The sequence below is a fragment of the Haliotis rufescens genome, unplaced genomic scaffold (genome assembly GCF_023055435.1).
Source record: "Haliotis rufescens isolate VD_foot unplaced genomic scaffold, xgHalRufe1.0.p SCAF_9, whole genome shotgun sequence".
Taxonomy (NCBI): domain Eukaryota; kingdom Metazoa; phylum Mollusca; class Gastropoda; order Lepetellida; family Haliotidae; genus Haliotis; species Haliotis rufescens.
Window position 1 is genome coordinate 6,285,191 of NW_025964383.1, and position 72,089 is coordinate 6,357,279.

General features: G+C 41.1%; 2 protein-coding genes and 1 long non-coding RNA gene across 5 annotated transcripts in view; 2 read left to right on the forward strand and 1 right to left on the reverse strand.

Moving 5' to 3' along the window:
- Positions 1–341: 341 nt before the first annotated feature.
- LOC124118712 (thymidylate kinase-like) lies at positions 342–39,118 on the forward strand. The gene is made up of 5 exons (XM_046480948.2): positions 342–1,109; positions 15,659–15,767; positions 30,640–30,730; positions 31,211–31,399; positions 36,710–39,118. Exons 1-5 carry the CDS (start codon positions 860–862, stop codon positions 36,821–36,823), a joined length of 753 nt encoding a protein of 250 aa, XP_046336904.1. The 5' UTR covers positions 342–859; the 3' UTR covers positions 36,824–39,118.
- A 23,401-nt stretch (positions 39,119–62,519) lies between these two features.
- Positions 62,520–72,089, forward strand: part of LOC124118717 (monocarboxylate transporter 13-like) — a 17,773-nt gene continuing 8,203 nt past the window's right edge. For 2 of the 3 annotated variants that reach the window (XM_046480954.2, XM_046480956.2), the window contains exons 1-3: positions 62,520–62,627; positions 70,329–70,602; positions 70,868–71,011. In XM_046480954.2, coding sequence (XP_046336910.2) covers positions 70,398–70,602; positions 70,868–71,011 — 349 coding nt within the window. In that variant the 5' untranslated portion in view covers positions 62,520–62,627; positions 70,329–70,397. The remainder of the gene's footprint in view (positions 62,628–70,328; positions 70,603–70,867; positions 71,012–72,089) is intronic. The other variant, XM_046480955.2, reaches the window with a different exon arrangement.
- Positions 71,814–72,089, reverse strand: part of LOC124118718 — a 7,844-nt gene continuing 7,568 nt past the window's right edge. The window contains exon 3 of the long non-coding RNA XR_006858526.2: positions 71,814–72,089. This exon is cut by the window's right edge and continues 7 nt beyond it. This is a non-coding gene — a long non-coding RNA (uncharacterized LOC124118718).

A 72,089-nucleotide genomic window follows, 5' to 3' on the forward strand; every position in this document is an offset into this window, starting at 1 on the left:
TTCTGATGTAAACTGTCTTGATAACCTAGCCAATTATGTTAAAGATGTTATCTGTCTTCGTTCTTCTTACCTGTAAATATTATTTCATGCAGCACATATGGGCCTGAGGCCTTATTATCTTATAAACTGATTAATACAAACCGCTAAATGTAATTTAAAACCGATTGGAACAATTAGCAATGTTCAACAAATCGTCCGCCCTCCTAAACTCTATCTGGAGGCCGTCCAACGTTCTTAATTGTGGTTCGTTCACATGGTTCACGTAAATCACGCAGTTGCCGTTTCGTCCTGTTACGCTTTGGCCATTTTCTACAATGGCCGTTTTTCACCAGCAGCGGCGTGGTGGGCTAGTGAATGTCTGTAGCGACCAGAACTGGGATACGATGTCAACATCCGGGGAAATTTACTTGTTACATGTTGTCGCACCTCATGACTCTGAGCATGATTGGACATTTATGCTGAAAATGGACCTCTGAGCTGGGTGACTCGTACTCGAGATAAGCCGAATTTTGTTCCCCTTCGACCTCGCTAGCACATGAACGTCACGTGATGTAAATATACGCCCAGTCAGACAGAAAGGCCGCAATAAACTGATAATCTGGTAGTGGTATGGGTATACGATTATGAACGGCGAAAGATCATGATATATATTCAGCAAATTCAAAGACTGTATGTGTAGTCAATGCCAGCCATATTCACGCGAGTGCAGGTAGATCTACCCACGTGCTTTTGTTTACAGTCAGTGGTGGAACAATATTTTCTATAAGTTGTAGATCTACAGGTTACAAGTATCTTTTGAACATATTTATGATAAAGACTCCTAAACAAATAACACTGAATGTAACAAGACTAGATCTTGATGAAAATGAACAGATCACTTCTTTGCGGTTACGGAAAGGGTCGAGGTTTGCCGATTACACCCCTACCCCCCACGATTCAATTCTGGCGCCTAATTAGAAATCGACTCATGTCCGTCTCGACGATGAAAGGGAGAGGGGCGTTGATCGTTTTTGAAGGGTGTGACAGATGTGGGAAAACCACCCAGTGTAACCTACTGCTGGAGAAACTCACGGTAGACGGAACACCAGTCAAGCTGATGAAATTTCCAGGTAAGCACAGAAGTCCGTGTCTGACATTTTTTCAAGAAACTTTCAATATGTCCCCTCCTGGTGTAAGTGAGCATTCAAAACAAAAATTGAATACCGGTTATAATGTTCTTGAATGATCTTTGCTCTGTTGATAAATGATATGATCCTTGATGGAGTGAAACGAAGACTTTTATTCGTCGTCAGTGCAATGAATACAGGGCGCCGCCATTGATACTGGCTCGCACATGGTCAATCCCCAAAACGAGACCCTGACCTCTGACCCATACATATGCATACAATTATAAACCTTGATTGCATATATATACACTACAATCCTCCTTAACTTTACATTACAAAGTAGGGCAACATACAACTGATAAGTAATAATCTCAAAACTTACTTGTTAAGCCAGATATCCTGATTGCCTAGAAGAATATTATCTTGAAAACAATCCTATTAGATTATATAAATCACAATATTAACTTAAACTTCTAAAATGATGAGCAACCTCAAATACCGTCCTTAACACTGACATAAATCATTACTTTGCTGAATATTAAGATAATAGGGATACTTTCTTGAACAAACATCAACTCTTATGTAAGAAATTGAAGAATATACAAATGTATTCTATCTGCATACTAATCAATAAAAGAACTAGACCACTTTTACATGAACTAACCAGTGGAATTATAAATCAACTGTTGTCAACCTTTATGTTCAACCTTTATGCTCCGGATAGAACATATCTTTGATGATCATAATATGTTCAAAAACACTTTATAAAAGTTCTGATATAGAGATCACACTTCATGTGTACATTTGTGATTTTACATCACTAATGTTTCTGGATATAATGTATCATTTTGTAGTCCCAGAATCGAACTGGCAAAGTGATGGATCTGGTAGAACGTCTGTTTGGTAGTTTCAGGATGGAAGTAGGCGAAATATGTTCTCTTTGAACTTCATCTGATGTTTCACCTGACTGATTTGAATTATCAATTTGAGAGTCACCGTCACCATTATCCATACTATCTGCAGATCTTGCCATCTCCTCTTGTTCATAGTAAGACAGTTCTTTTGAATCAATACTGATTGGTTTGAAATGTGAGGAGTTTCGGGTTATCTTTTGTGCACTACCAACTTGCTTTGCAGTTAGCATCGATCCGTTCTAATCCGTGATCACATACGGATGAACATCGAATGCAGGTGTCAGCTTGTTCTTCCTCGGTTGGCGGACAAGTACTGAGTCACCAACACTTAAACTGGATTCCTTAACTCGAGGATGTTGATTTGCGTACAGTCTCATCTTCTCCTTGTTGCGGATGTCGTCCAGTCTTATTTGAATCTCATTCTTGATCTTTGGTTGTAGATTGCGAGTATTCACCTGTGGTAATTGAGTATTCATAGATCTTCCTGTAAGTGCTTGGAATAGGCTTACATTGGTGGTTGAATGTGGAGTTGCCCTATAACTGCGAAGGAATTTGAAAATTTCCTGCTTCCAATTGAGTCCTTTTGCACACGAAGCTTGTGTACACTTTTTGAGATTGCGCATAAGGCGTTCTGCTTCTCCGTTAGCTTCTGGCCATAGGGGGGTGATTTTGCGATGCTGAAATCCAAGGTAATTTGCGAACTGTGTAAACTCCTTACTGTTGAATGGTGGACCACTGTCTGATTTCACAATTCGTGGTATTCCTTGCCTTGAGGATATGTCATCAAGCTTTGGACAAACAGATTTTGCTGATGTTGATCGAACAAATTCCACTTCTGGATATCGACTATAATCATCTACAACCACTAGCAAGTATTCTCCAGATGGAAAAGGTCCTGAGAAGTTGATCGACACATTTTCCCATGGAGATGATGGAAGAATTGTCATTTTGAGTGGTTCTCTGTGAACAGGAGTGTCGATAGTTGACTGACATGCCAAGTAGAGATTTCACTTCACTTGCCAAATTTGGAGGTTCAGCCTCTACAATTGTTTTAACTTTCTCCGGATCTGCAGCATGCCCTTTACTTGTAAAGATATGTCCATAGAGTTTGATCTGAGATTTTGAGTACTCTCATTTAGACTTGTTTAGGGTGATGCCATGTTCACGGAGTCTTGTGAATACAGCACGAAGAGTTTGATCATGCTTCTGCTGAGTAGCACCATGAACGATAATGTCATCTTGGATGTTTCTACATCCGGGAAACCCTTGAATAACTTCTGAAATGACATTCTGGAATATCTCTGAAGCAGAATTTATCCCAAAGGAGAGGCGTTTGTATCGTCGGAGTCCTGCATGGGTGCTAAATGTGGTCAGATAGCGACTTTCTGGGCTCAACTCCAACTGATAAAATCCTGCATTCAAGTCTAGCTTGGAGAAGACTGTTGATCCATTTAATTCTGAGATGAGGTCATCAATAGTTGGTGAAATGTGATTTTCACGTCGAATACACTTGTTGACCTCACGCATGTCAACGCATACGCGGATGCCTGACGACTTCTTAGGTACTGCAACGATGGGACTGACCCATGGAGTGGGCTCATTCAGTACTGGCTCTATGATGTCCAGATCTTCTAATCTTTACAGTTCTTCTTCCACGTCCTTCCGTATGTGGAATGGGATTCGCCTGTGTGGTTGCCGGACTGGTTGTACTGATTTGTCAACATGTAGTCTTATCTGTTTGTTCCTGATTTTGCCAATTCCATTGAACAGTTCTGGAAAATCACAAATAATGTCTTCCACCTCAGATGATTTCACATTTCTGGCGATATGAATGATACCCAATGATTCACCAGTTTGATAACTCAAAAGATTGCCACATCTACCTGATACCACATAAAATTCACAGTCCTGTTTTATGTTTCCATACTGCACAGGTAGAACGGTCTTCCCAACCACATACAGTGGGTCTTGTGATCCATATGCGAAAAAATGTCTCTCAGAGTCTCTAAGATTTCCAGTTATGTGCCCTTCCTGTCTGAGGGCATCATATGTTGCTTGGTCAAGCATGTTTTCAGCTGCGCCAGAGTCTATCACACATGGGACTAATTTTCCAGCAATGTTCAGTTCCCGGACTGGAATCTTGTTGTTTCCATTGTCCATTGTCATGTTGACTGAATCTTTACATTGGATGGAATAAACATATTCTTCATCAGTGTCAGAGTCATGATGGTATTGATTGTCAGAGCTTGCGGTACAATGTTTATTCTTTCCTTGTTTGTGTGAGAATTTTGCTCATTGTCTCTATTCTTAGAGTGACACATTTTTTTTAAGTGATTTAAAATGCCACAATAGTTGCACTTCTTACCCTTGGCAGGACACTTTCCAACATGGGGATACGAACCTCCACAGAAATAACAAGTTTGGTTTGACCCACTTAATTGTCTGACTCTTGATCGTCCCTATCTTGACCTAGATTCTCCTTGCTGCGAGTGGGATCGAATTTTATCCTTCCTATTTCGGCGAGACTGTCATCGAGATTGTCTGTGTGCGGAATGATTGTTCTGTGAGTGTGAACGAGATACTGCATTTATTTCCGATTTTTCCACATTACTAGCTTGAAAACCGCTAATTTCTAGAGATCTGCCTGCAGTAAGCAATCTTGTCAAATCAAGATCTTCTCGTAATGCTCGTCTTCTAAGTCTCTGAGACGTACATGTCAAGACGATCTGCGAGAATATCTCTTTGTCGACATCACAGGTTTGCGCTAATTTTCTCAATCTAGTGCAGTAAGCGTCAATGCTTTCACGTACATTTTGCTTTGCTTGACGGAAGTTATAGATTTCAAAAGTCGTGTTAACGATAGGAATGAAATAGTAAGTGAGTGCTTTGACTGCCTTGTCATACTCTTTTCCATTCCCTGTGTTTGGAATAGTGTCGAATATTTCTTCGACTGTGGGGCCAGCTAGATGTGACAACCATGCACGTTTTTGAGTTGGCTCAACAATGTTCAGACCTACCATAAGTCTTTCAAAACGGGTCAACCATTGCTTCCATCGCGGACCACTGTTTCCGTCGGCATGTACATCGAACGCGGGAAACACAGGTACGCTTTGTAATGAAACAGCCATGACAATGATTAGATACTTTTTTTCTTTTCATCTGTGTATCCTCGTCGCCAATATAATGTTCTTGAATGATCTTTGCTCTGTTGATAAATGATATGATCCTTGATGGAGTGAAACGAAGACTTTTATTCGTCGTCAGTGCAATGAATACAGGGCGCCGCCATTGATACTGGCTCGCACATGGTCAATCTCCAAAACGAGACCCTGACCTCTGACCCATACATATGCATACAATTATAAACCTTGATTGCATATACACTACACCGGTAATGACAATTATTGCAAATTAAAGACTGGCTTTCAGTCTTGTGGCATATATCCCCGTGAAAAGAGTTTTCGGATGCTTAAAGGGGCACTAATCTCTGGCTTCTTCTTGACAGTCTGACACTGCCCGCTGGGGCTCACAAGCTGGCATGAGTCAATTTGCTCGCTAACGCAACTGAGAGTGACAACAGACAGGGGTATCATCTGTAAGGACAGTGTAAATAAACTTGAGGCAATATCTGTTTTACGCTTTGTTTGTTTGTTTGTTGTTTTACGCCACACTCAGCAAAATTCCAGCTATATGAAGGCGGTCTGTAAATAATCGAGTCTGGACCAGACAATCCACTGATTTACATCATGAGCATCGATCCACGCAATTGGGATTGATGACATGCATCAACCAAGTCAGCGAGCCTGACCACCCGATCCCGTTAGTCGCCTTTTACGACAAGCATAGTCACCTTTTATGGCAAGCATGGGTTGCTGAAGACCTATTCTACCCCAGAATCTTCACGGGTCCTGTTTTACGCATTTTTGAACACTGATGTATGAAGATTTCGAAAAAGGGCACATGTTTATTAATTTCTTCAGCCTAAACAAACAGACAAAAAGTACGGTGGAAGCTCATCGGATGTTCTTATTTGGAAATAACCCTGATGGTTATAGTTCCATTATTATAATAATAATAAAACGTTTCCCTGAAGTGAAAGCATTTTTGGATTTCGGATTGCGTGGACAATATGATTGCTACTCCCATGTTGTCATGTAACCCGACGCCTGTGTATTTGTTGTCAGTCATTTGAACCTCAGTTAATTAATTTATTACAGGTATAATTAGTGGTAGCTCCACTCAGAATACCATACAAAGGTTCCCATTTGGCATTTCTTGTGTCTGGGGTAATTATTTAATCTGAATCCTGGTTTGAAGTTGGGTGAAATGTATGTTATGTAATATGCACGTGGCAGCCGAGCAAGAGGAGTGATCAGCTGATTTACTTTTTTTGTAAATCAACTGATCATTCCTCGCCAACAAAGGATCAGCAGAAAATATGTTGATTGAATAATCACTATTTTTTTGCACAGTGGATTTGTCAAAAGTAAGTGTTTACATGTGTATACCCCAATATCTGGACGTGAAGTGCCAAGGTAAAAACAACATACATTGGTCAAAGGATTAGCTGATAAAACGTTGATTGATTGTTCATTGTTATCTAACTCTATATAAGAACCATGGACATTATGAAAATAGTTGTCACGTGGGCTGTCTCAGCTGACCTTTGAGACTTGACACCTATGTGAAACACCTCAAACAAACTAAGTGATCAGTTGAGAAACGAACACGGGTTATAACCAGAAAAGCTATACTGTATTTATTTTGAATTATTTGATTGTTACAGAGACACATGACATCAAATGAGTTTATTTGTACAGCTGCAGACGTACTGGATATTGTTCCTTTGTGTGGATGGTCAAGGATTCATTCCTCAAACAAGGTGGCTGCCTACATTTATACATATACGAGGGGCGTTAAATAAGTTTTGCAACTTCAATATAAGACCAAGTCGCAGAATATCTTTTGCACTTATATTTTTCAATATAATCTCCATTCACCTCAATACACTTATTCCATTTGTCCTTCAAGCTTTTAATACCACTTTTATAGTAATCCACAGATTGGCCCTCTAACCACGCCTCTGTGGCAGCCTTTATGTCCTCGTCATCCTGGAAGCGTCTTCCACGTAGGGCAGATTTCATTTGCTGGAACAGGAAATAGTCACTGGGGGCTAAGTCTGGGCTGTAGGGTGGGTGATTTAACTGTTTGAATCCACATTCACATATGGCGGCCTGTGCAATTCTCGACTTGTGAACCGAGGCGTTGTCATGCAAAAGTAGAATACCATGTGTTAACATCCCACGGCGTTTCTGGCGAATAGATTTTCGCAGTTCTTTCATTACATTAGCATAATACTGTCCATTGAGTGTAGTTTTTGGTGGCATGTATTCAGTAATATGCCTCTTGCATCCCAAAATATGGTGGCCATTACCTTGCCAGCCGATGGTTGTGTGCGAAACTCTCTCGGAGGCAGAGAATTGGGGTGCTTCCATTGTATGGATTCCAATTTACTTTCTGGGTCCCAGTGTTGGATCCATGTTTCATCACCTGTCTCTAGACGAGAAATAAATCTGGCTTCATCAGCAGTATAGAGATCCAGGAGGTCTTGACAACTTTCAGTTCTCTGATGGCGATCTTGAGCTCTGAGGTTTCTAGGTACCCATCTTGCAGATATCTTGGACATACCAAGATGCTCATGAATAATGGTTCCAACAGTTCCAACTGATATTTGGGTCATCGTCTATGGACTCCCTACCCCTTTTATACTGGAGACCAACGGCAAACTGTGGAATAGTCAGGAACATCCTTACCCATCACTTTACACATGCGACCATATATTTCTTTTGCTTTGCATCCCCCCTTGGTAAGAAACTTTATTACAGCACGATGTGCATGTTTGAGAGAATCCATGATTGTGAACACCCTTAGGTGAATGAAGCCATCACATCTAATTTATTGTTGTGTCTGGAACTTGTTATGACTAGTGTCACACCTGCCATAAGTTGACATTGTTTGTGTAAACACAAATGCCCAAGTTGCAAAACTTATTGGATGTCCCTCGTAACTTTGGTAGGTTGTAATTATGATATTTGCATTTGGTTTTCATTCATTTGCTGTTGCATTGAATAGAATCATTCTTGTTCCTCTACGTTTTAGTTGGGAAGTTCTTTGATGTGAGACGGACGTTGTTTTCACAAGCCTTTTCGTTTGTAGGAGTGTATATGTTACAGTCAATGTCAAAATGTGATTTACTCAGGCAATTTATAAAATGTCTAAATTTTGGTAATTATCAAATTTGCATGAATCATTTTCAGTCACTGCGTGATGAAAGTAATGCAAAATTCTTTTTAGAATTCGTTATCATAATAACAGAAATGGACAGATTTTTCAGTAACTAAATGTTGAGGCGTTTACTAAATTGCCTAAGTAAAAAAGGTTACACATTTTGACTATAAGATATACACACGATAAAATAAGCAATGCTCAGGTGAAATATTTTCTTTGTGTTGCAAGTCGAAATAGTGTAAACAAATATCGCACAATACCAAGCAAGTGACTTATCAAAACTTCGTCACCATCACCTATGCAAAGATACCTACATTTTGTTATTATTTTCAAGACTAAACTGTATTTCAGTTTGTTGACCAATGTGACTATACACCCTTACACTATCAATAAAAGCGACAAATGCGCTTACGAATGGTGCAGCACAGGTCGCAAACTAGTCTAGATTTCTGCTATATAATCCGGGTACTCACGGGGGAAAAACAATAACAAAGGCATCAATCAGTGCCCCTTTAAGAAACTTTAGTAGTTTGCTTGCTAATCACATGAACAATTCAATAACTGTGAGAAATGTCACTCACTCACTTTTAAAAGACAACTTTATCTTAAGCCATCATCTGAGTATTTACAATGTCTGTGTGATGCTACTTCCACCACCCCCCCCCCCCCCCCCCCCCCTCCAATTATAGAGTAATCGCGATTAACATGGCCGTCCGAAAACATGGTATCCAAAAAACGATGATACTAAGAACAACAAATAACTTAATAAACACATGAAATACTCAGTGACAATTGTTATGTATCATTCTCTGAAAATGATTTCCTTTAAGATGTCGGGTGTGTGTGCAGAAAATGAGATTGTATTATAATGTTCTTGTTTATTTCGCTGCTGAGAGTGTTATATTGCAAGAAAAATTTCCCTTGTGATAATAAAGTCCATCTTATATTATGCTAAGGCGATTTAATAGCCAATATGGGCATTGCTATGAAACTTAGTTATGTTCAATACACACTTCTTTTTGGCCTAGTCTGTGTAACAGGTAAGTAAGGCCTTAACTGAAACTGAAACTTAGTGTCTGAAACTCTGTATAAACCATGACTGAGTAGTGGCAGGTGTCCACTCTTTCCCCTGTTCACCACAAGCACCATCACACACAAGTGCCCATCCAAAATGTGACTAGTACCTGATTATTGCGCATGCACACAAATGAAAAATATCATTTGGGCCATTGTGGGTTCTGGTCAGTTGTTTTGTACAATGTACATGTTTTTGTATGTATTATATAAGCAGACAATGACATTACCGCTGGTACTAAAAGGGCAAGTAAACTCAAAAGAGCATCTTTGCAGATTTTCATACTTTACGGCATACTTCATCACAAATGCTTGACCAAAATTAAATTTGAAAAACATAAAAAATGTAATACAGCCTATAAAAACTCTGCCCCGGGCTGATTGACAGCGGTTATAAAGGCTTCCAGTCTATGACATGTTTGTTGTACGGTCTGCCTGGTTACGCCTTAGATATTTGATTACATTACAGCCTTTTATTGTCTGCCCATGCATTTGGTTACCGTGTTCACAAATTAATGTCAGCATATGCCTTATAAGTGAAAACATTGAAGATGCCTTCAGTTGACGACTCAGGGAATTAATCCCAGACAGGCATTCATCATGTGGAATTGGATCAGTCCTCACTGAATTCTGCGACCATAAGTCAAATATGCCGTGGAAAATGTTCATATATTCTGCCACCAATTTTCATGAATTCTGCACAAATTCTGCATTCTCTTGAGCTATGTTTATCCTTGATTTATGAACTGATAAGTCACAATTATGAAACCGTAAGACGTGCTCCCTGTAATCAGAATACAGAAGTTGCAGGTTATTTGATTATTCTAAATTACACCATTAGTCTGGTAGTCTTGTTTATCTATACCACCCAACTAAAGTCTGGATTATAAAATGAAAAAGTACCATTTGAACAGTATAAATGTATTATAAATTGGACCCAAATACAATTTGCAATATCTATCACAATACAGCTCCCTGCATTGTGATATATTGCAATACGAATGTGGCACTGGCAGCACAGTTCTTTTATGTCCGAATATATTCGATGTCGGGACGACACATGAGGACGCTGATGTGCTTAGCTTGGGGTCAGGTTTATTTTGTTTTATTCCGACCTTTCTGTCTTTGACTGGAGGATGGTTTCCCTGATGTTCAAAGATCTCCTCAAAAACCGCATCTTTCGTAATTGATTTGCCTCCGATGATTGTACTGATGACTCCTTTTCCTTGTCGACTGTGATTCTTCACAAGAACATTCTGCTTGGTTAGATAGTTACTGATACATGTATTACCGTTATTCTTTAATTTGAAGGAACACAAGTTGTGTCCAATACCACAGTGACACCTAAATGCTGTACAAAAGTTGACAAGACAATCTGAGAATTTCCAATTTGTAGAGAATGAAGTCCAATCTGCGAGCATCAGTAGCTCTCATATTCTGTGGATTTTATCATGAAAGTAATCTGCAAATGACTGCACAATCTGTTGAGTGTATTCCTTATCTGGTGGGGGTTTCTCAGTTTGTACAATGCATAGGAGTCATATTTATTCTCCATGAGTTAATCAAATCCCATTTATAAGAGGTTTATAACAACCGTGACCTAATTTCTGGATGACTGTAGAACTGACAGAATATTTTAAGGCATGTAATACGTCATCTTCCTTTCAGCTTGAGCTTTGTTGAACTATGAGTAAAAGAGCTAGTCAGCATAAGGCCTGCCACAAGGATGTGCCGCACCTTGTTATTTCAGACTCGTCTTCATATCCAGATGGAGGGTCGGCTAATTAAGATGATTCTCGGAAGGTCTGCTCGAAATCTTTCTGTGTCTATTTTATTGATATTTCTCTTTTGATAACCTAATATATTATGTGACTATTCTTGTGACTGTGACAATTGTGCGTTTCAAGAAGACTCAGCATTTGCAGATGTCACTTTTCATTTTTACATCAAAGTTGATGCTAATACATGTATCTCTAATAATCACATTTCGTGTTCTGTTCATATGTATAATTTCCAGTGTTTTCTAGAGACTCTAAAACATTATATAAGATAACTGGTTCTTCTTTGTATGCTGGTGGACGATATAGTGCCACAATGTCTTTTGCCTTAGGTCACTCGGAATGGTATGTGATTTTTCCATAAAAGTATAGTTTTGTCGAAATTCAACCAAAGATTCTCCCTGCTGATAAATGTTTGTCCACCTCCATGTGTCAATCTTGGCTGATGTGTTAACTTGTAGTCTGGGGGTGTCATGCTGGCTACTTTGGAGTCGTCACCATACACTTTTAACTATGTTTCCCTTAAAACCATGACGTCAATGTTACAGTTCATGTTGGTGTCACGTCCTCACATTAGTTGCAAGCTGATTGGAAATTCCAGTAACACAATGTCGAAGAGGATGGTAATCTGCGGGGCTCTATGTAGATCAATTTGTCAAACTTGATGGGGTGAACACTCTGATTGGTGGTTTGTATGGGAGCTCGAGGACCAATGAGAACACTGATATGTGTCTGTTTGCACCTGCTAGCCCGTTTAGCTCTTCTGACAAGTAACCTTTTCTTCTTGCTTTTCATGTGGGTTTACTGGGTTTATTTTCAACATTGATTGCAACTTGCGCATCGCAGAGTTGAGGCATGGAGAGTAAGATCCAATTTGGGTAGTTGATAAACCAATCATAAGGAATGGTGTCCGTGTGTTGGTGAAAGTGTTCAGGTACACTGGTGCTGGACATGAGCTTGTGCTCACAACAATGTCAGCACGCAAATTTTCATCACCTTTTTTACAAAGAAAAGCATATTTTTAGCTCCTTCAGTGCAATAAACTGCAAATGTAGTGTGCCAATAGCCACCCGAAACAGGGAGACAAGTAGGAGCCAGTTGTGAGCCTTGCAGCCTGCTTGGCGCTTGCTAATACACACTTGATGGCAGAGGTACAAGACCAGACTACAGTCAATTCCTATTTCTCCTGAGCTATGATCCCACAGGGTGGCAATCAGTCTCCCGAGCTATGATCAAGCAAGGTGGCAATCAGTCTCCCGAGCTATGATCATGCAAGGTGGCAATCAGTCTCCCGAGCTAAGATCATGCAAGGTGGCAACCAGCCTCCCGAGCTGAGATCATGCAAGGTGGCAATCAGTCTCCAGAGCTGAGATCATGCAAGGTGGCAATCAGTCTCCCGAGCTTAGATCAAGCAAGGTGGCAACCAGTCTCCCGAGCTATGATCACCCAAGGTGGCAATCAGTCTCCCCTGCTGAGATCATGCAAGGTGGCAATCAGTCTCCCGAGCTGAGATCTTGCAAGGTGGCAATCAGTCTCCCGAGCTAAGATCATGCAAGGTGGCAATCAGTCTCCCGAGCGAATATCAAGCAAGGTGGCAATCAGTCTCCCGAGCTATGATCATGCAAGGTGGCAATCAGTCTCCCGTGCTGAGATCATGCAAGTTGGCAATCAGTCTCCCGAGCTAAGATCATGCAAGGTGGCAATCAGTCTCCCGAGCTAAGATCATGCAAGGTGGCAATCAGTCTCCCGAGCTATGATCATGCAAGGTGGCAATCAGTCTCCCAAGCTATGATCATGCAAGGTGGCAATCAGTCTCCCGAGCTATGATCATGCCAGGTGGCAATCAGTCTCCCGAGCTAAGATCATGCAAGGTGGCAATCAGTCTCCCGAGCTAAGATCATGCAAGGTGGCAATCAGTCTCCCGAGCTAAGATCAAGCAAGGTGGCAATCAGTCTCCCGAGCTAAGATCATGCAAGCTGGCAATCAGTCTCCTGAGCTAAGATCATGCAAGGTGGCAACCAGTCTCCCGAGCTGAGATCATGCAAGGTGGCAATCAGTCTCCCGAGCTGAGATCTTGCAAGGTGGCAATCAGTCTCCAGACCTTTGATCAAGCAAGGTGGCAATCAGTCTCCTGACCTTTGATCATGCAAGGTGGCAATCAGTCTCCTGAGCTATGATCAAGCAAGGTGGCAATCAGTCTCCCGACCTTTGATCATGCAAGGTGGCAATCAGTGTCCCGAGCTGAGATCATGCAAGGTGGCAATCAGTCTCCCGACCTTTGATCATGCAAGGTGGCAATCAGTCTCCCGACCTTTGATCATGCAAGGTGGCAATCGATCTCCCGAGCTAAGATCATACAAGGTGGCAATCAGTCTCTCGAGCTGAGATCTTGCAAGGTGGCAATCAGTCTCCCGACCTTTGATCAAGCAAGGTGGCAATCAGTTTCCCGACCTTTGATCATGCAAGGTGGCAATCAGTCTCCCCAGCTATGATCAAGCAAGGTGGCAATCAGTCTCCCGACCTTTGATCATGCAAGGTGGCAGCCATTCTCCCGAGCTATGATCATGCAAGGTGGCAATCAGTCTCCCGAGCTGAGATCATGCAAGGTGGCAATCAGTCTCCCGAGCTATGATCAAGCAAGGTGGCAATCAGTCTCCCGAGCTAAGATCAAGCAAGGTGGCAACCAGTCTCCCGAGCTATGATCACGCAAGGTGGCAATCAGTGTCCCAAGCTATGATCATGCAAGGTGGCAATCAGTCTCCCGAGCTAAAATCATGCAAGGTGGCAATCAGTCTCCCGAGCTATGATCAAGCAAGGTGGCAATCAGTGTCCCGACCTTTGATCATGCAAGGTGGCAATCGATCTCCCGACCTTTGATCATGCAAGGTGGCAACCATTCTCCCGAGCTATGATCAAGCAAGGTGACAATCAGTCTCCCGACCTTTGATCATGCAAGGTGGCAACCATTCTCCCGAGCTATGATCATGCAAGGTGGCAATCAGTCTCCCGAGCTGAGATCATGCAAGGTGGCAATCAGTCTCCCGAGCTTATATCAAGCAAGGTGGCAATCAGTCTCCCGAGCTAAGATCAAGCAAGGTGGCAACCAGTCTCCCGAGCTATGATCACGCAAGGTGGCAATCAGTGTCCCAAGCTATGATCATGCAAGGTGGCAATCAGTCTCCCGAGCTAAAATCATGCAAGGTGGCAATCAGTCTCCCGAGCTAAGATCAAGCAAGGTGGCAATCAGTCTCCCGAGCTATGATCATGCAAGGTGGCAATCGGTCTCCCGAGCTAAGATCATACAAGGTGGCAATCAGTCTCCCGAGTTAAAATTATGCAAGGTGGCAATCAGTCTCCTGAGCTAAGATCATGCAAGGTGACAACCAGTCTCCCGAGCTATGATCACGCAAGGTGGCAATCAGTCTCCCGAGCTAAAATTATGCAAGGTGGCAATCAGTCTCCCGAGCTAAGATCATGCAAGGTGGCAACCAGTCTCCCGAGCTAAAATTATGCAAGGTGGCAATCAGTCTCCCGAGCTAAGATCATGCAAGGTGGCAACCAGTCCACGAAGTTGGCGTGGGATATAAAAACGGGCTCCGTCCGTCCGTCCATACGTCCGTCCGTCACGTTTTGTTTCCAGAGCATAACTCAGAAACCGTTCAATATTTTTTCATGAAATCTACAGCACAGTATCTATCTGGAGCGCTCTTGGAGTAAACATGAAGATAACAGTTTCCTTTTGAAGTTTTCAAACTATGATTGTGTCAAAAATTACTTTATTGCCCACTGGGAATTTTGACATCAGTATACACACTTGTAACCATTGCTTATGTCTGTTCACCTTGTTGAACGCTAAACGCAGTGAAAATAGTCATTCTCTCGGTTGTCGCTGACTTGGTGGTAACATTATATCTCTAATATATGGCTGACCGAAAACAGATTTCGAAACAAAGCACATGACGGCAAGATACAATTTTGGGTATAATTTCATGGTGGTAGATTAAGTGAATGAGTGAGTTTGGTGAGAGAATAGTCTTATGAACCATTGCAATACTATTGTTGTTGCGGGGTATGTGTCTTTTTTATTCGGTTGATTAGAAGGGTGATGATAATGGTGAAGTTCACAGACCTGTGCGGTGTTACTCGGTATATCGCTAAATTGAGGTTTGTCCATGATGTACATATCACAATATCATTTTGTCATGCTCAAAATATATTGAGTGATTCAAATAGCGATTTTTAGGATGTGTTTATTGTTATATACTTGTCAAATGCCTTTGCTGCCCCGGAGCATGCATCTGGGGCCCCAAGATGGCTGCGTATTTATTTACTGAGTAAACATCATGTTGTACATCTTGTTTTGTTCCATTTATGAACCATTTATATACGTATCGCAATACAGCCTTGTGCATCACAAAATATTGTGATACTGTTACACTTTAAACCCCCAATACCCATCCCTACATATCTGTATCTGAGACCACATTGTCTGTTTCAGACAGGACAACTGTAATTGGTCAGATGATCAATGGATATCTGCAGAAGAAGGCAGAGCTAGATGACCATGCTGTACATCTACTCTTCTCGGCCAACAGATGGGAGTGTGTGTAAGTCCCACCACATTCAGACATGTATAACTGGAGGAGTTTTGTGAATAAATCACACAAACGCAGGTTAAAATATGCAAAATAACTTCACATACTAACATGTACTAATAAAACATTATAAATATAACTTATTATGATCACATTTATTACTATGATCAATTCTAATTACCCATAGTTTGCGGTAAATATCAATGAAGATTTGTCATAATATAAACTGACAAACATTGATTATAACTAGAGGGAGTAGGGTGATAATTACATTTGTACATCGCACACTATCTCAGTGGATACTGTTGTGCATGTTAGGTATGTTTACATTGTAAGCGCGCCAATGCGCACGTGCAGTTTCAATTGCAAATTCAATGGAATTAGCTGCGAAAGATTCAGAAGAATTGTGCCGCAACGGATTACCGAAGGAACAATCACAGTCAGAGGTGTTTTCTTTCAACAACAGAAGATCTAATGCAAGGTATGAACGTTATTGCTATAGATGTGGAAAGCCTTCGCATTTAGCTGATACTTGTAATTTCAAAGATACAGTTTGCTCATTCTGTCAAAAGAAAGGCCATATTCAGGAGGTATGCAAAGCGAAGAAATGGATTTAAAGGTCAGGTCAAAGTTCAACATCCGGGTTTTGTCAAACAGGAAGTGCTAGCTCCAGCAATGTAAACAGAAACGGTAGGCGTCCAACTTTTCGTGTAAATGCTATCAATGAAGAACTTTGTTCAACCCATGAATATGAAGATGACATTCTAGATGATTTAGGTGACTGTCTAAATCATTTGTTCACTATTCCCGGTGCTGCAGATATCATATGGGTGACAGTGAATGTAAATGGACGTGATCTAAAGATGGAGTTAGATACTGGCTCAAGAAGTTCTATCATTACTGAAGGCGACAGAACTTTTCAGAATGCAGCTTACAAGAATTGCCAATCCCAATGTGAACATACACAGGTGAGCTTGTCACAAATCTTGGTATCATACATGTTGACGTTCGTGATGGTGAAAGAGTAAACCAGTTACCACTACATGTCGTGCAGAGAAAAGGTCCTCCGTTACTGGGGAGGGCGTGGTTACCATACGTAAATATTGACTGGAAATCATTAGGAAGTAATGTCAACATGTGTCACAAAATGTCAAGTGAAGATCAACTCAGTGAAATGTTTGTGAAATACTGTGATGTATTTTCTGATGGACTGGGTACAATTAATGGAATCAAGCCCATTTAGAAGTGAAAGATGGCATGTCTCCTAAATACATGAAAGCTAGGCCTGTGCCTTATGCACTTCATGATAGAGTGAATGAAGAAATTTCAAGAATGGAGAAAAATGGCGTGATTATCAAAGTAGAACATTCTGAGTGGGCTACACCAATAGTTCCAGTGGTCAAGACTGACAAATCTGTCAGAATATGCGGCGATTTCAAATCTACTGTAAACCCAGCTTTAAATGTGAACCAGTATCCACAAAACAAGATTGAAGACATGTTCGCTCAACTTGCCGGAGGTCAGAAATTCTCAAAGATTGATCTTGCTCATGCTTATCAACAAATGGAGGTGGATGAAGACTCACAGAAACTACTCACCATCAATACTCCAAAAGGACTCTACAGGTACACAAGACTTGCTTTCGGCATTGCTTCAGCTCCTGCAATTTTTCAAGCTACAATGGACCAAATTCTTCAAGGTTTGCAGAAAGTATTATCAAGATGATATTCTAGTGACCGGTTCAAATGATGAAGAACACTTACAGAACTTGGATGCAGTTTTGTCAAGATTACAACAATTCGGCTTGAGAGTAAAACAAAATAAGTGTAAATTCTTTGTAGACTCAGTCAAGTATCTCGGTCATGTTATTGACAAAGAAGGACTTCATACTTCAGAAGATAAGGTGAAAGCTATCATCAGTGCTCCAAGACCTGAACATGTGACACAACTACGTTCCTTTCTCGGTGGAGTCAACTACTATGGCAGATTCATCCAGAACCTTTCTACAATCGTTCACCCGTTAAACGAACTGTTGCAGAAAGACAAGAAATGGCTATGGTCAACTGAATGTGAGAAATCTTTCAAAATGTCTAAGGCAAAAATTGCAAGTTCCGATGTGTTGTGTCATTATGATCCATTGTTGCCAATAACATTGGCATATGATGCATCCTCCTATGGCGTGGGTGCTGTGTTGTCTCATGTGATGAGTGATGGTACTGAACGACCGATTGCATTTGCTTCAAGAACACTGAACAAGGCTGAAAAGGGTTATTCACAAATTGACAGAGAAGCCCTAGCAATTATATTTGGTGTGAAAAGATTTCATCAGTATGTGTATGGTAGGCATTTCACACTCGTGACAGATCATCAACCTCTCACTGCCCTGTTTGGTGAGGGACGGTCAGTACCATCATTAGTTGCTGCTCGTCTACAGAGATGGGCATTGATTCTCAGTGCATATGATTACAAAATTCAGTACAAATCTTCCTCTGCCAATGCAAATGCTGATGTGTTGTCTCGTTTACCTCTACCTGATACAACAAAATGTGTGAGTGATGATGTAGATTTGTTCTATGCAAGTCAGTTTGAACATCTGCCTATTACAGCAGGTGATGTGAGAAATGAGACAAGGCGAGATCCTGTTCTTTCACAAGTGTACATGGCAGTGATGAACGGTTGGGATAAAGATCACAGTGAGAACAAAGTAATGAAACCATTTCACTCAAGAAGATATGAGCTTTCCATTCAATTAGGATGCATTGTATGGGGAATGAGAGTAGTGATTCCTTCTAAACTCAGAAACGGTGTTCTAAATGAGTTACATGGTGGTCATTTTGGAATGGTGAAAATGAAATCAGTTGCTAGAAGTTATGTGTGGTGGCCTGGAGTAGATGCTGATATTGAAAGTACTGCAAGAATGTGTATTACATGCCAGAATCTTCAAAATGATCCAACAAAAGCTCCTGTTCATCATTGGTCATGGCCATCAAAACCATGGTGTCGCATTCATTTGGACTTTGCTGGTCCTTTCATGGGTCACATGTACCTCATTGTTGTAGATTCTCATTCCAAATGGTTAGAGGTGATTGTTATGAATTCAACTACTGCTGATGCGACAGTGAAAGTGATGAGAGGTTTGTTCGCGAAATATGGATTACCACTGCAAGTTGTTACAGATAATGGTCCACAATTTGTGTCAAATGAGTTTGAAACATTCTTGAGAAGTAATGGTGTAAAACACATCTTATCTGCTCCATATCATCCTGCTACAAACGGACTTGCTGAGAGAGCTGTTCAATCCTTCAAACAAGCTATGAAATCAACTAGAGGGGATGATACAACATTACAGAAGAAGATTGATAGGTTTCTGCTAGCCTATCGTTCTAGTCCCCATTGCACAATTCAAGAAACTCCAGCAAAACTTTTTCTTGGAAGAGAACTAAGATGTAGACTTGACTTAATCAAGCCTAATCATGCTGATGTTGTTGCTACAAAACAGTCTTCTTCATTGTGTCAACCTGGCGACACAAGACAGCTAAATGACAATGATAAGGTGTGGGTGCGTGAGTACAACAAAAAGACAAATGGACTGCTGGCAAGGTGATGACAAAATGTGGTGAAAGACATTATGATGTTGACATTGGCAACAGAACTGTCAAGCGTCATATTGACCAATTAAGGTGTAGAGATGCAACTAGTAACCATGGTAACGAGAACATGATTGTTCAAAGTGACTGTAGTGCAGGGACTGTAGAAAGTATCAGGGTCAACAAAGGCGACCCTATCGTAATACCTCGTGCATCACAGCAATGTGATGAACACCAGTGTGAAGACAGTGAGGTGACAATTGCAAATGTACCAGCAAAACAAACCGTGAGACGTTCAGAAAGAGTGAGAAAACCTCCCGATAGACTAACCCTGTGAGAACACAATGTAGAAACTGACAGTTTTGACAATTAAGTCATTGAATAAAGTATTCAGCAATGTGTAGCAGATATCATATATATATGAGTTTATCATAATAATATGATTGTTTATACTTTCACTGTTATGTTTTTATAAATGTTGTTAATAATAGGAACAATGTTTAAATTTTATTGAATGGTGGGCGGAGTGTGTTGCATATTGTTATATTTTATAGTTGAACATTGTTAAATTATAACTTTAGAAAATAGCTCATAGTACTGTGTTCTGAATATTGTAAATGTATTGGTTAGAGAAGTAGAAAGTAATTTCTTTTAAGGGGGAGAAATGTTGTGCATGTTAGGTATGTTTACATTGTAAGTGCGCCAATGCGCACGTGCAGTGACGTCACTTTAGGTGTGACGTCATTATGTTGTGGTAACCTAGGCAGCTGTGTGAGGCAGTGCCAGTTCTCCATTAAACAGTGATTGAGCCAACTACGGTTTTGTTATGTATTGAAGATTTGATGTTCCTCCAATGTGCGGGTCCGACAAATAACATAATACATACACAACAGATACCAAGATGAATACATATACAATAAAATAGGTTGGTGGCTGAACTTTAATTTAAAGGTAAAAAATATATGTACACATACTTATTTCAAAATAAGGTAAGTAACTTCCACATGAAAATGCTATTTAAGATTATGATAAACTTACGTATGTAATGTATTTAAGCAAATGTAGTCGTACTACATTACTTGAATAAGATCAGTCATGTGACATATATTCATCCCACCTGAGATAAATACTATAAGAAGGTAAGAAATCATACGTATGCACCTTACAACACGTACATATACAACTGACACATAAACTAACCTGTGATATATGACCATTTATTCCACAGTAAAAATTGAACTTTTTGAACCTGTGAACTTGTAAAATGCAGGCTGACCAGTCCCATAAGGCACCCTGAATATATGGGGCTGGGACTAGGCAATACAGACCAGAGAAACCATAGAGAAGGCACACGCAATAGTGGCTGTGAAGCAGTTTAGTTGGGTTGTTGAGCAAGGACTAAGACTTCAGGATTAAAATATAGACTGACATAAAATAAACTTGATGATATAATACAAACATTATTACATACTACTACGTAAGTCCCCACCACATTCAGACATGTTTGAGATGGGAGTGTGTGTAAGTCCCCACCACATTCAGACATGTTTGAGATAGGAGAATGTGTAAGTCCTCACCACATTCAGACATGTTTGAGATAGGAGGGTGTGTAAGTCCTCACCACATTCAGACATGTTTGAGATGGGAGTGTGTGTAAGTCCCCACCACATTCAGACATGTTTGAGATGGGAGTGTGTGTAAGTCCTCACCACATTCAGACATGTTTGAGATAGGAGTGTGTGTAAGTCCCTACCACATTCAAACATGTTTGAGATAGGAGGGTGTGTAAGTCCTCACCACATTCAGACATGTTTGAGATGGGAGTGTGTGTAAGTCCCCACCACATTCAAACATGTTTGAGATAGGAGGGTGTGTAAGTCCTCACCACATTCAGACATGTTTGAGATGGGAGTGTGTGTAAGTCCCCACCACATTCAGACATGTTTGAGATGCGAGTGTGTGTAAGTCCTCACCACATTCAGACATGTTTGAGATGGGAGTGTGTGTAAGTCCCCACCACATTCAGACATGTTTGAGATAGGAGTGTGTGTAAGTCCTCACCACATTCAGACATGTTTGAGATGGGAGTGTGTGTAAGTCCCCACCACATTCAAACATGTTTGAGATAGGAGTGTGTGTAAGTCCTCACCACATTCAGACATGTTTGAGATGGGAGTGTGTGTAAGTCCCCACCACATTCAGACATGTTTGAGATGGGAGTGTGTGTAAGTCCTCACCACATTCAGACATGTTTGAGATAGGAGGCTGTGTAAGTCCCCACCACATTCAGACATGTTTGAGATAGGAGTGTGTGTAAGTCCCCACCACATTCAGACATGTTTGAGATGGGAGTGTGTGTAAGTCCTCACCACATTCAGACATGTTTGAGATAGGAGGCTGTGTAAGTCCCCACCACATTCAGACATGTTTGAGATGGGAGTGTGTGTAAGTCCTCACCACATTCAGACATGTTTGAGATGGGAGTGTGTGTAAGTCCTCACCACATTCAGACATGTTTGAGATGGGAGTGTGTGTAAGTCCTCACCACATTCAGACATGTTTGAGATGGGAGTGTGTGTAAGTCCTCACCACATTCAGACATGTTTGAGATGGGAGTGTGTGTAAGTCCCTACCACATTCAGACATGTTTGAGATGGGAGTGTGTGTAAGTCCCTACCACATTCAAACATGTTTGAGATAGGAGTGTGTGTAAGTCCCTACCACATTCAAACATGTTTGAGATAGGAGGCTGTGTAAGTTCCCACCACATTCAGACATGTTTGAGATAGGAGAATGTGTAAGTCCCCACCACATTCAGACATGTTTAAGATAGGAGTGTGTGTAAGTCCTCACTACATTCAGACATGTTTGAGATAGGAGAATGTGTAAGTCCTCACCACATTCAGACATGTTTGAGATAGGAGTGTGTGTAAGTCCCCACCACATTCAGACATGTTTGAGATAGGAGAATGTGTAAGTCCTCACCACATTCAGACATGTTTGAGATAGGAGAATGTGTAAGTCCCAACCACATTCAGACATGTTTGAGATAGGAGGGTGTGTAAGTCCTCACCACATTCAGACATGTTTGAGATAGGAGAATGTGTAAGTCCCAACCACATTCAGACATATTTGAGATGGGAGTGTGTGTAAGTCCTCACCACATTCAGACATGTTTGAGATGGGAGTGTGTGTAAGTCCTCACCACATTCAGACATGTTTGAGATAGGGGAATGTGTAAGTCCTCACCACATTCAGACATGTTTGAGATGGGAGTGTGTGTATGTCCCCACCACATTCAGACATGTTTGAGATAGGAGAATGTGTAAGTCCTCACCACATTCAGACATGTTTGAGATAGGAGAATGTGTAAGTCCCAACCACATTCAGACATGTTTGAGATAGGAGGATGTGTAAGTCCTCACCACATTCAGACATGTTTGAGATGGGAGTGTGTGTAAGTCCTCACCACATTCAGACATGTTTGAGATAGGAGGCTGTGTAAGTCCCCACCACATTCAGACATGTTTGAGATGGGAGTGTGTGTAAGTCCTCACCACATTCAGACATGTTTGAGATGGGAGTGTGTGTAAGTCCTCACCACATTCAGACATGTTTGAGATGGGAGTGTGTGTAAGTCCTCACCACATTCAGACATGTTTGAGATGGGAGTGTGTGTAAGTCCTCACCACATTCAGACATGTTTGAGATGGGAGTGTGTGTAAGTCCCTACCACATTCAGACATGTTTGAGATGGGAGTGTGTGTAAGTCCCTACCACATTCAAACATGTTTGAGATAGGAGTGTGTGTAAGTCCCTACCACATTCAAACATGTTTGAGATAGGTGGCTGTGTAAGTTCCCACCACATTCAGACATGTTTGAGATAGGAGAATGTGTAAGTCCCAACCACATTCAGACATGTTTAAGATAGGAGTGTGTGTAAGTCCTCACTACATTCAGACATGTTTGAGATAGGAGAATGTGTAAGTCCTCACCACATTCAGACATGTTTGAGATAGGAGAATGTGTAAGTCCCCACCACATTCAGACATGTTTGAGATAGGAGAATGTGTAAGTCCTCACCACATTCAGACATGTTTGAGATAGGAGAATGTGTAAGTCCCAACCACATTCAGACATGTTTGAGATAGGAGGGTGTGTAAGTCCTCACCACATTCAGACATGTTTGAGATAGGAGAATGTGTAAGTCCCAACCACATTCAGACATATTTGAGATGGGAGTGTGTGTAAGTCCTCACCACATTCAGACATGTTTGAGATGGGAGTGTGTGTAAGTCCTCACCACATTCAGACATGTTTGAGATAGGGGAATGTGTAAGTCCTCACCACATTCAGACATGTTTGAGATGGGAGTGTGTGTAAGTCCCCACCACATTCAGACATGTTTGAGATAGGAGAATGTGTAAGTCCTCACCACATTCAGACATGTTTGAGATGGGAGAATGTGTAAGTCCCAACCACATTCAGACATGTTTGAGATAGGAGGATGTGTAAGTCCTCACCACATTCAGACATGTTTGAGATAGGAGAATGTGTAAGTCCCAACCACATTCAGACATGTTTGAGATGGGAGTGTGTGTAAGTCCTCACCACATTCAGACATGTTTGAGATGGGAGTGTGTGTAAGTCCTCACCACATTCAGACATGTTTGAGATAGGGGAATGTGTAAGTCCCAACCACATTCAGACATGTTTGAGATGGGAGTGTGTGTAAGTCCTCACCACATTCAGACATGTTTGAGATGGGAGTGTGTGTAAGTCCTCACCACATTCAGACATGTTTGAGATGCGAGTGTGTGTAAGTCCCAACCACATTCAGACATGTTTGAGATAGGAGTGTGTGTAAGTCCCCACCACATTCAGACATGTTTGAGATGCGAGTGTGTGTAAGTCCCAACCACATTCAGACATGTTTGAGATGGGAGTGTGTGTAAGTCCTCACCACATTCAGACATGTTTGAGATAGGAGAATGTGTAAGTCCCAACCACATTCAGACATGTTTGAGATAGGAGTGTGTGTAAGTCCCCACCACATTCAGACATGTTTGAGATGCGAGTGTGTGTAAGTCCCAACCACATTCAGACATGTTTGAGATGGGAGTGTGTGTAAGTCCTCACCACATTCAGACATGTTTGAGATAGGAGAATGTGTAAGTCCCCACCACATTCAGACATGTTTGAGATAGGAGAATGTGTAAGTCCTCACCACATTCAGACATGTTTGAGATAGGAGAATGTGTATGTCCCAACCACATTCAGACATGTTTGAGATAGGAGGGTGTGTAAGTCCTCACCACATTCAGACATGTTTGAGATGGGAGAATGTGTAAGTCCCAACCACATTCAGACATATTTGAGATGGGAGTGTGTGTAAGTCCTCACCACATTCAGACATGTTTGAGATGGGAGTGTGTGTAAGTCCTCACCACATTCAGACATGTTTGAGATAGGGGAATGTGTAAGTCCTCACCACATTCAGACATGTTTGAGATGGGAGTGTGTGTAAGTCCCCACCACATTCAGACATGTTTGAGATAGGATAATGTGTAAGTCCTCACCACATTCAGACATGTTTGAGATAGGAGAATGTGTAAGTCCCAACCACATTCAGACATGTTTGAGATAGGAGGATGTGTAAGTCCTCACCACATTCAGACATGTTTGAGATAGGAGAATGTGTAAGTCCCAACCACATTCAGACATGTTTGAGATGGGAGTGTGTGTAAGTCCTCACCACATTCAGACATGTTTGAGATGGGAGTGTGTGTAAGTCCTCACCACATTCAGACATGTTTGAGATAGGGGAATGTGTAAGTCCCAACCACATTCAGACATGTTTGAGATGGGAGTGTGTGTAAGTCCCCACCACATTCAAACATGTTTGAGATGGGAGTGTGTGTAAGTCCTCACCACATTCAGACATGTTTGTGATAGGAGAATGTGTAAGTCCCAACCACATTCAGACATGTTTGAGATAGGAGTGTGTGTAAGTCCCCACCACATTCAGACATGTTTGAGATGCGAGTGTGTGTAAGTCCCAACCACATTCAGACATGTTTGAGATGGGAGTGTGTGTAAGTCCTCACCACATTCAGACATGTTTGAGATAGGAGAATGTGTAAGTCCCAACCACATTCAGACATGTTTGAGATAGGAGTGTGTGTAAGTCCCCACCACATTCAGACATGTTTGAGATGCGAGTGTGTGTAAGTCCCAACCACATTCAGACATGTTTGAGATAGGAGAATGTGTAAGTCCCAACCACATTCAGACATGTTTGAGATAGGAGTGTGTGTAAGTCCCCACCACATTCAGACATGTTTGAGATGCGAGTGTGTGTAAGTCCCAACCACATTCAGACATGTTTGAGATGGGAGTGTGTGTAAGTCCTCACCACATTCAGACATGTTTGAGATAGGAGAATGTGTAAGTCCCCACCACATTCAGACATGTTTGAGATAGGAGAATGTGTAAGTCCTCACCACATTCAGACATGTTTGAGATAGGAGAATGTGTAAGTCCCAACCACATTCAGACATGTTTGAGATAGGAGGGTGTGTAAGTCCTCACCACATTCAGACATGTTTGAGATAGGAGAATGTGTAAGTCCCAACCACATTCAGACATATTTGAGATGGGAGTGTGTGTAAGTCCTCACTACATTCAGACATGTTTGAGATGGGAGTGTGTGTAAGTCCTCACCACATTCAGACATGTTTGAGATAGGGGAATGTGTAAGTCCTCACCACATTCAGACATGTTTGAGATGGGAGTGTGTGTAAGTCCCCACCACATTCAGACATGTTTGAGATAGGAGAATGTGTAAGTCCTCACCACATTCAGACATGTTTGAGATAGGAGAATGTGTAAGTCCCAACCACATTCAGACATGTTTGAGATAGGAGGATGTGTAAGTCCTCACCACATTCAGACATGTTTGAGATAGGAGAATGTGTAAGTCCCAACCACATTCAGACATGTTTGAGATGGGAGTGTGTGTAAGTCCTCACCACATTCAGACATGTTTGAGATGGGAGTGTGTGTAAGTCCTCACCACATTCAGACATGTTTGAGATAGGGGAATGTGTAAGTCCCAACCACATTCAGACATGTTTGAGATGGGAGTGTGTGTAAGTCCTCACCACATTCAGACATGTTTGAGATGGGAGTGTGTGTAAGTCCTCACCACATTCAGACATGTTTGAGATAGGAGAATGTGTAAGTCCCAACCACATTCAGACATGTTTGAGATAGGAGTGTGTGTAAGTCCCCACCACATTCAGACATGTTTGAGATGCGAGTGTGTGTAAGTCCCAACCACATTCAGACATGTTTGAGATGGGAGTGTGTGTAAGTCCTCACCACATTCAGACATGTTTGAGATAGGAGAATGTGTAAGTCCCAACCACATTCAGACATGTTTGAGATAGGAGTGTGTGTAAGTCCCCACCACATTCAGACATGTTTGAGATGCGAGTGTGTGTAAGTCCCAACCACATTCAGACATGTTTGAGATGGGAGTGTGTGTAAGTCCTCACCACATTCAGACATGTTTGAGATAGGAGAATGTGTAAGTCCCAACCACATTCAGACATGTTTGAGATAGGAGTGTGTGTAAGTCCCCACCACATTCAGACATGTTTGAGATGGGAGTGTGTGTAAGTCCTCACCACATTCAGACATGTTTGAGATGGGAGTGTGTGTAAGTCCTCACCACATTCAGACATGTTTGAGATGGGAGTGTGTGTAAGTCCCCACCACATTCAGACATGTTTGAGATGGGAGTGTGTGTAAGTCCCCACCACATTCAGACATGTTTGAGATGGGAGTGTGTGTAAGTCCTCATCACATTCAGACATGTTTGAGATGGGAGTGTGTGTAAGTCCCTACCACATTCAGACATGTTTGAGATGGGAGTGTGTGTAAGTCCTCACCACATTCAGACATGTTTGAGATGGGAGTGTGTGTAAGTCCCCACCACATTCAGACATGTTTGAGATGGGAGTGTGTGTAAGTCCCCACCACATTCAGACATGTTTGAGATGGGAGTGTGTGTAAGTCCTCACCACATTCAGACATGTTTGAGATGGGAGGCTGTGTAAGTCCCAACCACATTCAGACATGTTTGAGATGGGAGTGTGTGTAAGTCCTCACCACATTCAGACATGTTTGAGATGGGAGTGTGTGTAAGTCCCCACCACATTCAGACATGTTTGAGATGGGAGTGTGTGTAAGTCCTCACCACATTCAGACATGTTTGAGATAGGAGTGTGTGTAAGTCCCCACCACATTCAGACATGTTTGAGATAGGAGTGTGTGTAAGTCCCCACCACATTCAGACATGTTTGAGATAGGAGTGTGTGTAAGTCCCCACCACATTCAGACATGTTTGAGATGGGAGTGTGTGTAATTGTGATTATTGGTTTTTGTACTTTCTTATTAAAAAACTGAAAAAAATGTTGACTGCCTCCGTGGTCTAGCGGATAGAGCCTTCCCCCGTGGCTTAGCAGATAGAGCCAGCCTAGCTCAATCCCAAGCAGGTTCATATTAAGATACTTGTTGTTTCCCTGCTTGGTGCTCGGCATTTACAGTGATAAAACAAGGACTGGTCAGCTCGGATTCAGTATACTGTATCTGTGTCTGTGTGTCGTATCCATGTTAAACTGAGGCATGGTATCTCAGTTGGCTAGCACCAGCATTAAGGGGATAAAACAAGGACTGGTCAGCTCGGTGATGAATGTGTTTATGTGTGGTTATGTTTATTTACAAATCAAAGGAATGATTGAACGAATACAGTTTGCATATCATATTGCAAATAGTGCCTCTTTGAACTGAACATAACTACCTACAGCCATCATGTGATGTTGCTGATGCTGCAGCAGGGTTTAACAGTGCTTTCATTTAATATAGAGTGTCAGTGGTATGGTTAACATTATGATGGCAGGGCAACGAAAGTTGCCTGAAGGGAGCACAGAGAAATCAGGGCTCGATTTATCCATATAAAACATACCCCAGTGCAACCTATTTATGAAAAATGCAACTTAATATTTATGTCCACATGCACCAAGCGCATGTAAAAGAAATTGAAATTTGTTGGTCTCAGAACACACTCAGTTCCTCTAAGTTTTATTGACCATATACTATATCACTAATCACTGTGTTGTGTCCATTTCTTGACATGTAACACAGTCATCGGAGATCTGTCATTTTAGTCTAAAAGACTAGTTTATTCATCTATTTTTGAAGTTTGGTAAATTGATGGGACCAGGGTGCAACCTGGTTAGTCTGGTGCAACCAGCTTTTCATGTCAACATGCACCTGAAGCAGGTTAAATCAAGTTCCTTAAATCGAGCCCTGAAATCATATTTTCAGAAAAGGCAAATGGAACCAGTGCCAAATGTACTTTTTTAAGAATTGATCTTCACTTTGTGTGAGTTCATTGGAGTATGAACCTTCATAGAGTGAGGGCCAAACTGTATGAACATCGGAGCTTGCGACGACGTTCATACAATGTTTGGCCCTCACTCTATGAAGGTTCATACTCCAATGAACTCACACAAAGTGAAAGTCAATTCTTATATTTTTTTTATCACAATTTCTTACCTCAAAGGATGTAGGCCAAGATCTAAACGCAATTTTATTTAGTACGCGTGACTTCATGTTTACACTGACAGCCATACAACATCCAGCTATATCGCGGAGTAAAATAGTTCCTCAAAAAGAGAGGTGACATGGGCGTTTGGATGCACAACTTGCTCTTCAGAAACATCTTACGCCGCACATGTGTTGAAATCATATCCTCATTAGATGAGAAAGGTCTGTAAAGAACTACCTCAGTAAGTCAGTCACAATGACAGCGCGTCGTAATACATTTACATCAAGTACAAGACGTCAAAATGGCCGACGCGATAAACGTGACGGGAGAGATTTCCGAAGTTGTTAATGAAACTGTGGCGGTTACATGTGTTAGTCATCATTGATCAACTGGCCGATCATTGAAAGGTGAATAAAGATGCGTCAAACACTAAGGTAAATTCATAGATTGCTGGAGACGGTCAATGTCAGCCTAGGCACGGATCGAGTCGATACTAAGATAGTTTAGATGTGCATTTCTTCGTTTGTTCATTAGGATGGGCCGTAGCGTGGATATTCGTGAACAATCATGCAGTCACGCTCTCTGACATTTTTCAATGTATACTGAAAGAATAAAGGTTCTAAATGATCAGAAAGAACGCTTATGTATGTTTTCGTGCTAGGGAATTCCCAGGGGTTTCCCCAGGAATGTGGAAGTAGTCCGTCAGTGTTTACGTCATTTCAAGAACACGGTCTCGTGAAAAACATATGAACGTAAAATTGTGTCGTTCATACACTTATGAACGTCAATTTCGCGGTCATGTGACCGACCTCTCGTCCAATGGAAAAGCTGTATATCGTGTAAACTTCAAATTAAAAAATTATACACAAATGAACTGGGTGAAGACTGTACATATGAACAAGCTTAGTGCACTTAGGAGATGAACATACTGTGTGTTCAATGTAGAGCTAGGTTACCTGTAGATTTAACCGTGCTGAATTGAATTGGAACCGAATGCACACCGTGATTTTTCAAATGTTAAATCTATAGGTAACCTAGCTCTTCAATGAAACACAATATGTTTATCTCCATTCTACCATGACTAAATAAAACGCGAACTCTTTGGTGCTAGCAAATACATTGAGTGAAGCGGCATGGGTTGAGTCTGGTGATTTGAGTTGGTTGTTGATGTGAATTACGGATTCACTGACAACAGCCTTCAAGCTTTGCAAAATGTTCATTCTACACCACACATCAAATTTATGATGTCATATCACTCATTGCGACGCAAAAGATATGTAGTCACAGCCTTATTTAAAAAAGCGCCAAATTTCAAGCTCTCTGTTGTCCCCAAAACTTAAAATACATTCTCTTTGTTGATTTCTATCATATTTTCTGCAGGAAATGTATTTTGTAACCTATAATTGTAGGTTTAATTATTTAAATACGCCTACCGACAATGACTGAAAAAAGTGCTATTCTATGAATATTAGCTTCCGCGGTGATGTGGCTGTCAAACCAGCCCTTTCAATTAGAGGGGGTTTATTGTGATTTAATAGCCTCTGATTGACCAATCAGAATCGAGTAATTTCCAAATTCATGGTTTGAATGTATATTTCACAAAATTCGAGGCTACACTATATTTACAACCAAATGTTGGAGGTCCCACATGTGATGTGGAGTGTTTTATTTTTTTTCAGAAAAGACATCAACCAATTGTTGAATGGAGGCACAACCTTGATAGTTGACAGATATGCATTCTCTGGTGTGGCTTTCACAGCAGCCAAAAAGGTATTCATTAATGATGCTAATGTTAATGAACAACATTATGAAATAGAATGCTGCTGAATGATGCTTGCTTTCAGATCAACATTTAGACTTTTCATTCATGTCCATTTTTTTCGCTGTTTGAATTGATATTCAATCAGTCATATTTAACCATACAACACAAGCGGAGTTATTTTTTCAGATTATTTTGAGCTCCATTGCCCTGTTTTTAAATAGTGAGGCTACATTACTAGCGTAAATGCATGTGTACCCACGCTTCACATACATATAGGCCCAGCGAAAATGTCAAAGCGATCACCAGCATAATGGCATTGTGCTGTTAACATTCCTATTTTTCACATGAAGTTACGCTGTTTTACCCCACTGATTCCCCTAAAACTTCAGTTAGGGTTGGCATCTCTGTATACATGGTTTTGGTTGATCATGTTGTGCTCATTCAGTGACCACTACATAGATATTCTAGTGGTGTTTTTTCCTTGTCAGGGTTTTACCTTAGACTGGTGCAAGCAGCCAGACATTGGTCTCCCCAGCCCAGACAAGGTACTGTACATGACCTTAACCTCAGAAGCTGCAGGGAAGCGTGCTGGATTCGGGGGAGAGAGATACGAACAGGAGGACTTTCAGAAAAGGGTTGCCGAAAACTTTGAAAAATTGCAAGATGAAACTTGGCAAGTAAGTGTATTACGATTGGTTGAACATACTCCCTGTTGCAATTTGTGTAATGTACCACTGATGACACTCAAAGAGCCCTGACAGACAATCATGTCTGATGGAGTAACCACTGATGACACTCACAGAGCCCTGACAGATAATCATGTCTGATGGAGTAACCACTGATGACACTCACAGAGCCCTGACAGACAATCATGTCTGATGGAGTAACCACTGATGACACTCACAGAGCCCTGACAGACAATCATGTCTGATAGAGTAACCACTGATGACACTCACAGAGCCCTGACAGACAATCATGTCTGATGGAGTAACCACTGATGACACTCACAGAGCCCTGACAGACAATCATGTCTGATGGAGTAACCACTGATGACACTCACAGAGCCCTGACAGACAATCATGTCTGATGGAGTAACCACTGATGACACTCACAGAGCCCTGACAGACAATCATGTCTGATGGAGTAACCACTGATGACACTCACAGAGCCCTGACAGACAATCATGTCTGATGGAGTAACCACTGATGACACTCACAGAGCCCTGACAGACAATCATGTCTGATAGAGTAACCACTGATGACACTCACAGAGCCCTGACAGACAATCATGTGTGATAGAGTAACCACTGATGACACTCACAGAGCCCTGACAGACAATCATGTCTGATAGAGTAACCACTGATGACACTCACAGAGCCCTGACAGACAATCATGTCTGATGGAGTAACCACTGATGACACTCACAGAGCCCTGACAGACAATCATGCCTGATGGAGTAACCACTGATGACACTCACAGAGCCCTGACAGACAATCATGTCTGATGGAGTAACCACTGATGACACTCACAGAGCCCTGACAGACAATCATGCCTGATGGAGTAACCACTGATGACACTCACAGAGCCCTGACAGACAATCATGTCTGATGGAGTAACCACTGATGACACTCACAGAGCCCTGACAGACAATCATGTCTGATGGAGTAACCACTGATGACACTCACAGAGCCCTGACAGACAATCATGTCTGATGGAGTAACCACTGATGACACTCACAGAGCCCTGACAGACAATCATGTCTGATGGAGTAACCACTGATGACACTCACAGAGCCCTGACAGACAATCATGTCTGATGGATAAACCAAAGATGACACTCACAGAGCCCTGACAGACAATCATGTCTGATGGAGTAACCACTGATGACACTCACAGAGCCCTGACAGACAATCATGTCTGATGGAGTAACCACTGATGACACTCACAGAGCCCTGACAGACAATCATGTCTGATGGATAAACCAAAGATGACACTCACAGAGCCCTGACAGACAATCATGTCTGATGGAGTAACCACAGATGACACTCACAGAGCCCTGACAGACAATCATGTCTGATGGAGTAACCACTGATGACACTCACAGAGCCCTGACAGACAATCATGTCTGATGGATAAACCACAGATGACACTCACAGAGCCCTGACAGACAATCATGTCTGATGGAGTAACCACTGATGACACTCACAGAGCCCTGACAGACAATCATGCCTGATGGAGTAACCACTGATGACACTCACAGAGCCCTGACAGACAATCATGTCTGATGGATAAACCAAAGATGGAAATGATAGACAATCATGTCTGATGGAGTAACCACAGATGACAATGATAGATGATCATGTCTGATGGAGTAACCACAGATGACAATGATAGATGATCATGTCTGATGGAGTAACCACAGATGACAATGATAGATGATCATGTCTGATGGAGTAACCACAGATGACAATGATAGATGATCATGTCTGATGGAGTTACCACAGCTGAAAATGACAGATGATCATGTCTGATGGAGTTACCACAGATGATACTGATGCTGCCATTTTGTTTGAAGAAAATGCAAGTGAAAGGAGAGGTGGAATCTGGTCAATAGGAGGGACGTAAAAGGGACATAACTTGTAACCGCCACTGGTGGTGCCATGAAATTCCAGCCTAGAAGGCAAGGGTGGGAACTGAATTTTTACAGTCAGTTTACTTCCTTACCTCAGGAAGATGTGGGGGATATCACCCGTAGTTTCTGCAATTTGGAAACCGGCTCAAACGTTAAGGCATCAATATATATCTCCAACATCATAATTGTTCTTCAGCTGATGTTGGAGTCGAGTCAGGGATGTTAGTGAGCCCTGCTCACTTTTTGCCTTGTTTAGCTTCAATTTCCTTTGTTTTAATGTAAAGGTTTGTGTGTGAAATAATGGTATTGTGTCTGACATATTTGAAAACAATATTGGCGTAAAGCAAGGGTGCATTTTAAGTTGGTTTTTATTCTCCATCTTTATCAATGAAGTAGCTCAACAAATTCAGAAGAACTGTTCTCATGGCGTCTAACTTCATCCGGAACCTATAAAGTTATTTTTTCTTTTGTTTGCAGATGACATAGTAATTTTTTCAAGCACAATACTTGGACTACAAAAGCAAATTAATCAGCTGGAATGTTTTTGCAAGAAAGGAATTTATGTCAACAAGAATAAGACAAAAGTTATTGTTTTCAAAAATGGTGGTACACTAGCTGGAAAAGTGAAATGGACATTCATTAGATGTTGTATCATTTTATAAGTACTTATGTGTATAATTTACAAATAGATTGTCATGGAAGATGCATGCTAATCAAGCTGCTGTACAAGCTAAGAAGATCCTAATTGTAATTCTTCAACATATGAAAGTTCTTGGAAATGTATCCTATAATACATTCTTTAAGATTTTCTGTAAAAAAATAAGCCCAATTTTGTATATGGAGCAGCCGTTTAGGGATTAGAAATGATTGATTTTATAGAAAAAGTAAATCTTTATGCATGGAAAAGATTCCTTAGTGTGAAACCTAGTACGTCTTATCTGATTGTCTACGGAGAATGTCGACAATACCCATAAACTATGTTTGCAAAGGTAAAGATGTTGAAGTACTGGATTAAATTAGTTAAAATGCCTGTTACAAGATATCCAAAGAAATGTAATAACATACTGTTCCTCTATGACCAACAAGGACACACTTACTGGGCATCTTCTGTTCAGCATCAGCTTTGTCCATGTGGTAATGGTTACATATGGACAGAACAGGACACAGACCAGATCATTTCATGGATGCTTTTACTCAGACCCTGAAAGATATGTACATTCAAACTTGACATTCTTCCTTATCAGTATCCAAGAAACTATGACGTTATTCCCTCTTTAAAAACAGCTTCTGTGGAGAGCAATACCTATGAAATGCAATAGAGAAAACATTTTGAATTGCACTTGCAAGATTCAGATGTGGTTCACACAAACTCTTTATCTTGATGGGAGGTTATTTGGAGATCGTGAGAGAACACAGAATTTGCCAGTTTTGTGATTTAAACACTGTAGAAAGTGGATACCATTTCTTACTCCTTTGTCTGTTGTATGCTGAACTCAGAAAACAGTTCATTGATAAATATATCCGTTATCCAAGTTTACAGAAATTTGTTTTGTTAATGTTGGGTAAGAATGTAGTAATAACGAAAAAAATATCAATGTACATATTGCATCTATGAAGCTAAGAAGTTCCAAATGTGTTACCTTATTACGGTATGTATAAACACATCTTCCCGACGCAGGAGAGTTAACTGACTTTAAACGTCCAGTTTCCACCCTTGCCGAACTAGGCTGGAATTCCTTGGCTTGATTGTAGCGCCACCAGTGGTTATTACGAGTTATGTCTCTTCTAAACCTCTCCTTTTGACCAATCAGATTCCACCTCTTGTATCACTTGCATTTGATTCAAACAAAATGGCGGCAACCAGTCAAGAAGATCGGATCAATAATCAAGATCTATATTGTGATAAAACAGGTCTTACATCGTGAAGTGCATCAAATTATGTGAGCACCTTGATTAAAATCATGAAAGGATTTGGAAAATATCTGTTGACAACGAGTTGGCGGTGCACATGCTTTGCAAATCCTGCAATCGACCGAAATCAGCACGACACGGATTTCGATTTCGTTGCGTGATTTTGATTGGACTATGCATAGACTCGTTAGTCCAGCCAAAATATAACTCCATAATACCAGCCTAGTTCGGCAAGGGTGGAAACTGGACTTTTATAGTCAGTTAACTCTCTTGCCTTGGGAAGATGGTATATACACGCATTGCTATATAACATGTAGTATAGGCCTATGGCCACTCAGTATTATGAATAATCACACATTTAACACAAGGCTGTGTATCTATACAATGTGACAACTTTTTTTTTAGTTGGGTAAGATGAAACGAGACATGTAGATCTATACTCTTTATGAGCCCTTGTGTCTGAAGAATGATTTTGAGGGGGGAGTGGGGCAGTCCCTGCCTTGATAGTGGGGCAGTCCCTGGCTTGATAGTGGGGGTCCGTAATGACTACTGTCAGAACAACAAATGTAATTTTAGTATTGGTGAAGCCTTGCACAAATAATGGATGACCTTTCTTGTTTGAAACAGAATTTACTGAGTACAACTTATCTTGCATTACTCCTTAAGTTAATACATTCATTAAGGAGTAATGCAGGATAAGTTAAAAAATCTAGTAAAATCTAGATATTTTTAATTTATTTATGTTTTACCTTACCTGACGTTACACAGTGCTTTAGGTGTAGCGACAGATAAGTATAAAAACATTGCATTTAATCAGATATGCTCATATTTGTGTGGGGGGCACGGGTGGCCCAGTCGTCTAAGGCGCTGCGATTCCCTGTGCAGAGTTACGTCCCTTGGGCATGTTAAAAGCGGCGTTAAAACCCAAGTCACTTACTCATATTTGTGTACTTATCCTGCATTACTACGTCTAAGGGCCCATCCATCACAGACACATGACCAAAAGTATGGAGATAAGTCATCAACCACTTCCGGTATGACATGGCAGCTAGTAATTGAGAGGGTTCTGCTTCAGAATGGAACAACCTCGTTTTTCTCTTCAGCAGGATCAATCAGGGCTTCACTCTGTCAAAAGGTAAGCAGTCGATACATAGACGAGTAATGCTGGATAAGTGTACAAATATAAGAAATATCTAGATTTTACTAGTTTTGACATGGACAGTAACATACTTTGCAGGGCCACATTTGAATTTGCTTTGATGATTTTGTTGAGTAAAATGGGAGTGAGAGTGCAAAATATTTGCTGCCACTCTCATTTTACAACTCTGATATTGCTATCCAGGGTACAATGGGTCTCACTGTACATGATATGATAGTGAACCAGTCGGCCTGACCTGCCCAAAAGGATGACTCTTATGAACTTATCCATGTTACTTGGTGTTACAGAGGATCGATGCTGACAAGACTATAGAGGATCTCCACAAAGAACTATATGCCATTGTGAAGCTTACCATCGAGGAGGCAAGGAATAAGAAGATTGATAAATTGTGGGTAGAATGATAGCGCACGCCACAATCTCCTTCGACTACTGGTGGTGAAAGGACTGTTACAAACCCCCCAAGATCAGTTCAACATTTGCTGCAGCAGAATAATGTTTGAAACAGCCACATCGCCAATAAGGAATTAGGATCTTGTCTTGGTGTTTGTTTTTCTGGGCCTGCCACCGCCAGGTCTCGTTGCAACCCCACCCTTTTGACTGTGGTGTCCCACAGTCGAGATACTACTTTTTTGATTTGCCAAATATTGGATATTGACATTTCTTCTCCCCTAAAGGCGCACACACTCTGGCATTAGGTGCAAATTCATGCATAATGTGAAATTTCATTATGATTAGATGTTACATTCACATGCAATTCCTTGGTATTGTACATGTTCACCTCAACAATAGCTACATTCAACTCATTAGTTCCCTAATATTTTGTTGGTAGTATAGTATTTGACCTACTTTTGCATGCATGTAACATCTTAGTCTTTCTCTTCACTTAGGCCTCCTGGATCCTGCTTTCAAACCTCGGTACTCCCTGACTATGTTTGTATGTTTGTAAGCTCCATACATGGAATAGGAAATTTTTCATGTTCTCAGAAAAATCTCAATCATTTCTTGAAGTTCTTAAATGAATCTTATTTGATACTCGTGGATGTGTCCCCGAATTGCAATTTCGTGGCCCTATCATCATTCATTTGTTATTAATTATTTATGTTCCGTAACGGCCTCGTAATCGATTCTTTTGCATTCTTGGCTATTCTTAGCGATTCGTGGCTCCCACAATTTCTTGTCCTCAACCTGAAAACATCCCGAAACAGCCACGAATGTCCTGAGTCAACTACGAATCAAGTAAGAACATGATTCCCCAAGGACCGGGACCAGAGCAACACGTGCTCTCCGTTGAACCTCCATGGTGGAAATGATGGGTTGGCCAGTCTTTCTGGACCCAAGAACATGCCGAAGTGTCAGGAAAAGTACCGATTTTCGCAAACTATTCGTAAATATGTCACATTCGTCATGTCTTATTTGTTGCGATCGTCCTGCATTCGTACCTGCATTCGGCATAATCGTAACTTAGTTGTAGATAATTCTTACAAGTCGTGCATGATCGTACATGAATCTAGTTATTCGTACATGTTTCTCAACCCATTCTTGGCATTCTTCATATTTTTCAACCCAATTAGCCATTTGTCATAGCTGCTTCGTACCGATTCTCCACGAAATTATGCATTATTGGTCGAATCACCACAAATTTCGAAAGTTTCCGATTCAGGGTGATTCGAGATATTCAGGGTCATAGGGGAGCCTTAAACTTGCAGCTTTCCTCCCACATCAAGCTGTCATGCCGTGAGATAACTGAAGTGGTGTTTGAACCAGCTGAATAAATGCCTTCAAAAGATTGTAAATTAGAATCATACTGGTTGTCCATGTGGGCTGATGTTTTGAAGGCTATTCTCCCATTTCTCTAATAATGTGCATGCTGGTGTTTGGTGATCCGCCTGTGATTGACATCACATCACAAGAACTTTAGGCACCAAAGTAGGGGCTCTTTATTATGGGCTGTGCAATTTAAGTCATAAACAGGAGGGTGATTATGGCAAAAGCTTTCTTAGTGTTGCATTTAATGGAGCGGACATGTGAGTGACCTCAGTCGGTGCCCTACCAGTTGCAGTCCCGCTGGTAATGGTTGCCTCCAGAGTTAGTACCCCTGATAGGTATGCTTGTGCCATACCAGGTGATCCCTTGGATGAAACACACATTTAAAAGTAGTCTGCTGTTTTGCACCTTGTTGTGGGACCCGTGAAGATCCGGGGTAGAATAAATCTTCAGCAACCCATGCTTGTCGTAAAAAAACCCCAAGAAGTACGAGAATCTGAACTTTACTAAGAAATTGTAATCCCAAATATAATATTTGTTACATTTGACCACTTTCTAAGTGGCATTGTGTGTTCATAGCTTTCAGCCATGGGAGCCGAGGAAATTTACACTTGTCAGAGGGGTACACAAAGTATGTGATCCTGACTACCAGTTGTCGGACTTTCCCATTTTTGAGGAAGCCTTAGTGGCTGTGTGGGTTAGACCACTTACTTTCTGTACTGGCGAAAAGGTGCCTCACTGTGGCAGTGTGGGTTTGAATCCCGGACGGGACTCAACCCCCTAAAGTACGAGAATCTAAACTTTACTAAGAAAGTGTCATCCCAAATATAACATTTGTTACATTTGACCACTTTCTTAATGGCATTGTGTGTTCGAATCCCTATTATGAATTTTCCTTATCTGAATGTCTCACAAATAAATTATGACATGTACTACATCCAGTTATGAGAATATATCGAGTGTCGAATTGTATGGAACCCAGGCAGGTTCTATTATTTTACACCTTGAAAATGCTCAGCACAATCCCATCTGTATTTTTTTTATATATATCCGGAACTTTGTATCTTTTAAAGACCTCAACATATGACTTTCCTATTTAGATCAAGATAATCTCATACCTGGTGACAAAATTGTCCATGACATTAATTTTACTTAGTTCGCAAGTACAGTCATATACATGGGGTGGCTTAAAGTTCTGAGCCTAACTTTGATGAACTGCTTTGATGGAGTTAGTTGCTTTTTCAAAATAACCCTCCCCAGACATCTAGACACTGATAACCAAATATACTGGAGTGCCTGAATCCCACTGGGGTAGAAGATTTCCTGCTGGTGGTGCAAAAAGTCCACAACGGAAAGGATGTCATTATCATTTGCATAATGCTTGCCAGACAGCTCCTAGTTTGTGGGGACAGGGAGGCCAAGTCGTCTAAGGCGCTGTAATTCGCTGTGCAGCGTTGCGCCCTTGGGCATGCTGGAGCTAGGAACGGGGGTTCGAATCCCGGTTCGAGATGTTTCTAGGTTAGTCAGAACTGTACCCAAGCTCATGGGTTTCACCAAAGTGGTAAACATCTGAGACCTGCATCACTTTTGGCTTTCGACCCATTAAGCTGACACGATGAGATGTAACTGGAACACTGTTCAAAGCAGTGTATAACCCAACTCACTCATCGAGGACAGAAATGTTGACAAACGGATATACAGAGTATTGAAGGTCCGAGAACCAAGGTCGGATAAAGGTTTACACTCCATATAGGACAAAGCTAAGAACATAATATTATCCCTGTACATCTTCTTTTACATCCCTGTACCTCTTCTTTTATATGGTGTGGAAATATGTGATGTAGACAGATTTGAAAAAATAGAACAAGTGCATATCATGGCTTGTAAGAAGTTTCTTAAAGTTGGTTTGCAAACACCAAATGCTTTTGTGTATGGGGAATGCGGTCGATACCCACTATATGTAAATGCTATGTGTCGTTCTGTAAAGTAAACACCAAAGGGTTGATACCCTGGAATATTGCTCCACATGTAGGGAAAGTTGACTAGAAAGTCACCCCTCTTATAATACAGTTATGTGGAGAATATTTCATCACCCTGAATCTTAATGCATAATAATAAATATGAAACAGATGAGGCGTTCTCACTGGTCTCCTTTGTTTCTAGTTCAGGTGGGTAAATCAGTGGAAGGGAATTGGCTATTTGATTGTTATTGAACGATATGAGATCATCAATATACCTGAAGCTGAAGTTAAACTTCTTGGCCAAAAGACCTTGTTTTGACTTTGCCAATCACAACAGAAATTCCGCCGATTCATGTGCATAAAATGAGTGCTTTTAACTGTATTACAGATTAATGTGGGAGGGAAGTCCGAAGGGGTGCAGGTCTCAGACGTTTACCACTTCAGTGAAACCCACGAGCACGGGTATGGTGCTGATAAACCTAGAAACACAATCGGGGCGAACCGGGATTCGAACCCACAATCATAGGTTTCTGGCGTGCCCAAGGGACGCAACTCTGCACAGCGAACCGCGGCGCCTGAGGCGACTTGGCCACCCGTGCCCCCCATATGCATGAAGAAACAGATCCGCCAGAAAAGGGAGCACTATTGGTGCCCATAGGGATTCCTGCTTCACATTTCACATATTGTTTTCTCAGTAAACTTCAGACGGCATTTGCTTTCATTTTTCACAAATTGTCCTGTGCATAATCGCATTCTCATGACATAGTCGGAATCGTACAATGGATTCTGCATTTAGTAGTAGTACATTAAAATGGAATTAGGGATATGATTTATTGTTCTTAACAATAGGTTACATAACACTGCTAAAAGAAAAGCCATAACAAGTTGCCTGAACCTGTGATCAGCTTGCACTGGTTGTGGGTGTGGTCCAGACTGTACCCCACACCGACATCTGCCACCATAGCAGTGAGAGTGAGGCACCACAGAACACGAACTGTTCACCTTGCATGGCGACCTAATTGTGACAAGCCCTGTAACAAACATCAGTAAAGAGGAGCAGGAGTTTTACCTCAGGAACTCCTCAAAATCAAGATGGTGTCTCGAATCATTTGTGTATTTATATAATTCTGGTGTTCTTCTCTAAAAGTGGAGGTTAGTTATTTTGATATAACACTCGAACCGTGGTGACCTTGATCTGTGGCAAATTTAGAGCAACATATTCTGGGAAAAGGAGAAACAAACTAGTTTTTCAACCTCGCCAGGGACAGATTTTACCAGAGAAATGTTGACAAACGTATACTCAACAAAAAAATGTTCCTGTGACCCCAATATTTTAGTTTATTTTTCAAACAAGTAAAGTTTGGTTTTCAATATTGTAGTACATGTATGGAATCAAGTCACAAAAACGCAACTGCTACAGAAAAGCATGCATTCCATGCAAAAGTTAACTTTTATGCAAGCCCCATGCATTTCACTACCCAAGAGTGGGTATAAAACATGTGCGTAAACGGGATTCCATATGCATTGTTTAGCATCGTGCTGACAACAACCACTCAGAAAAACAACAAAATTACGCAATTATTCAACATTACGAAATGCCACGCCTGTCCGAAAATGAGCGTCTGCGAGCCATTGGATAGAGTCAACGTGATGTTGCAAGACAATTTAACGTCCACAGAAACACCATTTGGTGTTTATGGCAACGTTGGCAACAAACGAATGCAGCCGGAGACCATCCTCGGAGTGGCAGGCCACGCGTAACCAATACTCGACAAGACAACTGGATTCGAACAACACACCTACGAAATCGATTCCAGCCAGCAACAGTGACTGCAAGAATCATCCCTGGCCTTCGACGAATATCTTCACAAACCGTACGTCGTCGCCTCAGATGTGCAGGGATTGTCGCCAGAAGACCCGCCAGACGTCCCATTTTGACAGGAAACCACCGCCAAGTACGTCTACAGTGGTGCAGACAGCATCTACGCTGGACGGCCATGCAGTGGGGACAAGTTCTATTCACTGACGATTCTCGTTTTCACCTAAGCCACATCGATGGACGGATTCGAGTGTACCGACGTCGAGGTGAACGTTACGTCAATCATTGTGTCATGAAAGAAGATTGGTTCGGGGGCGGCAGCGTTATGGTATGGGATGGGATTACAGCAAGACAGAGGACCCGTTTGATAGTGGTAGAGGGAAATCTCAATGGACATCGCTACCGCGACGAGATCATCGGCCCTGTTCTGTTCTACCGTTTCTGCGTAGTCATGGCCCAGGCATTACCTTTCAACATGACAACGCCCGGCCTCATATTGCCCGACTTGTTGATGATTCTCTTCAACAAAACAACGTGAATGTTATCCCCTGGCCGGCTCGCTCCCCTGATATCTCACCAATCGTGTACATGTGGGAAGAGATGGATCAGCGCCTTCGACGTCAACCACGTGTTCCACATATCCTCCAGGAACCTCGAAACATGCTCCAGCAGATATGGAGACATATCCAACAGGACTTTGTGCGACGCCTGGTCCATTCCATGAGACGAAGATGTGTTGCTTGCATCGCAACCAGAGTTGGAAACACACGCTATTGATTTGTAAATCGAGATTTTGGCATGTTCATGTTTTTTTTTAATGAAATGACGCATTTACTGAAGTTAGTATGGCAAATTAAACCAATTGAACGTTTACAGGCGTCTTTTATCTGTTGCAAAACGAAATTTTCAGATTTGGTAAAAAACATAACTTTGCATTAAATCTTATTCAATGTCACAGGAACTTTTGTTGTTCAGTATATTTTCAGAGTGTTGAAGGTCAGAGAACCAAGGTCAGATAAATGTTTATATAAATACTCAATATAGGTCAAAGATATTAAAAAAACACCATACGTATTGCCCCAGTACAAGCGACAAAAACACTTTCATGAAATACATTTAAATATTGATATGCTTACCTTTTCCATTATTGGTGCGCATTCGTAGTATACCATGAATTAATCTACGAAAATGTATGATCGTAAGTCCCCACGGTCCCCAGTATGGTGACCTAACTTTGGATAATGGCTCTGTTTTAGATTGTACTGTAATTTGATTGTTTATTCTTTTAATGCTATCAAACTCGTTTTAAATACAATCTGTGATAATCTAGATTCTACTATCCCTCAATGACAGGATTTTATACACACTAAGAATATGTATTGTTAATTAATACTTTTGTCTCGTCATAATTTGGCTGAAATATTGCCGATGTAACGTAAAGTGTACACTCACTCAGATTTTAACCAACTCGTAAGAATGCATCAGCAATAACGCTGTCTTTGCCTTTCATATGCTTGATGTCTAAATCACATTCTTGCAAAGACAGGTTTCAGCGCATCAAACGTTGGTTTTTGTTCATTTTATGGAGGGGGCGGTCGGGTAGCCAAGTGGTTAAATCATCGCTTGTCACGCCAAGACTCGGGTTCGATTCCCGACATGGGTACAATGTCATTATATGTGAAGCCCATTTCTGGTGTCCCACGCCGTATTTTTGCTGGAATATTGCTAAAAGAAGCGCAAAATCACACACTCGCTCATTTTATGAAGAAACTCAGTGGATTGTGATAAGTGTACACTTGATAGGAAACAAAGTAGTACCCAAGTACACTTCAAATTGATGCAAAGCTGACAATAGAGCAAGGGTTTCTATTTCAATGGTGGAATAATTTCTCAGAAGTTAATTTTTTTTCGTGAATTATAACAAACAGGATGATCAAAGCCTGATGCATCTTCCTGCAACAGGACAGCGCCAGTACCATGTCACTAGCATCTACAGCTAATTTGAAAGATTTTTCAAAGCTTGGTGTCTGGAGAATTAACGAGAATGAGCAGCCTGGCAATTGCTGTCCCCAACAATTTTCACCTGTTTGCCCTGCAAATTTGTGAGAGTCTCCACCACATGTGACAAAATTTACGGTGGTAACCAGTCACACCCAGAAATCTCATAAGTTCGTTTTGGTTTTGTGGAACTTTGAATTTTAAAATAGCTTCCACCTTTGCTTGTGCGCATTGTACCCGACCTCGGCCTATGACATGACCTAAAGATTGTACATGTGCCTGTGCAAATTCACTTTTTACTAAATCAATTGTTAACTTGGCTTCAGTGAGTGTCTCCATGAAGACACGGATACTTTTTAGCTGCTCGACCAACTCCATGTAATGATTGATCACATCTTCAACATAGGCTTCAACACCCTCAAGATTGTCGTTCTGTACCTTGTATTTAACTTCCTTCTTCAGAATTTCAACCTTTATTGGATTCATCCGATGGGGATGTTATTTCACATTTCTTTGTCCTTTTACAACGGCCTGGTTACAAGAACCGTGGTACCTAATCATGTAATGGTTGACCAGGGGTAGGCAAAAACACTAAGACTTTATCACCGCAACTGGAATTTCTCTCTTGAGACTTTTTGTCATAGAGTACTTTCATTTTGTCCTGGGATTCCTTCAAGTTATCCCAGCAACTTCACAAGCTTTTGAAAGCCTAGCCCGAAAGGATGAGACGTTCTCCAACAAACTCATTTCAGACCTACATTAAGCCAAATTGAAACAATATGTTAACCCTGAAATATGTACGTAAAAGAACTTAATGTGAAACCAAAAAAAACACAAACTAAGGGTACACAATCAACAAATGTATTACAAAAATTCACTAGGTTTATTATTCAAATTACTGCACAGCAATTTAAATGGCAGTACACTAAAGAGTGGTAGTACAATATTCAATGACCGTTAAAATATGATGGCAATGGCCAGTATCAAATACAAAAATACAGTGATGATAGCAAAGGTCCGTGACAGCCTTCAAGCTTCCGAGATGGCTAGGCAGTGAATCTGGGGCGATAAACGATCTTCACACGAACGCTAGTCTTGGTGTAATGAAATGTGTGAGAGATGCAAGAGGCACGCTCTTGTTCCCTTATATGCCGTCTAACTGGTTATTATCCCCCGCCACGAAGTGGAAGGGGGATATAGGAATGGGTGCCGTCCGTCACACTTAGTTTTCGGAGCAGATCTTGAAAACCGTACCATATTTCTTCACCAAACTTGGCACATAGATAGATCTAGTGGTGAACTGGTGCCTTTTGATAGTTTGGGATTTTTAAAAAAGTTATTTTTCGAGTTTCCATGGCAACGACTTTGATTTAGACTGAAAATGGCGGTAGTCCTCGTTTCCGGAGCAGATCTTGAAAACCGTACCATATTTCTTCACCATATTTTGCACATTGATTGGTCAAGTGGTGAACTGGTGCCTTTGGATAGTTTTGGATTTTTTTTAAGATTTATTTTTCGAGTTTCCATGGCAACGACTTTGATTTAGACTGAAAATGGCGGTAGTCCTCGTTTCCGGAGCAGATCTTGAAAACCGTACCATATTTCTTCACCATATTTTGCACATTGATTGGTCAAGTGGTGAACTGGTGCCTTTGGATAGTTTTGGATTTTTTTTAAGATTTATTTTTCGAGTTTCCATGGCAACGACTTTGATTTAGACTGAAAATGGCGGTAGTCCTCGTTTCCGGAGCAGATCTTGAAAACCGTACCATATTTCTTCACCAAACTTGGCACATAGATAGATCTAGTGGTGAACTGGTGCCTTTTGATAATTTGGGATTTAAAAAAAAAATATTTTTCGAGTTTCCATGGCAACGACTTTGATTTAGACTGAAAATGGCAGATGTCCTCGTTTCCGGAGCAGATCTTGAAAACCGTACCATATTTCTTCACCATATTTTGCACATTGATTGGTCAAGTGGTGAACTGGTGCCTTTGGATAGTTTTGGATTTTTTTTAAGATTTATTTTTCGAGTTTCCATGGCAACGACTTTGATTTAGACTGAAAATGGCGGTAGTCCTCGTTTCCGGAGCAGATCTTGAAAACCGTACCATATTTCTTCACCAAACTTGGCACATAGATAGATCAAATGGTGAACTGGTGCCTTTGGATAGTTTGGGATTTTAAAAAAATATATTTTTCGAGTTTCCATGGCAACGACTTTGATTTAGACTGAAAATGGCGGTAGTCCTCGTTTCCAGAGCAGATCTTGAAAAACATACTATATTTCTTTACAAAAAGGCTCAGTGAACATAGTTCACAGGAGCTTATGCATTGCACACACCCGAAATGTCATATTGGCGGGGGATGTGAGTATTTCATGCTTGTTGGAAATGTCCACACAGTGCCCTCACAACATAGAATATTCCACATGTTCACATGTTCCACAACATAGAACATTCTATCACAATCCACGGTATTCCGGAAGTTTACATATCACACAAGCATCTATATGTAGTAACTTCCGTAAAACTGCTTACATTAATAGCACTACACTCCTGACAACCAATCACTGTCCAAATAAAAAGCAACGAGGGTCAACAAAATGTCAACAGAACAATGTAACACAATAACAATCATTGTTCAACAATAATACACACTGACAGAGAACACCCTCCTTTTGGGGAAAGAAAGTTTGAACAAAGTGAGAACTTTGTTTGCTAATAAAAGTACAAAAAGTGCTTAGTGCAGTCAATTATATACGTTATACATGAGAAATGCTAACAAAAATGCAACGTTTGAACAAAGTTTCCGACTTCTAAAACATTTCACCTGAACACATTCTAGCATCACCATGGTCACCACCCAAACAAATTGGTCACGTACTGTAATCTATGGTGGCCGAGAGGGGACATCGCTTTCTCGCTTTCTCGCTTTATCGCTTTCTCGCTCTATCGCTCACTCGCCCTATTGCTTCTTATAATGACTAACCATAGTCATATGAAGGAATCGGGTGTTCTTTAACTTCTTTTGAATAGTATGTGCTGTAAATCTTGAAATTAACGTTCATTATAAATGAAAAAAAAATTAGCGTAGACATAATTACCGTATTCGACGTAATAAGTGCCAAGGGCGCTCTCAAGAATAATATTTTGGCGGGAAAAAAAAGTTGAGTTGAAAGAAAAAATTCGTGGTTTATGTTGACAGCCTGAAATGTTTATGTACTACAGATATATTTTTCCCGAATTTAATTGCCCATAATTAAGTGTGCATATAACGCACGAGTGCGTATTATACTCGAATAAATAAGTCTGGTGTACATTAATCAATCGCAAGGGGTGCTAATTGGGATTGTTCACTAGCCAATATTTTAGCAAATATCGCCGTGGGCGTTGATTAGAGCGGGGCGCTTATTACTTTCGAATAAGGTAATTATACTTTGCATTTATGTCTCAGAAATGACTGTTGATAAGACGGCCTCACTGAACACTTTGAATAGCGGAAATACCAACTTGAATATAAAACCAATCAACTATCTATTTCCACAATACGGTTACTGAGAACAATATGTCATCCAAAAACTAGAAATTACATAAAGGACATCCGGTAGTATTAACCATTGCTTGGGTGAGGACTTCCACTTTGATGACATCTACTCCGCAAACAGAATAAACGTTGATATAAGCGTTGTTTTTAGGAAAACACTATTGCTTTTTAGGAAGTACGTACTACTCAGCGCTATTGAGCGGTGTTATTTGCTATTTGTTTTGATAACTTGGCCTGGGGGCGGGGGATCCAATAGCTAAATAGGTTCATAAATCAATCAAATTCTTTTTTTACGCAGAAATACGTGGATTGTTATAAAAGCACATATGTCTGTACTGTTAAATTATATTTCAGTAGATAGTGAGAAAATTTCAACATTCCGTCCATATGAATAATTTGAAATGCGACTGGAAAAATCTCAGCTCTCTTTTATGATTAAAACCCACAAGAGGGAATATTGCTATACCGCGAGAAAGCGATAGAGCGAGAAAGCGATAAAGCGATAGAGCGAGAAAGCGATAGAGCGAGAAAGCGATATTTCCCATAATGCCGTACATTAAAACGGTTTTTGCTATTTAGTGATCCTGTAATTCTCACCGCTATTTTGCCTCCTATGATTATATTTTTTAAACATCTTGTAGTAGATAAATATGTTACAAAATACACACGTATTTTTTTCTCGTTTAGCTTGCATATTTTCTTGTAGTGTAATAAATAAGCAAGATTCAAAGAATACAGATAGTCACTTTTTATATTTTCATTTTGTTCATAGTATCCCCATAGTATGGTTACAGCGTTCGATCGTCAAGCCGAAGACCCAGTTCGATTCCCCACATGGGTACAATGTGTGAAGCCCATTTCTGGTGTTACCCGTGATATAACTGGATTATTGTTAAAAGCGACGTGAAACCATTCTCACTCACTCACAGCGGTGTTTATCAAATTACTATATGCAAGTACATATATTTGTAGATTTGCATAAGACAAGAAACACAATTCAAGTTAAACATACATCAAATGTCAAAAAGAACATTTACGGACAACCTTATGACACACTGTAAATCATATACTACCGAAAACAAGTTATAGAACACCCACAATTATAAGATTGTATTTTTGCAAAACAATCAGCCATGACTAATTAACCATAGTCTTCTTAACTTCTTTTGAAAAGTATGTATTTAGATTTTAACCTGATTTATTTAGAGCGTATTGCCATGATCTGCCACGCGCTTTCGGCGAGATGGTCACATACAACTGAATAGGGCCATAAATAAATCAATTACATTTTACGCAAATATCGGTGGATTGTTTTAAAATCACCTACGTCTGTACAGTTAAATTATGTTTTAAGTAAATCGTGAGAAAAGTTCAACATTACCTCCCAGTTGCAGCAGATATCACATGCGGCCCCTGTAGTGGTCAAGAGGGGATACTGCTTAACCGCGAGAAAGCGATAAAGCGAGAAAGCGAGAAAGCGATAGAGCGAGAAAGCGATGTCCCCTCTCGGCCACCATAGTAATCCCATGCGTGTGACGACTTGATCACCTGATCCACATCATTCTCTTTGTCTTTGCCACCGTGTGGAGACGTGAGTTAAGTACCAGTGTGTTTGGGTAAGCTACCTCCCATCCCAGATCCTCAGGCACGGGACCATAACGCTCATGTCATCTGGTGGGAGAACATCAATGCCTACGACATTTTCTGGACCAGTCTTCTTCCCCGGTTCTTCAAAAGGCGGCGTCCACCAACCAAACTTCGACTGCTTTTGGTCACGCCCTACTGGCCAGCTCGAACATTGCAGAAAGAACGTTCCATTGAGGGGCGATCTTCTCAAGCTTCACTCCCACCTACTGCATCTGTCGCCAGAAACTCTACAACTTCGCAATATGGCTTATCTCCAGGAGTCACTTGTCGCCAAAAGATATTAGAAGAGAGTAGCCAAGACCATCACTGTGGCTCACCTCAACAAAGGCCTAATATGACCATAAATAGAAGGCATGAGAAGCTTGATAACCCTACAGCTGAGGTTTGTCTGGTGACAAGCTGCATGTATCTACATGTCTGGCGTGGCTTAGTGACATTTCTAAGATTCCCTACACAATAACTTCCAAGATCTAGCTTGACTAAAGATGCAATTTGGAGTATCTTGCACACATAAAAAAATGGATTTTAGAAAGACACAGTTTGGCATAATATACTGGCTTTTATCAAACAATACCTGGTTGCATTTATCTATAGTCACACATCATATATCCTCGATTGAGTACATGTAAGTACACACCTATTAGTAGTGCCAATGGCATACGTTGACGTAGTGCGTCTTTTGGGTGACGTAGCTTGGCTTTTGGGTGTACTACTTAATCGGGGGAATTAGCGGTAGCAGCGGTCACGACTGGCTATCACCTTGAAGAACAGAGAAGGCTGCTGAGTTGATGGCGTTTATTCGGTGGAAGCAGAGTGAAGTTTACACAGAAGTACATTTAATTATAATGACACGATAATATGATACGTGTACAACTCGTAGAGTCATATTCCTATAATTGTATACATATAATTATAATACTTCGTTACGAGTACAACACGTATGATCATAATAATACAATCGGCATACAACCGATAATGATGTTATAGTGCAAACCATTTAAATACTTTTATTTAATATTTCATTTATCTAAATACCTAACTGGTTCAACATGTTTCCAAGTGCACCGAAATTCTATGGCCTTTGTCTGTTTAAAATATTCAGCAAACATTCGACGTATCCCCTCTTATCATAAGCCCCTCCGGGCAGGACCCTTAATCTCCAGGGCTATCTATAAATTTCAATTAACACCTAACGTCGCCGGATCTTACGTCTATACATACACGTGGGACAATGACCTTGCCACACGTTACGTAATACCTCGCTCTACAAAACCCGACTGACATGGTCAGTCAGGGAGAGACAGCCTAGAGAAGAGCCAGAAGGTAAGTGACAGAACGGTTCTCCCACCCGGGAACATTGGCCACTCGGTCCCGGTGTGCGTTCTGTCACGTTATTATCAACATGTACCTTTTCGACTTATTCCAAACCATCAACAATAAACATGGCTGCTGTCGTCTGAAACTTCACCCCTGAGTTTTGTCTTCCGTCTCCACCCTGAGCTACCATCCGAGGGCCGAAACTAACGCCCTTGGACAGATGATGGAGAATAATCCGGGTAGCGTGAGTTTGCTGTGACTCACGCACGATCCCCCTACCCTAACTCGCAGCAAAGCAAATGGTAGTTCAGAGTTGATGGGAGACAAAAGCAGCGTCAAGCCAGCCGCCATCTTGACGGGAAAACGAAGAAGATGACAGACAGCACCCCAGCCAACCCGATCGTCAGCAACAGACGCACCCCAGCCAACCCGATCGTCAGCAACAGACGCACCCCAGCCAACCCGATCGTCAGCAACAGACAACACCCCAGCCAACCCGATCGTCAGCAACAGACGCACCCCAGCCAACCCGATCGTCAGCAACACACAGCAGCCCAAGTAGTATAGTCTCAGTCCGCAGAAGGCCATTTTGGTTGAGGGAGGTTGAGGGAAAATAGGGAAGGTGATTGGCTGATCCACGTCACGTGATCGGATAGGATGACTCATGCATCAACAGCGCGTCGGGAAAGGGGGGAATGAAAGGTGTGTGTTTATGAGGCAGAAAAGAATTCATAAGAAAACAAAAGTAAAGGGTTATGAATAGAGCTATGTGTATAGCGTGCTGCCCTAAATAGACAGACCGTACCCGTCAGCCCAGTTTGAATTGAGCGCGCTTTACAACTCACGTGGCCTCGTCGTTTCAAATAACCCGCGCTCGCTAGAGCGTGCGACCTGATTGGATAAAGACAGGGTGTGTGTTGAAAGTACATCATACCACAATAGAGACGGGTTGTGTCAACATGATATATGCCGGATAATGTAGAAAAAATAATAATGTACGTCTAGCTGGATCAAATCCATCTTATAGGGTCTACAAGTTGTACACCATGAACGTTAGACAACCTGTATGGAAAAGACATAGAAGAAATATAAGACTACACAATCAGCAAGCTAGCAGTGTAGTTTACATTTAGCGCGCAACAACGAGGTATTCATGTCACCCTGCATTGACTATAACGCTGAAGGCAGCCGTATTTCGAATCACCCGAGCTGCGTACTATTGTGAACCATTTGTAAAGAATTATTCATCCCTGTCCCGACTTGCATAGTTGATGTTTCAAAGCTAGCTTTTCCATTTAACCCGATGACAAATAAGCCCTACGGTTTGAGTTTTAACCGTGTAACATGATGTGCACAGTTTTACTTCAGAACGTGCTATTTTGAAAATAGATAGAAAACTGATAAGTACATGTACCAGTGTGACGGCACAAAGCTAGGTTTGTTGGGAAAACGTTGGAAGCAATCTATAGGACATTTTCATTTTTACAATACTCACCCTTAATTCGAAGAGAGAACAGAGTTTATCATGGAAAATTGTTTGACGAGGAAAATGTTTTATTGGAAATATATGTCGAAGCAGGTTTATTCATAGCTAATGTTTAGCAGAGAGACTAAGCCACCGACCGGCCGACCGCCCATAACAATGTCAACATACCCCGGCCTTACAATTAATGTTAACATACCAGCCTCGCCTGAAGCTTCCCATTCATAAATTGTGTGACCAGTGTCCCGTATTTATGATATGTTAGGGAAGATGTGTTGTACATTTGTTATTTTAAAAGAGAGTTATTTCAGAGATGATATATATGGGTATTCCCCTCATTAAACCTTTTTTTCGTTGGTGTCTATTAAACGTATCCAGTATTTAATACATTTGAATGATGTAGGAAAGTATGTGCGTGTAGATGTTGTACATATATCCGAACACGAATGTATGACACCTTTCAATAGATCAATTACGGTTCTAACCACGACACGCAACATGACTATGAGCGTGGTTAGCAGTTCATATTTATAAACACATCGTAAATGACATATTTCTGATGAATGAACTCGCCCGCACACATGTCTATAGGGTTATGTTCGTCCGAACTGTAAACAGTGACACATTGATAACAGGAAGGGTGTGTGGAATGCAGTCGTCCTTGTAAGGGTAAAATACGCGTTTAAACTCACCATTTAAATGATGACATTACTTTTTAGATGTATTGGTATCAGTGAGTGAATGAATTTAGTTTTACGCCACACTCAGCATTATTCCAGCTCTAGGACGGTGGTCTGTCAATAAACGAGCTTGGACCAGACAATCCAGTGATCAACAGCATGAGCAGCGATCTGTGCAACTAGGAACCGATGGCACGTGTCATCCGAGTCGGCGAGACTGACCAACCAATCCCCGTCAGTCGCCGATAAGCATGGGTTACTGAAGGTCGATTCTATAACCCGGACCTTCACGGGTGTAGTATGACGAAGACGATATACTAACATGATCGCTTTTTTAACATAGTCACAAGTGTGCTGTGAAGAAAAGAGTGTCTTCCAATATTCCCTGCACTTGTAAGACAGTATAAACTCTACAGTAGTGTAGCCCGACAAACAGTTTTACTCTCGCCAGCAAACGGATTGGACGTGAACAACATGAAGAAAGCTTCAGAGATTAGACTTGACCCTAGAGATATATTTAGGAAGACTACGTTGAGAAAATCACAACAGAGAAAGAAACCACAAGCAGCCAAGTAGTCGACGCTGAAGACAAAGAAGAGACAGGTAACACCTAAAATGAAAACGATGACAACCAAACAGGGATCGAAGAAAACACCCCAACCCGTGAAAATACAACATATGTCGGAGGTGAAGGCTGTGGTGGAACGGGCACTTGCTGCCTTGAAGCGTCAACAGAGTCAAGGGTATAAAAGAAAGCTTCATACCCTCTAATCGCTCACCGTATTGGATCACCATGGGGGTTGCCACATGTCCGGACTGTGAAAAAATGTTTTAAAGGAGAGATGTCATGTTAAGACACAGGAGAAATAAACATAGCATACCGCCGCCGTTACAAGCCCACCCGCCGCCCCAAGTCCACTCGCCATTACAAGTCCACCCGCTAACGCCGCCGCTGCAAGTCCACCCACCGCCGCCGCTGTGTCAAGCCAACCCGACGTTACAAGCCCACCCGCCGCCACCAGTCCACTCGCCATTACAAGCCCACCCGCTAACCCCACCGCCGCCGCCGTCGCCTCCATCGCAAGTCCACTCGCGGCTGCCTCATTTACCATGTATATCTGATCTTCGAGACCAATTCAAGTTCCTGATTCCCTCAAATGCGCTCGTTGTGGGACCCAGTGGTTGTGGAAAGTCTGTGTTTACCTCTCATGTACTCCGGCATGGCCTGATCCAACCCCAACCTACCCGCATCGTTTGGTGTTATACTCAATGGCAGCATTTATATCAGTACCTCGGTGAGCAGCTGCCTCAGCTGACCTTTGTATAAGGAATTCCCTACGATATCTTGGACGAGGATTACTTTGATGCTCGTCAACAGAACGTGTTGGTCCTGGATGATTTCCTGGCCGAAGCAAAGCACGACAAGCATATTTCGCGGCTGTTTACTCAAACCTCACATCACAAGAATGTATTGATCTTTCTCTTGATACAAAATCTGTTTCCGAGAGGTAAGGAATCGAGAGACATTGCTTTGAACGCGCATTATGTCACCCTGTTTCATTCCCCCATAGATAAACAGCAAATCAAACTCTTCGCTCGAAGAATTTTCCCCGAACATATGGATCACTTTATGGCTATGTATGAAAAGGTTGCTGAAACACCCCATGGACAACTCACCATCGATCTAAAACCTACCACCAAAGATAAGGATCGACTGCATGTTAACCTCATAAATGAGGAAAACAGGAGAACAACAGCACAGTCTGAACCTGATCTGCGTAGGGAGAAGTTGACTACAACAGAATCTCTGGATAGTCCCCCGACACAAGAAGAGAGATTGCCCCAACATCAGCTCACTCCAATTGAAACTGATTCAGACACGAGTATGACTATGGCCACGGCTTGCGCAGATTGCGGGGTGCTGATAGATAACATGCACGATCTATTAGCGTTATAGTCAATGCAGGGTGACATGAATACCTCGTTGTTGCGCGCTAAATGTAAACTACACTGCTAGCTTGCTGATTGTGTAGTCTTATCTATTTCTTCTATGTCTTTTCCATACAGGTTGTCTAACGTTCATGGTGTACAACTTGTGGACCGTACAAGATGAATTTGATCCAGCTAGACGTACATTTATTTTTTTTCCTACATTATCCGGCATATATCATGTTGACACAACCCGTCTCTATTGTGGTATGATGTACTTTCAACACACACCCTGTATTCATCAAATCAGGTCGCACGCTCTAGCGAGCGCGGGTTATTTGAAACGACGAGGCCACGTGAGTTGTCAAGCGCGCTCAATTCAAACTGGGCTGACGGGTACGGTCTGTCTATTTAGGGCAGCACGCTATACACATAGCTCTATTCATAACCCTTTACTTTTGTTTTCTTATGAATTCTTTTCTGCCTCATAAACACACACCTTTCATTCCCCCCTTTCCCGACGCGCTGTTGATGCATGAGTCATCCTATCCGATCACGTGACGTGGATCAGCCAATCACCTTCCCTATTTTCCCTCAACCTCCCTCAACCAAAATGGCCTTCTGCGGACTGAGACTATACTACTAGCCCAGCCTATCCCATCGTCAGCAACAGACAGCAGCCCAGCCTACCCGAACGTCAGCAATACCGAAATTCAGACAATATTCATGTAATCAAGTGAGTACGCCAACATTCAGCCATGCTACCAACACTCAAGATCAAATCGACCAACGTCAAGATTCTTCAGCAAGTACCAACCGATATATGTGTGTGTGTGTGTGACAATATATTTGAACTTTCGTTCCAACTCTCAACGTGTACTGTGCTTATACGTATTTTCACGGACATTCTTGTTCCTATAAGGTATGTTATGTAATCAAGTCATTATTGTTTCGTTATCTTAACATTTTGTCATGTTTTTCTATAACGAGTATGTATTGCAACCTATGTATTGTTATCAGAGGTACAATCCTTATCAGATTAAGTTTTTGAAATCGGCTAGGCTCTTACTCTATTCATGTCCTACACCCTACGCTTATACGCATTTAGCGCAGATCCACGATATCTGCGGGTTCCGAGTCGTCCCATTCAAATCAGACTCCCGGTTTCAAGGATTTTTCTTTTAATTTGTGGCCCTATAACCATTACTATAGACACTAGCTTTCAGAAAGTTATCCAATACCCTACAATTTCCTGCTTATATCATCATTTATTCCTTTTTGAGTATGTAAGCACTGAAATTATTTGTACTCTTTGTGAAAACTGATAAAATCGATGTAGTAGCAGCGATTGTAGAAGTATAATAAGTTAGGGAGCCTCGTTGCTTACCAAGCTTATTCAGTGGAGATTGTGTATACAGTCTATATCCTACTTCTTCGTTTTGCCAACGTGATTTTGTGCTTAATTATGATACCGGCGAAAATTATGTATATTCGTGCGATCAACCGTAAATGGTCTCTGGCACACAAAATACGATTCGTTCAAATATCTTCGAGACAATTTCACATGATTGAATTTTTCATTACATTCCAGTTTAGACTTTTGAAGTTGGTTAGGTTTTGCATACACATTCTACTTTTTAGCGCAGATCACACTTCACATCTGCTAGCCTTGTCGAGTCTAGGCTCACAATATAAGACTCCCAATTTCAAAGATCTTACTGTTATCATGAAAATATTACTTTCATATGCAAACGACAACGCTTTACCCACATTATGTTTTTGTCCCCACGTCATCCGTCTACTTTACTTCAACAATGTGTATTGTCTGTTTCAATGTGATACATGTGATCTAGCAGTCTGGTATTCCGACTGCAAGGGCGACCGCGAGCAGGATGTGCTGCTCGGTGGAAACTCGTCCAAGGGTCTTTGTGTATGAGCCGGAATCTCCGCTCACCTGTATTTTGTTCGTACGAGCCGGCACCTCCGCTCAACTTGTTTATGTTATGTATAGTTGTTTCACCGATATTGACAATGTTGTTATTCACTTATTTAATTTTACACGCCTGTATATCTTATATAATGTCATCTCATTCATCTCAGTCAAGTGTAGTGCATGAAGCAACTAATTGTCAACCTGTCGATGTCATTTGCATTGTACTGTATTTGTACTCCATATTGTCATTATTTTTAAAAAGCTTTTGAGGACAAAAGCTCCACGACGTTCAGGGGTATTGTTATAGTGCAAACCATTTAAATACTTTTATTTAATATTTCATTTATCTAAATACCTAACTGGTTCAACATGTTTCCAAGTGCACCGAAATTCTATGGCCTTTGTCTGTTTAAAATATTCAGCAAACATTCGACGTATCCCCTCTTATCATAAGCCCCTCCGGGCAGGACCCTTAATCTCCAGGGCTATCTATAAATTTCAATTAACACCTCCTAACGTCGCCGGATCTTACGTCTATACATACACGTGGGACAATGACCTTGCCACACGTTACGTAATACCTCGCTCTACAAAACCCGACTGACATGGTCAGTCAGGGAGAGACAGCCTAGAGAAGAGCCAGAAGGTAAGTGACAGAACGGTTCTCCCACCCGGGAACATTGGCCACTCGGTCCCGGTGTGCGTTCTGTCACGTTATTATCAACATGTACCTTTTCGACTTATTCCAAACCATCAACAATAAACATGGCTGCTGTCGTCTGAAACTTCACCCCTGAGTTTTGTCTTCCGTCATCACCCTGAGCTACCATCTGAGGGCCGAAACTTACGCCCTTGGACAATGATATGACTGTAAAGATGTACAATATATTTGTTTAACGGATGGTTATTACAAGGCATTTATTACGCGAACATATGTCTGGTAGAACACAGTCATGCGTGGATATTCTAACAACATACTGTTATAAGAGACAATATAAATACATATTGGCCGACTCAGTTTTCAATGTTACTAAGTTGCAGGCAAATCATTGCTATGAGTATGTGTCACTGAATGTAGGAACGTACAAGTTATTGACATTGGTACACATACTCATATTGGGATGTTGCCGTGCAACTAGCATACTAATATACAAAAATATACATTCGCGAAAGGAAGTATTGTCTGGATATTAAGTCAATGATAATTTTCACAACGCTACGATATAGCCGAAATAGATCTAACCTACACCTAACGGATTAAGATCGTAGCTGACAAAATAAGTTAACAGTTAAGTAAATAGTGTCTTACTTTGAAGAACAGAGGACTGAGTTGATGGCGTGTATTCGGTGGAAGCAGAGTGAAGTTCGCTACCACCGACCGCCGTATATATACAACTCAGGCCTTCATTACGTTACATAACTAAAGATCACAACATCCCAGGTGTCAGCGGTTGATCGGCTGTGACCATGGATGTGTGTGTCATTATTCACGGATTTATTCAAGTAGGTTGTTATATTGCCTAACTGACCCTTACATCACAGTCGGACTGACCATGTATGCCGGCCCTGTGACGTGAAGTTAACTCACTAATCACTGGTTCTCAAAGAGAGTGACCCTTTGTGTCAGCCTGGCTGAAACATAAAGTATCTTGTATGCGGCGGTCAGTTAGTGCATTCGCTATACTGAATTTACTTTAAGAATAGTCAGATTAGTTTACCGATATAGGTTGATTGATATATATTTTCTAATAGGAATTTGGTTTTAGAAGAAAGCTATGACACAGTATCATGTACACAGTGTCCATCTTGTAGGTGCTCGTGAGGCGGTTTCTGTATAGCGCAGGATCTGCATGATGATTGCTGTGGTCGGGTGTCTGTGGGAAAGACGGGTATACTTCATTGGTCCTGTGCAGGGGCGAAATCTTGAAGGGGAAATATTAGCAGTGTTGCTAAGATATTGACTTGAGAAGAGTTGGGATCGGAGAACTTGTTCTTGATCGGAGGTTCATGTTGTTTCCTTAATCTTGTTACCTGGTGATTGGCCTTCAGGATGGTAGTATATCCTTTTGATAAGAGACTGTCACTTCCTACAGTTTTGTCAACGATACGCCTTGCTGCAAAGGGGTACAAGGAAAGGACAGAATAAGATAGCTCCACCAAATTAACAACGCGTTGCTACACGTGCGCTGCAGACACACGTGACGTTGCCAATGATTATTTGCATATTCCTATATGCAAGTGGTCGGGGTATGGTTCTCGGTAGGAAGTGACAACATGGAGTCGATGCCTTGCGGTATATACAAGTTTACTTTATACAGGTAGATATATGCAAGAAGCACTTTCCTCCCACATTAAGCTGACACGCCGTGATAAAACTGTAATACTGTTAAAAGCGGCGTTACACCCAGCTCACTCACTCACTCGTGTTAACGCTTTCTCGCGGCCGTAACTGAAGGCGAGAAAGCGATGCTCCTTCTCTGCCACCATACTATGAAGCTTTATAAGGAGGAGGCCCTGACCCAGAAACGACTGATTAGAAGACGTCAGAACGAATTGCACGTGAATTTCTTCACCAGTGTCTATACTCTAGGAGAGAGTGAGTTGGGTTTAACGCCGCTTTTAACAGTATTCCAGTTATATCACGGCGTGTCAGCTTAATTTGGGGGGAAAGCTCGAAGTGATGCAGGTCTCAGACGTTTACCACTTCGGTGAAACCCACGAGTTACGGGTATAGTGCTGACAACATAATCGGGGCGAACCGGGATTCAAACACACTATCATAGGTTTCTGCGTAGCGTTTTGCAGCGCCTTATGCGATTAGGTCATCCGTGCCCCCGTACACAACTGTAACAAACTATCATACAACAAAGATGTTTTACATGAGATAAGTATTGCGTAACATTCCATGAAGAAACGGTGGCAATATTACACTATCACGAACTACAAACTACATGCACAATAAGTGACAATTAAAACACACAGGTACATTCAACATACACGGGTACATTATAACAATCATTTATCATGATTGAGGATAATTTGGGATTCTCTTTCTTGGTTGTATGGTATACAAGAGACATCACGTTTCACAGATACGCTGTTCCAATGGGGTTGGTGTTTTTTGTATATCTACCAGTTTTAGTTTTTACTCTGTGATTACTTAAACTTAGGTTTTGAGAAATATGACCTATGAGCTTTGTTTTTACAATATGTAAGGTAATTCTCAATGTTTATAGATGACTTGACCAGCCTGTATGTTCTTAACTTGCTGTTGGATAATAGGAATCCCTTAATGAATGTATGAACATGTTTTTACATTTGGACTGAAGTTTATTTAGAGTGGATTCATTACATTTATTTGTAACTGTTTAAAAAGTTTGTTTTATTTAACCCAGCCAACTTTTTGACCAGAAATATTGATATTTGCTACCAAAGCATGTTTAAGAATGACATTTGTTGTGTTATCTATATAGGACGTTTATTTTTTATATTATTGGTACTAATAGTGGCTATATGTCAAGTCCTGCCTGACAGGCCAAGTTCTGTGTTTTCTTGCCTTGGTTTTACTTGTGCTGACCATTTAAAGACTCTGTTTCTTTTATTGCGCTTTCCAAAGATAACCACATTAATAATAACCAATTTGTACTTTACACCAATCCTGTCCTCTCATAGCTTACACTTCCTTCATCTGCACATTATTCTTCCCCGCCCTTAAGGCGGGGAAGTATACGGGAAACGTTAAATTTGTGGCATGTATGTCGACATGTTGGTTTATTTGAAATTTCAAGCCACGCATTTACGGAAACAAAACATACAAATCATGTGCGTCGAATGTTGATGCTATTCTTTTCCAGCAATAAGAGATACTTCAAAATCGTCTTTATGTAGTTAATTGATGCATCTGACCGTTTCTGGTCATTAGCTGACATTATTAAACCATTCATGTGTAATCCGATGTCCTTTTTTCCTCAAGGACTAATTTTCTGATTTTCACGGTGTATACAAAAGAACTGTGCTCCGGAGATCGTAAATAACAGCATAATAAAAATTATGTTCTGAATATGCTTATTCATGAACAACGACGACATCTCAATTTAAATGTAATATGGCTGAGTTCCATATTCTACATACCACACTTTTGTTTGTTTGGATGCTCATGTTCACTGGAAATATTTGGAATAGTTATATTCCGTATTTTGAATTAACCCAGTCCCCCGTGTGTGTGTTTTAATCAGTGCACCGCACATAACCACATGTGAAACGTTTGGTAGCAAAGTCATGATCAAAGCAAAATCGGAGTAGTGTGTCAGCGAATTTGCATCAAGGCTGTAGTATTTTTCAACCGTTTAATGGAATTCAATGTACAGCCGTAGCTCTGGTCACTCATATATTTTGTGTCCCATAGCTCAAATCTATTTGCGTCTGTACCTGTTCCACTGACCTCGATAATCTGTTGGATGAAGGCACAGCTCTCAACAGCCACAAAGTTAACACCGAAGGCTATGGGGAGTATTTAGGTCATAATCAGTCCCCAGCAGCCACTGCCTCAAGCGATATTGTCTACATAACAGATCAGTTTTATGGCTCCGTCACAGGTGCTCCAAATATTGAAGCAGGGAAAACAAATTTCATAGAATCATTTCAAAAAGCAATATTGATATCCCCGTCACTTTTGGTAACTTTTAATGATGTCTCCATTGCAATTTTTACGGATTTCGATTCGTATGCATTATTTGACTGTCATCAGCGGAATGGTCTTGGTCAGATTGATCCGAATGGACCAGCGGTTTTACTTCTGTTTAGTAGTATGGATGAATTGTCATGTTACATCTTAACAGTATATATATATATCAGGCTACTATGCTTGTCGTAAGAGGCGTCGATCCCAATTGCGTGGATCGATGCTCATGATATAAGGCACTGGATTGTCTGGTCCAGATTCGATTATTTACAGACCGCCGTCATGTAGCTGGGATATTGCTGAGTGCGGCGTTAAACGACAAACCAATCAATCATCATCATATGAACTCAAACCAGTCATTGTTACAAGTAAACCACATTCCACAACAGTTACTGACACTGGATAAAAAAACAGTATATAGAAAAAACCCAAGTAACTCAACTCATCATGATCACAATTACTATTCTTTGAAAGAAAGAAATACAAAAAAAAACTGACCAAAAAAACGTAAAACAAGAGACGAGGAATCTCCGTTATTGATTAGTCCCGGTATTGAAATGTTCTCCAACTACGTGATAATATTTTGAGTATGTGCATCTGTGGTTGTGACAAAAAGACCTTATCTAGTATGACTTTTTTTGCCATATGGAGCCCTTAGTATTTTCATTTACATTATTATAACCAAATGCTAGTTGTAAAAAGAATGTGATCTACAATGTTGTTGGCAGTTTTGATACTATTTCCACATGTTTACATTTGTGCCAGAAATTGCTTCCATTTCCTTCGATCTACTTTTTAAATAAAGATCCACGTAAGAATAGGTCTTCAGCAACCTATGCTTGCCGTAAGAGGCGACGAACAGGATTGGGTAGTCAGGCTCGCCGATTTGGTCGATGCATAACATCATATTCCAATTGCGTAGTTCGATGTTCTTGGTGTCAATCACTGGATGATCTGGTCCAGACTGGATTATTTACAGACCTCCGTCATATGGCTGGAATAATGCTGAGTGCGGCGTTAAACAAGAAACTATTTTTAAATAGACCTACCCTATGCAAATGTATCAACTGTATTTCCCAATACTCAAAATAAATAATATTTTTTTCCACAACAGCGTTGTGTCATTTGTGGTTAATATAATTATGCTCCATCATGCCTTTCAGTAACATCATAATTATGCGTTTGTGAGGCATCACATATGGCGGGGAACTTTGATGCTCTGCATCAATGTTTTTTTGTATTGTATGGCGAGGAACAATTGATGCACAGCCTGGTTCCCTGGGTATGCTACGCTGGCGCATTGATGCACTGCAGCAAGACCACAACCATGTCCTATAGCGGCTGCGGCGATGATCGCAAGCGCTCTAGGGCTGGCTAACCGGTCTAATAATAACGTTGACCCGTCTCGGTCAAGTCCCGGAATCCATTCACGTTGTCATTGAACAGGTAGGTAGTGTGCTGATGTATGTGTTTCATTGTGTTCTTGACAAGAAATGAGAAGGTTATAAAATTAGATTATTTGGTTAATTTGAAACGCCAACTCCCCCAGCTGACCCTGATTAGGCTTCACGCATCACTGGCTGTCGATCGTTGTCATGTTCCAACAGCCCGGGAATCACTCGTATATAATGACGCCATTGGAAAACCCAGAGACCCAAGCTCCTTCCCAGCGCGTGACACCTTCGTTACACTCTCGGTAACATCGCTGCCACCAGTGTTGGCGCGGCCATTACAAGAATCTTGAAATTTGCCCTCTAACCCCATATTAGTGACGTTTATACTTTTGTTTCTGTCTTTCAGAATGCAGTCATATTTCATTTTGAAAAGGTTTACGACTGACCATGTTTTCTAGATGAATTTACTTTTTTGTTTTAATAATCAGATTGGTTCGAGATTACAGACTAACGGAAAATCAACCAACTTCTCCCTTACATTCTTACTATATCAATTAAAGATGATACTTTTAATGAAATAGAAATTTAAAAAGACAAACAAAGAAAGTAATTTATCAGCGGTAAGTGTATTCGGCGTCACGACAGTCGTCACCTGTTTGTGATCATAACGGTCATTCGGTTGCGAGTTCAACTCCAAGCATTGTTGGGGCCACCTATCACAGTGGGGAGTTTTGACTAGTGGCAGCGATAGTATAGAGAGCTCCCCGAACAGACTATCGCCGTGAGGAGCTTGCCAGAGACCACATACCGAGGGACAGGCCTCAGAGCTATAATTAGAAACTGATCACCGCCGTGCGAGCCAAAGCGATACTTATCGCGTAGCTGTGCGAGATCTGCGAGATTCGAAGGCTCACGTGCGAGTGTTTATGGACTTGTAAAACCCCATGAATTAGTCAACCTCCGACAGTGGAGAGTTATAACAATCGTAACATGCAATTACTGGTACACTGTAAGTGTAAAATAATCCAACGAATGCATTCCAATTTAATGAAGCTTAGGTTATGTCAGAAATCATTTTCTCTTTCGCGCTTGTTATTTCCTTCTCAGATCATTGTACACATTCCTTAGGAATAATCTGGAAATTTAACCTGTCATGAATGAGAGGGGTATTGTGCACGTAAAATGTTTGTGCCTACCTTTAGAATACCACTAACTTTTCAAAGATACCCTATGACTTGATTTGTAGTATTTTGTTGCCAGTCACACCGGCGAAACAATGCCCCGTGACGCCAGGGCTCCTCCCAGTGATCTACCATCTCTTCACATATAGTCCAGGCAAAATAAGGTTTCACTTGGAACAAATTGCAACAGAATTTATTTTACAACAATGCATTTCTACAAGGTCCCGAAAACAACATACTAAAAGTCCCAAGCAATCCCAGTTTGGGAAATATGTCTAATTTCCATAATCCAATATGGCCACAAATAATCAATATAACTTGCATATGTCAGATGAGGGTCAATGTTTTGGTGAAAAAAAACATGTGTTGTATTGCGAAATAACCATATTACGTTTCTAAAAAGATATTAACAACAACTGAACATTTTCGACAATTAACAAATCTGCAAAAATTCAAGATGGCCGCCAATTTCAAGATGGCCGCCAAGTTTCCTAAATGTGTGTTTACAAGGTTGAATCATTTATCTCTAAAACAGTGTGCTACGACTTATATGCATATAACATGGCACACTAACTCATTGTAGTATAGTTAACACTTTTAGATAAAAAATTCCGTCACCAGAGCCCCCTGGTGGCCCAAAATTCCAAGATGGCCGCCTAGAGTTTAATGGCTAGACATAGAATATCAAGACACTGTTGGTCTCTGATGACATATTTAAGTGATTTGAAGTTCTACATTGGGGTAAACAGACCCAAGGATATATGTAGAATACTCAATCATTTGAATAAATCCAATATGACCACGAAATATCAATATTTATCTCCTAAATGACATGTTTTGGCGAGTTTAGATATCAATGTTGATTGTTATTGTCTGAATCTACTTATTAACATGACAATAAAGGCTATAACAAGTTTTGTTTTCATTCCTGTAAATACTTGTTGGAAACAAGGATGACCTATATGAGGTCCTCTCAGAATTTACCCCAAACCAGTTGTTTCACTAGAATCGATTAGTTATCTCCCTTGTAGTTCATTTGTGGAAATCCATTGCAGCCACCAAATACCAATATTTGAATATAAATCTGAAAACGTTTGATCCACTGCTCTTTTCGTTACATGATTGTGTGATTCATGAACATCATCAGCTTGTACAATGGCATTCCCCGCACACAACACTTAAATGAGACCATATTTCTGGTAAGTGCTTGTTCTTGTTTTACAGGGGGGCACGGGTGGCCCAGTCGCCGGAGACGCCGCGATTCGTTGTGCAGAGTTGCGTCCTTTGGTCGTGCCAGAAACCTATGATTGTGGGTTCGAATCCCGGTTCGCCCCAATTATGTTTCTAGGTTTGTCAGCACCATACCCGTACTCGTGGGTTTCACCGAAGTGGTAAACGTCTAAGACCTGCATCACTTTGGGCTTTCCTCCCACATTAAGCTGACACGCCGCGATATAACTGGAATACTGTTAAAAGCGGCGTTAAACCCAACTCAGTCACTCACTCTTGCTTTACAGTCCCATTTGCAATTACAGCAGATGATGTCCAGGACTGCTGAAAGTGTTGCAGGCTGATCTGTCTGTATTAGTAATCAACGTCCATCTATCCTGTGCCATCCCCACCCTGATGGATTCATATTGAATCCTTTCCACTCCATTATCTGGTAGTGGACATGGCGGGCTGTGGCTACAGAGGTTGCAATGGCGGCAGTGTTGGTGGCTTACATGTGGTAGGTTCTTTGTCACCTTCTCACAAAATCACTTGTGCCTTAAGCTATCCAGTCCTTCCTCCTAACATCACATAAAGGCACAAGTTAATGTTCGCCTGTTTTGTATGTACAGAAGTGCACCAGATCTATCCAGTTAGTCACCCAGACGTGCAATAAAGTGCTGTTTGTGTTTTGCGTTGTTCATGAATGCTTCCTTCTTCGATCGAATGACCATTTCCTGTGAAATAAACTGTCACTCCACTACAGTACTGTTCTTACTTGAACTACCAGCACTGTTCAAGTAAGAACTCTGTAGTCACCCGCCAGCATTGTTTGAATTATCTGCAGGCCAGGAAGGCAACCCTTGCTGATGCTATCTGGAAAACCCTCCAAGTTAAACAACAAGAACTTGGAAATGTCCAGTACATTCTTGATGGTAGTGCTATACTTCATGGGCTACCCCGACCAAGAGGTTCTACGTTATATCACGTATTTGAACTACAGTGTATATACCATCTATATGTTGTGCAGAAATATGCTGCTTACATTGTCTTGTATGGCCAATGGCTTCATGGCTTTCAACGAAAGATGCCACACACATGAGAAGAACAGGGGCCTGTTCTGGTAAGACAGACTATTTCACGGGCGAAATGGTCATTCGATCGTAGAAGGAATAATTCTTGAACAAAGCAAAAATCAAACAGCGTTTTATTGCCTATCTGGGTGACAAACTGGAGAAGCTGGCAAAACAAGACGCTGTCACATCTGCAAGAAAAACAGACACGGTCCTGGTGGGAGATGACACAGATTTGCTTATCCTCCTTCCTCATCATGTTGAAAAGGAAGCACATAACGTTTCTGGCACCAGAACCCAAGCAAGCTTCAAGAAGGAACAGGATTTGGTGCATGATCAATCAAAGCGGCTGCTGGGCAGTGATGTATGTGAGCATGTGCTCTTTTTACATGCAATTCTTGGCACCACTTCTCGACTGTGTGGCTTAGGAAAGGGTCTAGCAGTGAAGAAAATCATGAATGATGCCTTGTTCTGCCATCAGGCTAAACATTTCAGCCAAACAGGGAAACTGGGGATGAAAAAGTCATCACCGAAGCAGGTGAACATATGTCTTTATATGGCCGATATAAGGTGGAAGGACTGCATAGCTAATGATACAAGCGATTTGGGGGAGAGTAATTGGGATTTTTGGGCGAGTAATTGATCACATGCACAGCCAGCAACCTCTGCAGTCGCAAGATACCACAGCCCCCATGTCTACCTGATAAAGGAGTGGAAAGGGTCCAATGTGAATCCATTTGAGCGGGGATGGCAGAGGACAGATGGACATTGCTTATCAACACAGTCAGATCAGACTGCAGCACCTTCAGCGCTCCTTGATATTATCTGCTGTAATTTCAAAGAAAGACTGTAACACGCGAAGATGCACTTGTCGGAAATATGGTCTCACTTGCAATGTTGTGTGCAGGAAATACCATGGTACAAGCCGTACCAATAAAACAGTTACCAGACTTCTTGGGGTATGACAAACCTGTTGAGACTTTCGAGGTACATGTATATAATGACCCTGCAACGTCAAGCTGCAGCATTCACTGTGACATTTTTTCCACTGTTCATCACGTAATAATGTTCATGGATCACACAATCATGTGACGGAATGCGCAGTGAATATGAAGTTTCAGATTTATATTCAAATATTGGCATTTGGTGGTTATATTGAATTTCAGCAAATGAACTACAAGGGAGATAACTCATCGACTTCTTGTGAAACAACTGGTTTGGGGTAAATTCTGAGAGGACCTCATATAGGTCATCCTTGTTTCCAACAAGTATTTACAGGAATGAAAACAAAACTTGTTATAGCCTTTATTGTCATGTTAATAAGTAGATTCAGACAATAACAATCAACATTGATATCTAAACTCGCCAAAACATGTCATTTAGGAGATAAATATTGATATTTCGTGGTCATATTGGATTTATTCAAATGATTGAGTATTCTACATATATCCTTGGGTCTGTTTACCCCAATGTAGAACTTCAAATCACTCAAATATGTCATCAGAGACCAACAGTGTCTTGACATTCTATGTCTAGCCATTAAACTCTAGGCGGCCATCTTGGAATGTTGGGACACCAGGGGGCTCTGGTGACGGAATTTTTTATCTAAAAGTGTTAACTATACTTCAGTGAGTTAGTGTGCCAAGTTAAATGCATATTAGTCGTAGCACACTGTTTTAGAGATAAACGATTCAACAGTGTCAACACACATTTAGGAAACTTGGCGGCCATCTTGAAATTGGCGGCCATCTTGAATTTTTGCAGATTTGTTAATTGTCGAAAATGTTCAGTTGTTGTGAATATCTTTTTAGAAACATAATATGGTTATTTCGCAATACAACACATGTTTTTTTTCATCAAAAATGGACCCTCATCTGACATATGCAAGATATATTGATAATTGGTGGCCATATTTGATTATGGAAATTAGACATATTTCCCAAACTGGGATTGCTTGGGACTTTTAGTATGTTGTTTTCGGGACCTTGTAGAAATGCATTATGGTAAAATAAATTCTGTTGCAATTTGTTCCAAGTTTAGTGAAAAAATGGCCTAGATTGCCTGGACTAATAATGCCATTGAATGAGCCCAGCGATGTTGAGAGTGTTTAATATTTGTTTACTAAATATAGGCTGCGGCGGCGCATTTTATAGCAAGCGCTAGTTTATGAAAGCACTTTTATTTTCAATATTAATATTTTTTTCGTAATTCAAATGGCTAAAATGGTTATAAATGGAAACTAATACACATATATTATTGTTTTCGATTAATTAATTTTCATTATTATGCACAGGAATGCAGTTTTTTAGGTATATTATATTGGTCTGAACACATCCAATGTTGCCGGGTATGTTACCCTGAACTCCATCCTTAGCCCAATAGGTATGGATAACCTTTGACCCTTGTCATTTGGTAATGTCACTTGGGGATGAGTTTGTTTGTAAGGCCATGTTTTTATTTCTCGGTGCAAGTGCTAACACATCAAATACATCAACGCGACGAGATATGGGTTGTGTCACAAACCCACGCTTAGAGGTATACAGATTATGGCTGAAGCTATACCTATTTCACCAAAGACCAGACTCCGCAAGGTGCAAAAGCTCAGTAGTCAATGGGTTTGAATGAGGTTATTACTACACAGACTACAGGGAAGGATGTCGAATCAATGCTCCAGATTCACGAAAAGAAGTTATTTATCCTAGATGAGCAGAATTGGTTCAGCAATATGTGGAATGATAATGGGAATTCTGTAAATGGTAAAAAGCTTCGGTATTACCGCATGTTTAAAAACAGATCTGTGTAAAGAACCAAGTGTAACCAGAATAATGTCCTGACACCACCGCAAATCCTTCAGTAGATTACGTGTCAGTAGCCTGCCTGAAGGTTTGTTTGTTTGTTTGTTGTTTAACACCACACTCAGCAACATTCTGGCTATATTAGGCGGGCTGTAAATAATCGAATGCAGTTGGGATCGATGACATGCATCAACCAAGTCAGCGATCCTGACCACCCGATCCCGTTAGTCGCCCCTTACGACAAGCATAGTCGCCTTTTACAGCAAGCATGGGTTGCTGAAGACCTATTGTACCCGGATGTTCACGGGTCATGCCTGTAGGTACAGACACTGGAAGACAATCTAAGCCACCTATGCCGCTTGACTCACTTTACAGTTGACTGTTTGATTTGCTCAGCAATGATGGGTGATGTCCTTACACAAGCAACTGCGTCAAATAACTCTTTTACAAGTAAAACCTTTTTGGATAAGTACATATATTTAATGCAAAATAGTCATATTTCTCTGGCTTCACTGGTACATTAAATGTTTGAGTGAAGAACCATGTTTATTTGGAAAGATTAATTTATTGATATCTTCTGTCTGGTGTGTGTGTGTGTGTGTGTGTGTGTGTGTGTGTGTGTGTGTGTGTGTGATGAATGTGTGGTCTATGCGGTTTACATGTGTAGGTAGAGGATGAATGGTCTATGTTGTGTACATGTATAGGTAGTGAATGTGTTGTCTATGCTGTTTACATGTGTAGGTAGAGGATGTGTGGTCTATGCTGTGTACATGTGTAGGTAGTGAATGTGTTGTCTATGCTGTTTACATGTCTAGGTTGTGAATGTATGGTCTATGTTGTGTACATGTATAGGTAGTGAATGTGTTGTCTATGCTGTTTACATGTGTAGGTAGAGGATGTGTGGTCTATGCTGTGTACATGTGTAGGTTGTGAATGTGTTGTCTATACTGTGTACATGTCTAGGTTGTGAATGTATGTTCTATGCTGTGTACATGTGTAGGTTGTGAATGTATGGTCTATGCTGTGTACATGTGTAGGTTGTGAATGTATGGTCTATACTGTGTACATGTCTAGGTTGTGAATGTATGGTCTATGCTGTGTACATGTGTAGGTTGTGAATGTATGGTCTATGCTGTGTACATGTGTAGGTTGTGAATATATGGTCTATGCTGTGTACTTGTGTCTATTTCGTTGGCTATTTATTGACTTTTTCTGCGTTCACACAGCATATCCTTTTTCATCCTCTCTCTTCATGTAACTGGAGTATATGTTTCCTCGACCTGTATAGAACTACCGCTTGAAAGTAGGACTTGCGCCGTCGTATGTCCCTTGTTAACTGTGTTTTGACGAAGACTTAAATGTATGTGGTAGACCCAAGAGGTATCAATAACTGAGGTCCCTGGTTTCACCACCAGTGGAAGAGCACAAGACTCGTGTTGTGAGGATAATGTAAGTTTTGTGTGCTTGATCATGTGCCGTGTGTTATCATTTTCAGTCTGACTGGTCTGGCATGTCCTGACACACGTGAGGGGAAAGCTAAACATTGTGATCCTCGAAGTCTACCATGGCTGAATCCTCCTCTGAGCGTTCCGCTGATCGTGGGTATGCCTGGGTGATTCTTGGCTGTGGATATATATCTAACATGGTTTGTGGTGTGTTGTACTATTCCACTGGCGTGGTCAATACCGCTGTCCTCGATCAGATGCAGGAGGGCGTGGTCAAGACGTCATGGGTGGGGTCCACACTGCTTGGGACGCTGACTCTCACAGGTGTGGCAAAGCAGCGTATGCCATTGTGAAAAGTTAACTAATGAAAAACACAGTTTGTCAACTCATTATGAAATCAATTGTTTCTGGTCTTTCTGTAATTATCTCACCCACTGCGATGTGAGCGGTCGCCATTGTCAACGTTTAACCCATACATACCGTACAAGGAATTCACTGACAGTAACCTTACATGCACAAAGCTAACAACACCTGTGTTATAATAGAATACGTACTTGTAGTAACACAACAGCTGGGTTCTTCTTTACAGGCCCAGTCACAGGCGGCATAACGAAGGCCATCGGCTGTCGGAAGACAACCGTCTTTGGTGGACTTTGTATTCTTGTTGGTCTCACGGCTGCGTATTTTTCAAGGAACGTTGATTCTCTTATAGTATCATATGGAATCTGTGTAGGTAAGTAATGCTTTCCTCAACTGGCCATCAAACATATCTGTGCATATTATCAAGTGTTGTTTTAATGACATTGAATTTTCATAATAGTATCTGTGGTGTTTTTGCCAACTTTGCGAATCACAATTTCAATATGGCCTGAATTTAGTAGAGTATGTTATCATATGGGATATGTGTAAGAATTTCAAAAGTTGCATTCGAATGAGACCGTAATATTAATATACAACACACGTGATGACTATCTCTATATACACCATATTAATCATTGAAGAGTCACGTACATGTGTAGGGTGTCAATCATGAAGATGTGCCATCATGCGCAATAGGTCAGATTATGTTGACAGTGTTTCTATGGGTCAATGTTGGTTTTAGATGGTTCCTTCCAGATGCACCTGAACTGCACTCTTGGAAAGATGTTTTATCGTTTCTTAAGCAGATTTAAAATACGAAAGTTAAGAAGGAAATAGCTACAACACAAATATGTTGCACAATAATTTCATGCATGATATTCGTTATACATGAAAATATTTAAGTTTGTGCGATTTGTTCGTTGCAGCAAGTACATTCGTTATGCATCGGCTTTGAATTTATCCAGGAGTTTGAAATTTGCATCACAAAAAGTAGGTTAGTAAACTGTGAATCCGTTACAGGTAATCAAAACTAACGGGAGAAAGTAAATGTGCTTCATATAAAGTGGTGTAAATGGGATGTTATTGAAAATAGAAACATAATGCTTCGTCTCATGAAGGGTTTATCACAAGAAATACACTGACAAAACCCATTCCTGGTAACAGGAGACAGGGAGACACGCCCTAGAGAAGGGGTGGTGTAAACTTAATTAACAATGTCAGTATGGGGTGTGACCACCATTTGCCTTGACACAGGCGAGGCAGCGGCGGCGCATTGAAAACTCCCGAGTTACTCGATGATTGAACACAACCCAAATGTCCACCATTGATAGGCCCATGCGAGCTAGCGTTTCTGGTCCAGTTGTTGGCGTCCGTCCATCTCACGCCAGACATGTTTCGTTAGGGGAGGACTGGAGAAACAGCCGGCCATCGTAGTACAGCAATGTTGTGTT

Bases quoted from the DNA above. Each gene is read 5' to 3' on its own strand.
- LOC124118712 (XM_046480948.2), top strand. From the start codon at position 860: ATGAAAATGAACAGATCACTTCTTTGCGGTTACGGAAAGGGTCGAGGT. The intron at 1,110-15,658 runs GTAAGCACAGAA...TGTCTGTTTCAG, and splicing joins CAAGCTGATGAAATTTCCAG to ACAGGACAACTGTAATTGGT. The intron at 31,400-36,709 runs GTAAGTGTATTA...TTGGTGTTACAG, and splicing joins TGCAAGATGAAACTTGGCAA to AGGATCGATGCTGACAAGAC.